General features: G+C 54.4%; 3 protein-coding genes across 5 annotated transcripts in view; 1 reads left to right on the forward strand and 2 right to left on the reverse strand.

Moving 5' to 3' along the window:
- Positions 1-19,528: 19,528 nt before the first annotated feature.
- LOC119098806 (leptin receptor overlapping transcript-like 1) lies at positions 19,529-23,411 on the reverse strand. Its single transcript, XM_037221850.1, has 2 exons — positions 23,328-23,411; positions 19,529-20,539 (listed from the first exon to the last, which is right to left on the reverse strand). The coding sequence occupies exon 2, from the start codon at positions 20,519-20,521 to the stop codon at positions 20,117-20,119; it is 405 nt and encodes a 134-aa protein (XP_037077745.1). The 5' UTR covers positions 20,522-20,539; positions 23,328-23,411; the 3' UTR covers positions 19,529-20,116.
- A 384-nt stretch (positions 23,412-23,795) lies between these two features.
- LOC119099042 (methionine--tRNA ligase, mitochondrial) lies at positions 23,796-36,042 on the forward strand. The gene is made up of 10 exons (XM_037222093.1): positions 23,796-23,979; positions 26,925-27,202; positions 27,602-27,691; positions 29,824-29,962; positions 31,392-31,511; positions 32,592-32,718; positions 33,077-33,288; positions 33,756-33,849; positions 33,937-34,027; positions 35,974-36,042. The coding sequence occupies exons 1-10, from the start codon at positions 23,937-23,939 to the stop codon at positions 36,040-36,042; spliced, it is 1,263 nt and encodes a 420-aa protein (XP_037077988.1). The 5' UTR covers positions 23,796-23,936.
- Positions 36,043-38,497: 2,455 nt separating this feature from the next.
- The window catches only part of RhoBTB (Rho-related BTB domain containing), an 83,436-nt gene continuing 51,001 nt past the window's right edge, over positions 38,498-70,932 (reverse strand). For all 3 annotated transcript variants that reach the window (XM_037221849.1, XM_037221847.1, XM_037221848.1), the window contains 11 exons: positions 68,266-68,470; positions 61,325-61,455; positions 55,633-55,744; positions 52,655-52,731; positions 51,939-52,068; positions 50,873-51,022; positions 49,090-49,203; positions 43,092-43,262; positions 41,456-41,695; positions 40,738-40,886; positions 38,498-39,468 (listed from right to left, as the gene is read on the reverse strand). In XM_037221849.1, the coding sequence (XP_037077744.1) occupies positions 39,318-39,468; positions 40,738-40,886; positions 41,456-41,695; positions 43,092-43,262; positions 49,090-49,203; positions 50,873-51,022; positions 51,939-52,068; positions 52,655-52,731; positions 55,633-55,744; positions 61,325-61,455; positions 68,266-68,470 (1,630 nt within the window). In that variant the 3' untranslated portion in view covers positions 38,498-39,317. The remainder of the gene's footprint in view (positions 39,469-40,737; positions 40,887-41,455; positions 41,696-43,091; positions 43,263-49,089; positions 49,204-50,872; positions 51,023-51,938; positions 52,069-52,654; positions 52,732-55,632; positions 55,745-61,324; positions 61,456-68,265; positions 68,471-70,932) is intronic.

Raw genomic sequence — 70,932 nt, forward strand, 5'->3', positions numbered from 1 at the left:
CTTGTACCAAATCCCTTTTCCGTCAGTAGGACGACTTTATGGGTGAAGCTATGCCCCATTCCGTCAGTCGTATGCCTTGGAGAGTTATGTCCCACCGTTGCGGAATAAGGCATACATGGTTACGGAATGGTCTTGCTCATAAAACTCAATTTATGCGATCATGTCCACGAACTCCTGCTGTCTTGGCAGTTGTGGGTGCCGCAGAGAAGCGTTACCAGTCTCTATCTATCTTTACAGCGATTTCAGATAGTATGCCCACAATAATGTAATAATAATCATAACAGCATGCCAAGTGAAGCAGAAATGCGTTGGCCTCCAGCATTGGGTCGACACCAATGCCGCAGTAGCCAAATAAAACCAGTGCCTGAGCCGCGGACAGCGCAGGCCGTAGTGTTCGGGCTACTCGAGGGATGTCTGCATCCCCAGGTTATAGATAACACCAGGCCTGTTAGCAGTGTGGTTCGATCAGAACAAGCCTACGTTAAGTGCGCTCAACTGTAGCGCTAGCACGAATGCAGCGATGATCATCACATGAAACATTTTTAATGACACGCTCGCCATTAGTAGCCGGTTTTTCGTCTTGGCGTTAAACTCGGTTTTGTCTTGGCTAGCGCTAACACGAACACCTTCACGGCTCCTTGCCGTCGCCGCGTAATTCGCCTAGGTCCTGTTTTCCCCTATGCCCATGCCAACTGTCGTGCTGCTCATCTTGATATCTGCACAGCTCTTCTTGCGCCTTCCAGTGCCTGGTACTTACGGCATCACTCTAGGAATAGGATTAACATATCTGCCAGGTTGCAGGGCGAAACGACCGTGGTGGGCCGGACTGTCTGTCATTGCGTGACAGATTTGCCACACAACGTTAAGTTGCATGCATCACCATTATCCGCCAGTGCTTAACTCTTGCTGAAAATACGCTATCTCTGTAAGTAAGTCTTCTTGACTTAGGCGGCCGGAAAACGAGGCTGATAGCGAAAAGATGTACATCCCATATGGGCCAGAACTACGCTTAAAATTTACATTTTTTTGACCCGACCCCAAATTATGAAATTGGCTCCATAGGTAGCATCTCTTGGACGTGGCGCCATACGATTCAATGCTTATTTTCCGTTCGCTGTGTGGATGTGCTGTATGTCATCGCATCTGTTTTATGCTGTTTGTATTGTACAAACGCTCTGCTGTTGAGCAAGCAAAATTCGGCAAAAACAGCAACAACTGCGTTGAATTCGGATTGCTTTTACGTAATTGAGGTTAATGCGAGCTTCAGTAAGCAGTCAGTTTCTCACGTTGTGGAAGAGTGCCGACAAACTCAAATTTTGCTTTACAGTTTTTGCAGGACTAACTAACAATCACAAATGAGCAAACCTTGTTTCTCAAAATTTGTCGCGCGGTCTAAAGGAAATATGAAAATACCTATGCATTGACAATGCAACAACTCTACTTTGTTGAAAAAACGATCCTCGTCAAACTGTGATTGCAATTTAGCTTGAGGAGGCTGCACAGCCAAATATGCTGACTTTCTTCCCAGTAATTACTCTATACATGGGCGAGAGCGTAGGATAGTTGGCCAGTCTCGCATTACAACAAATGCATATAGGGATGCACCAGAGCTAACGCTTAACTGAGCGTGAGCCGTTGGCTGTGCCTGCAACCTGCCAAGTCATGACTCTGCACCGGCCAGGGACCACACGGCCGTCTGTCAATCCGGCGTGCCGCTTCATTTCAGCATGACTGGCAACGGCGACGAGAACGGCGGCGGCGGCGGCAAGAGCGGTGCACCCGACCCCGGCGCCGTGGAGCTGCAGCCAACGTCTGATACTGCGGATCACTCAGATCTGGCCAGCCTGCAGTTCAGCCATCAGCTGTACGAGGCGCTGGTGGCCGAAGAGCTGGCGCGCTTCTCACACCTGCTAGAACACGCCGCAGAGCACCCCGCCGCCATCGACCACTGCCACGGCGACGGCTACACGTGCCTGCAGTACGCATGCGACCACCGGCTGCCGAGTTCGTGGAGGCGCTGCTGACGGCCGGCGCCGACCCGGGCGTGGGCCAGCGCGGCCAGCGGGCGAACGGCGCTGCACTTCGCGGCGGCGCGCGACCACCACCTCCTGCGCCGGCTGCTGGCGCACGCGCCCCACCTGGACGTGAACGTGGCGGACGACGTGGGCCTGACGCCACTGCACCACGCCGTGCACAACGGCAACCCGACGGCCATGACGGTGCTGCTGCAAGCCGGAGCGGACGTCAACGTGCGCGACTCGGCTGGTCGGCCGCTGCTGCAGGCGCTGCCCGTGGACGTGCTGCAAGACTACCTGGACAGCTGCGTCACCACCAAAGGGCGCTACGTGACCGACGTCGACTTTGACATCGAGTTCAACTACGCGCTGATGGCGGCGGCCGCGCGGGCCCAAGAGCGAGCCGCACTTCGAGATGGCGGCTGTCTGGCAACATGTCCACGTCGAAGGAGCACCGCGACTTGTTGAGGCACCCGCTCGTGGAGAGCTTCCTCGACCTCAAATGGTGGCAGGTGCGCCCCTTCTTCGTGGTCGACCTGATCTTGCTACGCCGTGGTTCGTGGCGCTACTGACCCGCCCTCGTGTTCGTCGAGCGTCGAGAGCAACGTGGCCTGGTATGACCCGCGGCGACGCCTTTCTAGGCTGCTACTATGCGACGGCCGTTATATCGACCACCCTGAACCGTTTGCAAGGCGGTCCAGCTCCTCTGTGCACCGACCCGCTACTGCTTCAGCGACAAGAACGACCTCCTGAAGGTGCCGGTGTTGTGCATGACTGTCACGCTGCTCTACACCGAGTTATCGCGGTCAGAGGCATGCAGCTCTCTGCTATGACATGATGTTTGCCTGGGGCGGTCTATTCGCGCTATTGAGTACGGATGCCCATCTTCTCGGGTCTATGTCAAGATGTTCACTACCGTACTGAGGCGCTTCATCTGCTTTCTCCTCTGCTATATGGTGCTGATCCTGGGCTTCACCCTCAGCATGTACATTATGTTCAAGGACAGCGGCCGGTACCCCGCACGCCCGGAGATACCCTATTGCAAACGCTGGTGATGACCATCGACAAGCTGGACTACGGCTCCCATGCCGCTCAACGACGAACCGGCCCCCGGCCAGCTGGCGTTTGTTGGCTTTCTCTTCCTCATCACGGTGGTTGCTGACCAACCTGCTGAACGGCCTGGCTGTGGCCGACACGGCAGACATCCGCAACCAGGCGCGTGTGTTCAGCAGCATCAGTCGCATTGAGCTGCTGGCCTACACAGAGTCCATGATGCTGGACGGACCGCTACAGTTTCCTGGGCGACTTTCCGTGTCCGATGATGAAACGTTGCCTGCGACGCGACTCTGCCTGCATCCGGTGTTTTGCCGTGATCGGCCGCGCGTGCGGTCTGCGTGCCTGGTTTGCGCGCCGCCTGCGGCTCACCAACGTGCTTCCCTGACCTGAGGCTGCACATGTTCCCCAACCAGCCGGAGCGGCAGGTGCAGCCGCGGCTGCCGCGCTTCTGGAGCTTCCGCCTCGAAGCTGGCGGCGCGCGCGCGCGCCGTGGCGCTGCAGCGCACCGGGCGCCACGTGGACCTCGGCCAAAGGCTCTCGCTCACCGAGCGACGTCTCAACCGGCAGTTGTCGTCGGACGACGGCCCCTGAGTCGGCGGCCGGCGGGACCGGGTGCGCGCCGCCACCCAGCTAGGTCACGTTCGCCCAGCGGCGCGTCACTCCCCCCGCCTCGGCTTGTGTGCTTACCATGCTGAAGTCGCTCGGTGATGCGGGCAACTCCGAAGTTTTTCGGTTTTATGGCGGAGCGCTGCGGTTTTACACACTGACGTCTCCGGGTTTCGGGCCCCAGTAGTGGGAAAGCAGCCTCACCTTTTTGTTCATGGGCTGCATTGACCTTTTCCATATGTACGCAGTAAAAAGCGGTTCACCGGTTTTAATTCTAACTGCGGGATAAGGGATAAGGATAAGGGATAAGCTTCAAAAATTACAAACATTTGTGCCACTGTGTCGCTCAGCTGATATGTGCAATACATCGCCTTCGCACATGAGAGCGTCTTCGGTCGTGAGACAGGTGACTGGCCGGTCCCGTTCAGCATATCGCCCACCAACTCCGGGCCAAGCCGTGCGGTGACATCCACTCGTGAGAGCAGGGCAGGGCAGGGCAGGGCGGGGCGGCGCGGCGCGTTGCTGGGCAGAGCGCTGCCGTTCCGCTCGTCCAGTACCGCCCGACCCCGGCTGTCTCGCGTGTGCGGACGCTGCTTGCGCTCGCTGGCCCAGGTGAGGCGGTACACGTCCTCTCGGGACCTGTGATCAATACCAGGCGGCGGAGCAGAGGCGGCTACAGCAGCGGCGGCCTGGACGACGGCACCGGCTTCGGCGCTCTCGTACAGCGGGAAGGGCGACGCCCTACCTGTAAGTAGGAGGCTGTGATGTCCTTGTTGCGATACTCCTCCTTTCTGACGATGTTCGCGAGGAAGGCTTGGAACTGGGAGAAGCCCAGGTACTCCGAGGCCTCCATCAGCTCCTGAGGAATATCAGTCCAGAGCTTGTACGCGGGCAAAGGACTGTAAGCGATATGCAAAATGAGCATCACTGATGAAGTAATAAGACCACCGTCCTCGTCTCATCGCTGGTAAAGTCCATATCGTTTCGGCCGGTGAATTCTCCGACCGGCGCTAGGACCTGTTGTTTGCTGAGAAGGGCTGGACAATGTTCGGCTCCCAGTCGTGTACGCGTCGTAAGCATGTGTTTCCTTCGCATTGCTGCGATTCGAACTGAACCAGTTCAAATCGCAGCACTTCCACGGAAGACAATTCAAAGTTTCTGACACTCACATGGCTGAAAGCTAACACTAGCTAAGCCAATTCAGGTTAGCTAGAAGGCTAATCCAGTCCTTCTCGGTATTTAACATCTTTTAGACGAACGAGGAATGAAGTAGCCAAAACGTAAGCATGTAAACAACTTGAGACGATAGTTCTAACCATTAGATCAGAAATAAGCTATATGGCAGAGGCTAAGCTCAATTAAGCGGTACAAGAACTCATATGTGCCCTTTTCGTATTTTGGTCATACAATTCGTTTCGAATGGTTAAGCAGATTTTCATAGACGGCAGGTAACGCAAAGCCACGCGGTGTCATACAACGGAGGGCGGCACACAAAACAGCTGGATACCCATGTGTTCGCGCTGAATAAGTGCGCTACACCAGCCGCCGACTGGTAGAACATCCGATTACCATCCGTATCATCGGCATACTATGAAGAGACTAGACATACCTAAATCTAATCATAAGACAAGCTAACGTTGGAAAGTTATACCCGCTGGAAAGATAGAAAGAGAAAAGAAGCGCGATAAAGCCGAGTGGTGCGGCCGTTGGCGCGTGGCTCACGCTGAACTCGAAACTGTTGGAGATGCGCGCAGGCGTCACCCACGTGCGCACACCCCAGCAGGAGCGGAACAATGCACGGCTTAAGCGCTAACGTCCCACACCACCTGACTCGCGCCCAGTTGATTGCCTCCAGCGAGAAGTCGTGCACCGTTCGCACCGCCCCCCCCCCCCCTCCCCCCTCCTCCTGGTGAGTGGCGCGTGGCACACAGCCGGGTCAATCTGGTGCGGTTGCTTTTTAAAGCCGGAACAGAGACTGGATCGGAAGACCCAAAAGACTCCCATGCTCGACTAGTCTCCCGGATTCTGAAGGGATTTTTTCGGGTAGAGGAGGCAACTACATGTGCAGGCACCACGCCAGCCGACTGTGGAGTGAGGCGTTGGGTGGACTCGGCGCTGGCAACAACAGATACGCAGGATTCGCTTGGTTGAGCGTAAGGCTGCTAATCCCAGCACGCGAAAGCAAACGGGCGCCGAGGAGCCCCTGGAGGTCTCGACACCCTGGCCACGGGGTTCGTGATCCTAGAGGGAGCGCTGGGATTCAGTCGGGTCTCTTTCACATCTCTGCGATACTTTCAGAGGTCGAAGATTGCGAAGGATGGCTACACGATGCCAGCCAGCGCAAACCGGGAGTCCAAGCACGCCCCAATACTACCTGTTGGGATGTTGACAGCGTGGAGAGTTTGCTCGGTCTTGGGAGGCTCGTAGGACGCGTCTAGCAGGGGCGCAGGCGAGGTGCCAGCGAGGGAGTAAGCGGTGGGGTAGGTCCGTTTAGGAAGCGGAGAGAAGGGAGACGAGCGGCGCGTGACTGACCCTGATGTTGCAGTTTGCGTTGTCCTCCAGCCGGCCGGTGTAGAGGAAGTGCAGCGCCTGGCGCAGTGACGCCGGGCTGACCAGCTTGCTCACGCTGACGATGGTTTGCACCGAGAGGCTCGGCTGGCCGCTCAGGTCCAGGCCCTCGCACTGGCGGCCGGCCACCGCCCAGTCATCGCCACACACACACGCACCCATACATAGAGTGGCGTGCTCACCCCGCTGCACGCCAGGTGAGCACGTGTGCGTGTACACAGGCACACATGCCCACCCACACGCCCACACACGGCCCAGCTCTCAACACGGGGAGGGGCAGGAGAGCGCCGCTATACACAGCGTCTCAGTATCGCGAAGTCGTATCTCGCACACGGACCGCCGGCGATATCGGTGAGTGTCGACGCATCCATACCGGCAGAACTCAGTTCCCGCAGGGCTTTGCTGAGCAGCGCGGTGGTGGCTCTTAAATGAGTTGGTATGGAGAGCACCAAGCCCTCGGGAATAACGGCCCAAAAAGCCCACGCGGATGGTCCGAGGGTTCGGAGGTGCGCTTGTTAAGAAAGGCGATCAAAGGGCGCCTGAGGACATTCGAAAGGGGAGACGCGGACGGAGGACACGGTCAGAGGACAAAATCGTAGGATGCCATCGGAGGACACGATTGGAGGACACGATTGGAGGACACGACCGGAGGACACGACCGGAGGACACGACCGGAGGACACGGTCGGAGGACATGGTCGGAGGACGCAGCCGAGGGACACGATTGGAAGACATGGTCGGAGGACACATCCGGAGGACACGGTCGGAGGACACGGTCGGAGGACACGGTCGGAGGACACGGTCGGAGGACACAGTCGGAGGACGCAGTCGGAAGACACGGCCGGAAGACGCGATCAGAAGACACAGTCGGAGGGCACGACCGTGGGATACGGTCGAAAGAGACGATCGGAAGACACAGTCGGGGCACGCGATCGAAGGATACGATCGGAGGACACGAAGTAAAGACACGATCGGAGGACACGATCGGAGGGCACGGTCCGAGGACACGGTCGGGACGGCCAGCCCGCTCACCTGTTGTATACTGATGGTCTGGAAGGCCGGGTGGTTGAGGTGTCGAGACTGGCCCACCTGGCTGATGGTGGGGGGCCGCCAGGCGGCCCGGATCGGCTCGGCCGCCGCCCCCGCCTCGCGTGTCTTCCCCCTGACGTGGCAGACGCGGGCCGACTCAAGTCGGCGAACGCCGGGAAACGGAGAGAGAAAGAGAGGGAGAGAGGGAGAGAGTGAGGGAGGGAGAGAGAGAGAGAGAAAGAGAGAGGGAAAGAAAAAAAGAGAGAGGGAGAGCGGGAGAGAGGGAGACGGAGACGGAGACGGAGACGGAGATGGGGACAAAGTTACAGCTTACATTTACAGCAGATCACGCAAATACCCGAAACCACGCTAGTTGAAATCAAGGACGGTGCGAGGTACACAATGTTGCATGAGCGTCCATTTCGCTGAGCCTGCAGGGACCGGCCATCTGACCTTCGTTTGGCAAACTTTGGAGTCCACGTCATACAAGACAACCGATATGTTGTCACATGTTTTTTTAAAAGGTTACGTTAATCCTCGCCGATTGCTACGTGTGTTGCATCCGGCCGCGCAGACTCTGAGCGACATCGTCGCACGGGCGCCAGCGTCACTCGCGGACCAGCGCACAAGGCACGAGAGGGCGCGGGCGCGGGGTGCCGGGGTCGGCGGACCGCCGCCGGTTCGGGGCGTGCCGCCGCCAGCGCCACCCACACCACTCACGTGATGAGCTTGAGCGCGCAGCTGGACAGCAGACACTCGGTGTCGGCCTCTGAGCTCGCCTCATCCATCCCCGCCGCCTGCGGGCCGGACAGCGACCTCTCAGAGTGGGGCGGCGCAGGGAGCGAGCGGGCTCCAGCGGCGGCGCGGCCGCCACGCAGCGCGACGGTCACACGTTCCGAGGTGGTGATTTGTCGTCCGAAGATGGCTCGGGTTCGACTGTCACCGCTTGCGACGCTCGCTTGTGACGGTTGTCACCGCTTGCGACGCTCACTACCGTTCGTTTCACGCAGTGCAGAGGCGACAATGGTCAATGCAACTGGTTGCACGTGGTAGTTCGTGAGCGGTGGTATGTATCAGGTAACTTCGTCAGGCACAAAAGCGATGAGCCAGCGGTGGTAACCCTCGCCTTCGCAGCTGCGTGCGTCCGTAAGTAAAATCGGGAGACAACCAGCTCCCGACGACGGCGAGGTGGGTAGAAAGGCTGACAGCACGTATGTTTGTAAAACAAGCGAGTTTTTATTCAGTTACGTTAGTGTGGTGCTCGCGCAACAGCACCGCTACTGCAAGCATCTCGCCATAAGAAGAGGTGAACAGGGAGGTCAGTCGCGCTAGCCTTCGTCCTATCCAGACACAAGTTCGACTGCATGCTTCAGCGTGCAGTTACAAGGAAGATATACAAGGCTATCGAATGGTCTTACTGGGCTGGTGGCATCATAAGGCCTGCAACCGTAACGTGTTCGATGATATCAGTGGGCGACATCATTCATTTAGATACGGCCGCATTTGACTGACGATCATCGACGAAACGAGATTTATTTGAAGTGCATGCCGCCGTCCGGCGCTATGTGCAGGTGACGCACAACTGGCCTTCATTGAAAGCGGACGATACGGCGATGACAAAGCCGAGCAGAAAGAGGAAAACAAAAAGAAGAAGGGAAGAGAAATGATCAGAGACTCGCCAATATTCACCCGCAGATGATCATCTGAGACTGAATTTGTGCATGGTAACTGCATGATGCAACATTGCCATACCCAGTCTCCCTATTCCTTATCAGGGCTGTTGACTCAATCGTTCTCAAAACAGGTACGTAATGATGAATCACATGCACACGGCAGCGTACTACGAATTGTTCAACATTCGACATGAACTAAAGCTGACAGTTTGTCGGTGTTCGTTCTGCTGTCTGCTGGGCCTTATTTGTTGCAGCGTCGCCTTCTCTCTGGGTAGGCCCGTCACGCATCATCCACGCAGGGCTTGACGGCCATGCCCAATACAGATACATCCAGATGTCCCACAGCATAGCGACAATTTTCGCCAAGTACAAGCCTGATCCGCCCAAGCACTCGCGTCCCAAAGCCGCTGCTCTTCAGGCGGCGGTGATGTAAATCATGGCTTCGCGACGGCGACGTGTCAGTCTTCAGTGCATCGGTCACAGCCTGGCGGCCAGGGCGTGAAGCGCCGCATTGTTGCAGGACGATCGCGATGGGACGACGGTGTGAGTAACGGGGTCGGGTTGGGACGGGGTGGGGGAGGGGGGGGGGGGGGGGGGGGCGCCACGCTGGCGCCGGCTCTCGACGGCGGCTGGAATAATACGCCCCGCCAGAACGAGGGCGGAGACTGTGAGCCGCGTCTGAGGAGAATCGTTAGACGCTCCGAATAAATGTACAAAATGAGCCGACAAAAGACAAACAGCAGGCAATAATTCTCAACGCCCGTGGTTTATGTCAATCGGCGATGGCGAGGCAAGAACTTTAGGCTTCAAATAAACAGCAGGAGAAGGTTGAATGTGACGCAGCCATGGCATGCAGTCAGCAAGTCCCCTGATGCAATCTCAACGTCCGCGGGACTCCAGGGGACAGTGCGGCGTCCCAGCCAGGCGTCCACGTCACCGACTGGCTGTCGTGACTCCTGTGACCACGAGAAGCGCTGGTTTCACTGCGAGGCACTTCAAACTTCACGCTTCATCGCGAAGCGGCCCCGCGTCTCACTCCGCATCGGTGGCGAGGGAACAGGTGCGCGGCGTGGAAGGCGCGGCCCGCAGTATGGGAGAGGGAGACCTCGTAATGCATTTGAGCTCACACTTTTCTCTTGGGCGTCACGATAACGATCGTGTGATGAGGGGCGAAAATTAGTGGCCAGCCTTGCTGAAATCTCAAAATAAGTTGGTCCCAGCCTGACAAGAGAATGTATTGCGTACAGAGGTTCGGGTGACTTCCCAGATTTCGAACCGCTCAGCACGGCTCGTGCGACCATTCCTAGTACGGCAGAACCTGGAGACCGACCCTTAAATCAGGATGTACTACTTCAGGCGTCCCTTCCAAACATCAACACCTGCACATGCAGGCGAACCAGCTGCAGCACGCAACCAGACACAGATCACTTTTCCTGTGTGCTCGTAACTTAAGTACTGATGGTTGGTTAATTAACTTGAACTCAAAGTTCAGCATGCTTAATCAATGTAACAGCTTTAAGCATTATCAAATGTGATACCGAGCTCAACAGGTATTCGTGCCCAAGAAATATTCCTCTGGCGTCCCTATATTGACATTGACAAACCACCCAGACATTTCTAAAACGCAGCGGTCCGTAAACCTTAGCAGAATAATTATCAGTAGAATCAGCAGTAGAAAACCAGTTGAATCAGCAGTACAAGACCAGTAAAATCAGCAGCAGAAGACTCATTAAATCGGCGGTTCTCCGCTCACTATCTCGCTTACCAGCAGCACCTGCTCACCAGACCGGTCCTCCTCACCCCAACACGCCTATGGTCGGTCCCCTGCCCTCCTTACGATCGCCCAGGCTATCTCCCTCACTGAACTGACAGACAACGTACTCTGCTTTCGATGGACCCACCGAACTGTTCCCCTTTTAATCCGAAATACGCTTCGCACGCGCCCGCCATCCCGGAGAGCTCGCACAACTGTCCCAGCCTTGCGCGACCGCTAGCGCATCGTTCTGCCGCACATGTGGCGAGCTCACCAGGCTGTCGTCCGAGGAGCAGCGTCCGCCAGCCTCGTCTGTGATCGTCATGGTCAGCAGCTGGAACATGAGGTCGGAGGCACTGGCCAGCACCGCTTTGTGTGCCGAGAACCTGCCGACCGTCAGAACGAGGTCAAACAGAGGTCACAAGCAGAAGCAGTGCAGATGGGGTTCACACAAACAGACCCAGTAGTGATGGGTCCAGAAAACCGGGCGTAGTACGGATGGAGTCTAGACAAACAGACCCATTGCAGATGGGATCCAGACAAACATATGAATACAGATGGGGTCTAGATAAACAGACGCAGTGCAGATGGGGTCGAGACAAAAGTCAGACCAATGTGACAGCACTGAAAGAGTTAAGTCTAGATCATAGACAGGTCAGACAGAACAACTAAGTCAGCTAGTGGCCAAACTGGGGTCACACGCCAAAGACAACAAATGAAGGTGATATGACGGACAAACTGGGCCAGGCCTAAATACGGCAGAGGACAGGTCAAGATCGAATTCAAAAGGCGCGGTGCATGACAGTCTGAGGACGAGTGGAATGAGGACGAGTGGAATGAAAAAATATATAGTGGCTACTGCTATTCGTTTCGATAAAGGCATGTAGCCGACATATCAATTCGCATATCTGTCCATTCTCCTGGTTGTTCTAGGAGGAATACGGCTATTAGTTCTGTCTTAACTTTATTACGTAAGTTGTTTGTGCATTTGCGAAAAAAATTATGCATGTAGATAACACAGTAATAATAGCCTTATCTCTCGTAGAATGATAAGGAGAATGGAGAGATAGATGCATTGATATTTAGGCTACATGCCTTGATTGAAACGAACGTTAATGAAGACACTGATATCGGACACTAGCATCCATGACTTCTATGCATAGATGTATAGATTCCTATGCATCACACAAGAGAAGCAAAACATCGATGATGATCTGAATCGAACGAGCGCAATTTCTTTCACCTTGGGTCAGTATTGAAGTCACCAAAAGTTGTCAGAGATTGACACGGATGTGGAGTGGGCTGATCAATGACAAGCGCTGTTACAGACACGGCTGTTCGAAACATTGATATAGATACAGGTACAGGCATAGGTATGCATATCTACGGCATCGATACAGATACAGATTGGCAGAGCATCTCACTCCAATGTGGCCTCGAGCAAGATATTGTCACTGGGTAGGTAAATTCGCAAAACATATGCAGCATATTCGCCCACGAACAAAGTCGCAAGCCATTTTTAAGTCACTTTAACTACTCATCTGTGCTGGTGCCCCGGGAAGGAGCAGGGATTGCTACGGTGTTCATCCGTTTTGCATTTCTCACCGAATCCCGCCGGATCGTGCGCTCAATGGAGGGGGCAGCCTCCGGTCGCTGGATGGACAATTGCCCTTCCCCCCCCCCCCCCAATAGTTAACATATTATGCGGGGCCCAGCAGTCGAATATTTCTAAGTTCTTATATCCAAGCGTTTTCTACGGAACTCTACGTTTGGATGACAACCGTTAAGGTTAATATGACGGTACCTTTCTTGGTGAACCCATTCCACAGACATGGCCCCCACTGCAATCACAGCCCAGTAATGACAAACACCCTAACATACTGTCGGTGGCCAGCTGTGTAAGAATTAAATGAATGAGTTTTATCAGACTGGCTAATGCGATTGCACACATTGTCAAAATCTAACATAGTTGTATTATTGGCGAAGCGATATGACTCTTACTTTTCGAGAAATTTTAACGATGTTCATAAATTTATCAACGAAACTCTTCGAAAATTGTACGATTTTTGTGATTGTGTGATTCCAGACACACGGTAAAAGTGTCGACAAAACGGATATTTCGGAGGTTGTTCAAAACAGCAAAAACAGTTTTGAGCATTTTTCTAAAAGTCAAATCATATTAAGCAATCGTGCAAACCAATAGCTTCTCCTACTTGCTCTCCTTAGGTGATGGAAAAAGCTCATGTTTTTTTACGTCACCTTGGCGTTGTAAAAGAGCAAAAGATGCAAGGTTTAATAATGCATTTAAAAGTTAGCACCTTTATGCTTCTTGAAGATGCCATACTTTTGTCTTTCAAGCTAGCAGCAGATTTAGATCAAACTTTAGATCGGTATTCATGGCCACCCCGACCTGGCTAGACATCTGTAGGCTGATAGAACTTAGCACACGTTTTTCAAAATCCCCAAAGCTAAGGTGAACGTGCAAAAAAGCTTTCCGCCACATGATATATCAAATTTTGAGGTCAGAGCAGACCACTTTGGTTGAGCTCGAAATTTGTGGACCCGTAGATCATACAGCAAGCATTTCAAAATCCCAAAAGCTAAGGTGGACATAAAATGTTTCCCCGGACATAAAAAACCATACTTCAAGGTAAGTTAAACGGCATGCTTTCGATTGACTTCAAAATGTGTTACATCGCACACCATAATCCAATAATTTGATGATCCGAAAATCTAAGGTGAACACCCAATACTTTCAGAGATACAAAAGGTAGAAGCTTTGGGCTAAAAATTTATAGACTCGTACGCCATGGCCCAAGCATTTAAAAACCCGAAGAGCTAAGATACGCACCCAAAGCTTGCCGAAATATTATTGGTCAAATTTGATATTGATTAAAGCGAATACCTTTGATTAAAATAAACACCTATAGACTCACAGGCCATAAGCCAAACATTTGAAAATATTGAAAACTAAGTCGGACTTATCAAACTTCCCGAGATATCAAAGGTTGAAGTTCAATATGGTTTCGTTCATTGTTGACTGCAGCCTCAAACTCAGACGAAATTTAGTACATAAACCGCAAAATTCATCATATTTCACTATAAATAGACATGTCCTCTTCAGATAAGTTGGGAGCTCATATCTTATGGAGAACCACAAAACATAGAACCCTCTTGGAGTGTGCCGTAGCCGGTGGGCCAGCAGCGCCTTCGCGAGTCGGGGCGTTAGCGCAGACCAGGCGCGGCGTCGAGGTGGGGTGGCCGACACGCCCGTGATATCCGATGACAGCTGCCAATTAGACGAGTGTGCGTGTGAGGTGGCATTCGTACGGAAGTTGAGCGAGTCATTCTGCGGTATGGCTCGTGAGTAAATGACTTGTTTTGACGCAATATACCAGGTGAAGTGGACAGCAATCCGTCTTGGACAGAGGTTCCGATGAAAGGGATGGTTCCACATTTGTTTGGGTTTTTGAACTGAAATGGCCATCTCAAAGGTCATTCGGTACAGTTGACAGCTCTGCCCTTTTAAGACTTAAAACCCCCTAGCGTCTGAGTTACACGCCCGTGAAGATGTGCAGACTATTTCGAGGAGGCTTTTTTAAGCTGACTCAGGAATTTATAACGCCATAATAACGCCATTAACATCCTTTCATTCCATTAGTCTCGCAGTGGCAAAAGCCAAAAATATAACCCTCGAGCCGTTCATATCCGGCGTTCGTCAGAACGTTTTCTAGATATGGGGCCCGTCGACTGGTTCTCAGTCAATGTTGTGCAAGGGACAATGACATAATGAAACACTAACGTATTGAGCAGCATATATATATATATATATATATATATATATATATATATATATATAACATTTATTTATAAAGGGCTTGTGTTGCCTAGACCAGTCTTTTCCAATTAAGAACACAGCAGTAGTTAAAAGTAGGCTTATTTCATCATGCCTAATGCCTGCTTCAACATTTTGAAACGTGTGGCAATCCGTTTGAAGGGAATGCAAGGCGAAGCATTGCTCTTAAAAGGAGTGTTTCACTCTCGAAGACACGGAAGTAAGCATGAAAGGTGATAAGGTAAGCCCACTTATAAGTATGGGTATGTTTTTAAGTGGAAAAGACTGCTCTTGACAGCACATTTTCTCTATTTAGTAAATATGCTACTCAGCACGCCACCGTTTGATTGTACCTTGCACAACATTGATTGGGAACCAATTGACGGTCGTTATATCTGGAAATCGTGCTCACGAACGCTAGATATGAACGACTCGACAATATTTTTTTGCATAGCCTTGATCCCAGCATGGCCGGTGGAGTAGCAAGATTTAAATGACGTTGTTATGGCGTCACGGATGCCCGAGTGACCTTGAAAAAGCCCGCACAAAATATCTGCACTTATTCGCGGGCGTACAGCTTAAAAACTAAAATGGTTTTGGCCTTACCACGTGCAGAGCTATGACCTGCACCGAGTAATCTTCAGAATGGCTATCTGAGTTTCAAGTCGCATACAAATGTGAAACACTCCCTTCGAGAGTTCATTTTTCTGGGGGATGTCTTATTCTTCAACCAAACTTTAAGAAAATATGCTGTTTGGGAAGGCTACCTAACACTTATCATATCATGTTTCAGTTCGGAGAAAATAGAGAGTTCCGAAACATTTCGGGTGAGGCTCAGTGTTACAAAATAGCAAAATTACTACCTTTTTGAAAACATTAGCATTAGGTACGTTGCAAAGCCAATATTTTGAATACGGTGCTCAATATCATCCTCGGATATCAAGATGCATTAAAAACTTGATGGCAAGGGCAGCAGTCGCTATAATTCATGCAATTCGTTAACGTTTCGAAACATTGCGTACCGTCTCAGGACAGAGGCACAATGGTACAAAGTTGTGATTAAATATAAGCGCATTAAACCGGTATCGCTCGACATGACAACTGTCACAATCAACGAAATTGAATACGACTACTCTTTGCATAAACAGGACATCTTGAAAAATACAAAAATCACACGACGATACATATATTTGGCTGCCGAAGAAGGCTATCTTATAACTTGCATAAGACGTGCAAACCCCATGATATTCCTTGACGGCTTTTTAGGTAATGTGAAGTGATTCTAAAATCCTAAGATCGAGGAAATTGCTGCAACACTCTAACACAGAAAAGTTTGCAGTGTTTAAGTGAGTGTCACACGCAGATCAGATCGTAATATTAGCCTTATTCCTCGGAGAACACCAGGAGACTGGAGATATAGTTGGGTTGATATTTCGGCAACATGCGTTATCCAAAGAATAGCGGAAGCGAGTTCAAAACTGCCTGCCGATGATCCTACTCAATTTTTCCTTTCTTTTTGAAACAGCAAGCCACAGTTTTCACAGGACACCATCATTCAGTGGATTAAACAAAGGGCGATTGCCAGCCATTACGACGATATAGTTCCCATCTAAGAATTATAATGCGCGAACATGCGTGTGCATGCAAACAAATTCAAGCAAATAAGCATCACGCATCACGCTTCACTCAAGCACGCAAGCGAGTCGAAGTAAACAGGCATATAGACGCAAAAAGAGTGTCACACGCAAATAAACAGTCTCGGATGGGCGAGAGGTATGAGTTAAACAGAATGCAACCTGCACGATCAGACCTTCCCAAAATGTTTCCGCTCCCTGCAGTGCAAACTACGAAGGGTTAAACTCACGTAAAACGCTCCGCAGGAAGCACATCGGTATCTACAAATGACTAGAGAGACAGAACATTTGGCAAGTTTGTCTTCTAACTTACAAAAGGTACAACAGTCGACAAATTTGCTTATATGATTTAAATGGACAGAAAATGGTAAAAACAATGCAGCATGTTTGCAAGCTCCTTTTTCAATTGCTTCGACCGTTTCTGAGAAAAGGACAAGACCGACTATATATCTGGTTCTAGGACTTCATGAACGGTGGTGTTTTTACATATTTCACATCCAAGAAGCTTTTCATTAATATACTAATGATTAAGAGTGGGAAGTCAGTTCCCTGAAAAAAATGATCTGGGCCATCAGTAATGGCAGCAATGTCATCGATCTTATGATTTTAGAATCGCTTCATATTACCACATAGCTTAAAAGCGTCGGGAGTAAATGAGAAATGGCCTATTCAAAAGCCATTAAGCGTGGGCTTTCTATAAATAGAGGTTTCGAGTTTACCTTGTAACTTTCAAAGCCGCAGATCGAGGAAAAGGAAAGAAATAATTTCATCCTCCTCCTCCCGCGGCCTAAAAAGGACGGGTTTTTCAATATCGGATTATCAATATCGGCATCGGATTTCTTCATTTAACGCCTGGTGATGGCATCAGTAACAACTGGGAATAAGTGAATAGGTGCCTGGGTGGTGGCATGTTTTGATCTCGTGCAGGCGCGTCTAAAGCACAACGGTCGGAATGGTAATGCACCACTTATAAACATGCGGCGATGGCCTGTTACTGGTCTATGCTGCGAGGCGTAACTTTGTTCATGGGAGGATTCCAATATACATAAGAAAGGAATGCGTGTATGTCACCAGGTAGCTGCTTATCGTTTAGCCCAAGCCACAGTAGTCGTAAGATTCTTTTCCTGAGATCATTGTACGATATATATTATTAACAAAGCCACATGCAAGCACCACAGGGTCACTTAAATATAGCAAGAGTAATGACCCCAGGATCGATAAACTACCTTGTAAAATCATTTCCTCACTGTCCCACAGTGACCCAGTTTTATTTTATTGGTAGTGTAACTACGAAAGCAACAGAGACCATCTATCTAAAACTGTTCAGTTGTCTACTTTCAATTCATACAAACATTTGAGCGCAGTGAAGCACCTTGCAACGCCGAGCACACGGTCAAAGCAGAATGCTTTTCGGACTGGTCAAAATTCCGAAACCCAGGCCAGTACTGGATATGGACGTGATGCACGCATGAAAGTGACGCCAAAAAATTTGGCCTGGTGTATGGTATACTTTTCAGTCGTTGGTCCACATTCATGCGGTATGTAGGGTGCACAGAAAAGCTCACTTTCGAAGCCAGCACATAATTCAACGAGCGGACGGTGTATCAAAAGCTAAATGACCCCGAAACGCCGAGCTAGATCACTTCTGTGACGCGATATAGGCAGTGTATAGCAAAATATCCTGCAATCATACGTGCAGGCATGTTTTTCGGGGCGGCTGATCAATTGGAACAATGGTGGTAGACTTTAAGTGACGAGCACTCTGGTTCCAATAATGTCGTGTTATTAGTGCCTATCGTTCATCTCGACTTTTCTGCACGCACACCGAAAAGCCGACAATGTAGGTGTTTTGCTTGTCTTTGATAAGGAGCATGTGATTTGACTCAGAACTCTTATATCTAGATGCATAACAAGTTTGCATTGGAGTCAGTTTATACCGTTATATTCATCTCAAGGCCTCTGCCAGTCTTCACGAGTAGAGGCGAAGCTGAGGAGGCGGGCACAGCCCGAAATACACTTTTTAGCGCCGTAGATGTCATCGTGCAAAAAACTAAAATCGGTGTATGAGCTCTACTTAGCCCCCACATCCGCGTCAAAAGCTCTCGACTGCGTCCCTCTTCACGTGCGAACAAACGCAGCTTGTGTTCTTCGAAGTACCCGATGCCAGAGACATCTACTGGATGGCATCAGTACTATGGATTCGGCCCAAGCCTTGGCCCGGCGCTATCGTCTCAGACCAATAGCATCAGCATATATCGACGACTTATCTCAAATACCGGGAACAGATGTACTGCATCGTGCTCGCAGTTTACACCGATGCGTTTCAATGAAACGTCGCTCACACGAATGAAATTTGAAGTCAAAGCCACTTAACAGCAAAGCTTTCATTTACCGAATGTCAAATGGATCCATTAGAAAATTGTGAAATATGCCAGCCGGGGCCGAGGTCAAGTCAACAGCATCGTAGATTATCTACCAAGTTCGATGAGGAGCAGAAATTTTGATCCTGATGTCCTTGTGTAGCAAATGGAGCACTGTGCACGTTGATATCTTTTCACGACCCACATATCCAACGCACGCTTTAACACAGTAAAAGCTGATTCATCTCCGACACCATTGTCACCTAAATCGACATCAACGGAATCAATCATGAAACTGTGTGACGCCTCGCCAAACCTGCATTCTAAATGGGGCTTGGCTGAAGTGCTCTGTGCAGAGCTAGCGTCGCAGCCGAAGTATAGCTCGGAATCAGCATCATACGCTGTAAATCGGATTCTGAATCGATCACGGCGGGGAAGAACTATACGCAAGGTTGTCAGATGGTGGACAGTATAACGTTTCGAAGCTTACAAAACGGAGATAACACAAGACCTAGAACTCTGTCACTAACCGCACGCGGGGATAGCGCGCGTATCGACGGTGTCCAGCGGGGGAGGCTGCAAGCGTCGCAGAGTGCGCCGCCTGACGGACACCCCGGACACACGCTGGTGGCCACAATCCCGCCGGCGCACAGAACCGCCGCCGCCCGTTTGACCCGCACTGGTGAGTTACACAGACCTCCAGGGCACGGCGCGTTCAGGGCAAGGCCCCGAGGCGACCGGCACGCCGCTCAGGCCCCGCACGCCAACACGCTTGGGCAGACAGACCCCGGAGCGGCATTGGATCGAGCCACCATCGCGTGTGAGATCTCAAGGGGACCGACATGTGTGAAGTCCTAGCACCCAACTGCTCACAAAGCACGCCTTCAGGTAACCGTCATTTCGAGTAACAGCCGACGAAACAGCCACCAATGGCAAGGCATTGTTAACGTAATGTCCCTCACTGCTGTTGTGCACCATTTCCCTGAACCAGACACACAAAAACACTCTAAGCATGTTTATTATCCATTGTATTAAATCTCACGTGGAAAATTGCTGCTTAAGTTTAAACCATGAAAACGCAATTCAAAACGATACACGTCAGTACGACAAGCAGTTAATACCAGACCACGAATAGCCTCCGTCAGTGCAGACTGGATAGCACACCATTGGGGGGCAGCCACGGTTAAAGCTCAGACATCCTGAACAAACTCGGCGCGACGGCGAGCACGCTTACAGACCCTCCGCGCCACGTACACGTGCGGAGTGCGACCCAGGGCTGAACAACGTGCAGAAAAGTGCATGCGGAACAAAAACCACGATACAAAAGCACGACCGGTATACAGATCACAAAAAAGAGATACCAACTATCACTCACGTCGCGTGCGGCGCGGACTGCCGCCAGTCTGCCGGCGCCTCGCTGCCGCCGGCCCTCCGCGGCCTCAGGCAGCTGCCGTAGTCGACGTCGGACGGCCTGACCGCCCCAGCCCCCAGCCGCCGCGCGCCAATGCCCTGGATGCGCGGACATCAGGCGGACCATACCCCGTGCCCCGTGACCCGCGTACCGCGGCCGCCAGCCGTCGCGCCGCGGCTAGAAGTAGTTCCACGAGTCGGCATCGCCGTCAAAGGCCAAGAAGAAGCCGAGGATGGTCAGATACATGACCACGTTGCCGGTCATAACCAGCGCGCAGGCACCCCACTCAATCACTGGCTGGAGGGAGGGCGCATGCGCTAGCACAATGGGTAAACCGAACGACGAAATGATGATGCCGGCCGTGAAGAACACGGCCAGCTCCAAACAACTACTGCTGGCGCCCATGTCATCCCGGTAGCGGCGGGCCATCGAGTACGGAATCGGTGCCAGGATGTAGAATATGATGACGAACAGGGGCCACCAGTTGTTGTACCGGGGCAGCGCGCAGGCCAGCAGCATGAACATCATGCCCAGCGAGCCGGTGAACGCCAGCAGGATCAGGGCCTTCACGCTCCCAGCCATGACGGAGGGTCCTGGACCCTGAAAATATTGAAGCATGTCAGCTCCCATAAAAATATGGTTTTCTGAATGTAGGGGCATACACAGGGGTTCACAATGGGGCAGGGCACAAGGGGAGAGCATAACTCAGTTCTTACACTGAAAATCTGGTTCGGCGCGCCGTAGACGTACGTACTTATTGCATGGGTCAAAGCAGCGTGGTTTGTTCCCGATACGCTAATTTCTAAGTGTGCGCTCCCAAATGTGTTAGTGTTACATTTTTCAAACATATATTGATAAACAAAACAATTTTATCACAGGGTGGACAAATGAATCTTGGGCTACTATATGAATATGTCAAACCCTGAAGGCAATATTTATGAGGAACATTATCATTCCATCAGTGCACATACTAGAGTGACATGAACATACTACCTGCCAAAGGCCAGCCACAGCAAATTGAATGATACTTATGTGGAGTCCCCAGTATGATATAGGGTTAATAACTAGGGTCATATATAGGGTCACAATTTGTGATACCATGGTAAACATAAAAAGACAAACTAAAAAAGATCACCCTTTAACCTCTAATGTCAGTGTGTTTCCACAGTGATTTGCTGAAACATCAACCCAAGCCCAATTGGGAAGTAATATGATGTGCATTGAGCAGGACACAAATGCATGGGCCACAATCAATGTTTTGAGCCCAGCATGACAAGGTGTAAATCTAGAAGAACTGTTTAGATGAGAGGATCAAGAGAAAATTGTTTACAAAATAACAACAGATGCTGGCAGAAGCCAAAGTGTCCATGTTTGGTTCCTTGCAGGCAGAGTAAACTCCAGAATCAGCTAAATTTTTGGTGGGTCTGGTCCTGATGAGGCTGCAATGATTATATACTGCATGCCTTAAAAATGCAGTGCTTCCCTCAAAGCCTTGCAGAGGTCAGAAGAAGTCAACCATATTGGCTGGAATCAATGATGAGTCCATCCCAAATAACAACATTCCACACATATTTTGTGCACAACACATACTTTCAATCATGCAGCTGTTCCAGGTGCAGTACACAGAAAATCCAATCTCTTCATCTCATATTACAATATAAATAAACTTGCTTTATAGTCAATGTTGGCTTCTGATGGCTCATGTAGTGCTTCATGTAAAAAAAAACTGAATCAGGCATATCACAGGCGTAGAAAACAGGCAGATGCCCTCCCTTAGGTCCTGATGCCTCTCAGGAGCTGATATCACATCAAATCAAATGCTCTCATCAGGAAATTCAGCCACAATGCAATACAGTTAACCACCATGCATGAACAGGTTCCTTTTGCTATCTGCACTTTTCTCCATATTCACAATGAAAAATAATTGAGTCAGTCCCAGTAAAAACTTCTGAGAAATGCCAAGACAATGGATTCCCATCTATGGTGGCATCTATTGATGATAACCATTTGTCTATATCTAGTTAGTGCATTATCTATGCTTGTTAAAGTTGATCCCAAACATCCATGGTCCACAAAAATTCAGATCATCAGGAAGAACAGTCAGGGGCCTTTCTAAGAAAAGATATGCGTCATGCATCATAAGTTTGTTTTCAATGAACAGAATATAATCTTGCATGGCTCAAGTAAATGTATGACATGCTATCACCTTGACAGGAACATATGCCACGCTTTATAAGGTAATCTGATCTTTTTATAAGTTGAGTAAGTTTGCCTAGTAATGGTTTATTCAGCACACTTCATGTCATCAAGGCAACACTGACACCAATGGTTGTTCCATGCCATCTGCATGGTTTGCTCTTGCATATGCCCTATTGTCTCTTACCTCAGCATGCATATGCCAGTATTAAGTGGTTTGTATGATGAGTGTCAAGGTGAGCACAGGATGGATACCAGTTTTGACATATTGTCAGCATAATTTAATAGCAAAACAACATGGATATGTTCATCTTGAAAATTATAAATGGGTACATTAAAATGATAGCTGATAGTTATACAAACAACTAGTGATCTTCACCATTGTTTATTTGTGAAAAGATCATGAGCAGATGCCACTACTAGATAATCACTATAACAGCCTACCAGTCATATCTGACATGGCCACTGCCAATCAACTGCATGTTATGCTGAATATTCAGAGAACCAGCAACACAACAGAAATGGTTATCAAGTACACAGACTGTAAATATAAGACAATGAGTTTGGTACAGTCACCATCCTTTTCATTGCATAGCCAATATTTCAAGGAGCTATGATGCTCTTCAAGTAATTTAAAGTATTTATTCAGCATTATTCATTTGAAAATTCTATGCAGTTTTGCCTGGGGTCCAACACATGCTTGCTCTTTGTCTACCACAACAGTCACAGAAGTGTGGTGCATGCAGTTTGGCCCTTGAACCTTGAGTGGATATTGTATGGTCCAAGAGACAACCTGGATTTAACTTATGACAAACTTCCCTTTCCATAAGGTCCACCACAGCCCCTATTGCCCCTAAAGCCCCTCGTCATTGGGGCTTTATGATGCACTCAGCTGCTGAGACTATGTAGTGTCATCTGCCCTACACCCTGGCAGGAAGGGCAGGCACTGCGGGAAATCGAACTCCAAACTTCTGGTTTCCCAGACACGCAGCTTTACTGCTGCACCCTCTAAATTGCCCACATAACCGACCCGCGGATCTTTCGGGTCTGGAAACGCGGTATCAAGGCACAGGCCCCCGCCCGGGCGACATTGGTAAACAGCACAGATGATACCGCCGCGTTCCCAGTGCTTCGGTTCGATGGGAATTATTTCACAACGCCAGTTAGGTTTCCACTGCCTTTCGATACTTACTCGCTATCGCTCAACAAAACCACGTCCGGGGCAGCCTCGCGCCCGCCTTTGAAGTGATTCACACCCACGACAGGCCGCCCTCAGTGTCCTAATGCCCTGGTATCTGCGTTCACAACAGAACCATTGACAGCGTGATGAAAACACGAGGGAAAACATTTGCGGCGGCAGAATGCTGTACGATTACCTGGTCGCACAGCATGCATTTTCGATAAGACAACTCTTCTGTATTAGATTGAAGATATTTTAAGATGAAAATGATGAAGTTAATGGATTTATTCGCATCATTTATTCAAGCTGGTAGCCATAAATCTGCATTTTTCTTTTGCCTATTTGGAAGCAGGCAAAGGTTTTCCGTTATAGTATATGGTTGCGTTGCAATTATGGCGATTTTGCGTCATTTGACGAGGTCAAGGACTGCACACAGCCGGGCCTCGAGAGCTTTGGATAGCACGATCGGGTGGCGTGTCACAGGCCGGATGAATAAATACAACTTTGGGAATCCCCTACCTCCTCACATTTATAGTGGGTGGAAGGGTGTGCGCGGCAGGGGTGTGCGGTTTGCTTAGGGTTCAGCCCAACTGCTTTGAAAGGAGTTTACCACCTGTTGATATGAAATACTTTGTGACGACGCCTATATTTTACGTGAATGCAGGTACAAACTCCAACTTACCACATGTATGCGTGTTGTGCTGTCTTCCCCGGCTACGAGAGCGTTGTCTGGATGGTGTGGGTTGCCAACTAGAACTCCCCAACCTTTACCGTAAATGCAAGTCACTCAACCTTTGGGCTGTCTGAAATGTCAGGAAATGGATGCAAGCTGGAGGCATTTTTCTAAACTAGCACATTTTTATCACCAAACTCATGTTTTTTCCACTCATCCTGACCACCCAGATAACATTTTCTCACTGTTGCATGGCGGTCAGCCTGTTTTAAAATTTTTGTCCTTACCTTTTGATTTGATATTTTTGTGGGATCAGTGTTCATGCTAAGTGGTACCTAATTTGTGAGCCCCAACATCACGAAAAAATCTTGATATGCCACAATGCTTGGCACCGCCCGTCTTACCCTAGGATCCTCCGATCCTCTGACTTACGTCAGAGGATCCCAGGGCACAGGAGTTGGATCCTCTGACTTCACCTTGACTTTTTACCTACGTCAGGGGATCCTAGGGCTTAGGAGTTGGATCATCTGACTTCGCCTTGACTTTTTAGGGCACCCTGTGCTGTCTGCTACTGTCCATTCCAACCGGCTAAATAATTAGGGCATGAAGTGGCCTGGACCTTCCCTGCCACGAGGCGGTGAATCAAAATTGAGGTGCTCTTACAAAGTAAGCTGTGAAGATGAACTGTAAAAGGGAATAGCAACAATTCAGTTAAATTTTTGGCAGGCTGCATCAGCATTTGGGAAGGTCATTAACACATGTGTGAACAAAATGACATGCAGAATGCAGAGCAAGAGAGCGCAACAAAATCAGACTATCCATTTGACGTTTTAAACCGTTTCTGACCTCAGTGCGTAAAGAATGACTAGACCACTGCCGCACTGAGGTCTTTGCATGCAACATTTTGCTTTAAGATGAACAACTCTTTAGCATTGAAATCATATACAGGCACAGCTAGTCATGTACTTTAGTTGACTGGGGCTCAATATTGAGATGCACCTCACATCATAGCCTTCTGAGTGCTTCAGAAATCCTATTTGAGTCTCGTGTTCTGACCTGTGGGACACAAAATCCGTCCATATACTAAAACATTGATTGTGCTGGTGCAGTCATATTTCCCAAATGGAAGTTAGATGTCATTGTCAACAAAAAGGCAATATTACACTTTCTGGTTTTTAATTCAGAATTTAGTGTTCTTTTTCTAGAGGTGCCAATGTTGCTTTCCCACAAAGGCTTAAGCTTGCCCGCGAAAGTAACAGCTGATATTTCTCTTGCATTCAATCTGCAGTTTTGCCAACAGCTCAGTTGGTTAGAGCATCTGCTTTCTGGTTCACGTACTGGTAGCGGGGAGTCGAGTTGGTTCATATGCTCATGATTTGGCCCGGGCTGGCATGAGCTCCTGACTGTAACAGCAGGTGCGGGAAAGGTCAAGTGGCGCCGGAGGGTCCTGCCCTCAGGACAGGACGTACAGTGCCACGCACTGTACGGTGGTGCCAAGCACTGTGCCAAGCCAGTGCCAAGCACTGTAAGGCACGGTGAGCTTTCTCCGTAAGATTATGTCGACCCGAAGTTTCACGATCGGATGGTGGTGCCAGGACTACGCAACCGGTACCATGTGGCGTGGGCGTCGATCCCAGGCATTTGTCCAATCGAGAGGCTGGAACTAAATCGTACAAACAACAAAATGAAATGCTGCAGCGATCTCTGGGTTTTGTTTCGGATATCTTGTCTACTTCTGCCAATTGGCGGTGTCTGCTCGTCACCCACGTGCCTGACGTGCAAACAGAACCGAGCGCACAACAGCCTCTTCAGAGCACTTCGATTGCGGTCCAGCTTCACCGCTGCATCATCGAAGGAATGGGCCGGTCATCAACCACTCCTCCGTTCCCTCTGACCATTGTCCTCTGACCTTTCTGTGGCTCGGTCAGGACTGTTTCACACAGCAGCTTTGTGCTGCGTCAGTCCAGGCCCCAGAATTGACCTCCGAGAAGCAAGGCGGGCTGAAGCGCGAAAGGACTCCATTTTTGCTGTGATCGTACCATGAGCTGCCATGAAATAACTTAACCTGCCCCAAGGAACGAATTCCAGGCCCCAATTTCAAAACCTGCCCAAAATATAAATTGTTGCCCAAACACTGCCCTAACAGGATCTTGTCAAGATCCGACACATTTTGCAGCATGACTCGTGCCTATGCTGGTAACTGCCTACATACCTATGCAATCACCTACTTGACAATCATGCGGAGACAGGGGATGAGGGGCTGGGAACTGCCTGTTGCCTGCGTGATGGGTTGCTTAAGATGACACTGGTAAGTATGCAAGTTGTGGCTCCTTAATAAGACTTCTTTACCATGCTGCCAAAGTTCAGAATCAGAGTGACTAGCAGCAGAGTTCAGAACTGGTCATTGGCACAGGGTATGTATTCATTGTAGTGTTCCATTAGTTGCAGATCAAATTTCATCAAAGTTCCGATTATATCCAACCCAGTTCCATCAAATATGCAATTACATTTTATGTGCCATTTTACCATATGTTCCAGCCAAAGCTGCTTTTCCATTTAAATAAATGTCATCTTTGGGTTTGCAAGTCAGGAGACACGTCATTTCTGTCAGAGGCAGCGTCCTGTTGCTGGACTGAGTCCCGTCCCCTCTTTAGCTCACTGCCGGACCCCTGTCAGAGCGGCGTCCTGTTTCTGGACCTGGGTCCTGACCCCTCTTTAGCTCACTGCCGGATCCCTGTCAGAGCGGCGTCCTGTTGCCGGACCTGGGTCCTGCCCCCTCTTTAGCTCACTGCCGGACCCCTGTCAGAGCGGCGTCCTGTTGCTGGACCTGGGCCCCGCCCCCTCGTTAGCTCACGGCCGAACCCCTGTCAGAGCGGCGTCCTGTTGCCGGACCTGGGTCCTGCCTCCCCGTTAGCTCACGGCCGGGCCCGTTCCAGCACCGCACCTAGGCCATGTGTACTCGGCGGTGCTGGCGGACGCGGCCGCCCGGTACGCGGCGCTGCGGCGCGGCCGGGGCGCGCTGCTCAGCACCGGCACGGACGAGCATGGCCAGAAGGTGCGCCAGGCGGCGGCCGCCGCCGGCCTGCCACCAGCCACCCTCTGCCAGCGCGTGTCGCTGCAGTTCCGGCGCGCCTTCGAGGCGGCCGACGTGCAGTACGCGCGCTACGTGCGCACCACGGACCCGGACCACGCGCACGCCGTCCAGCACTTCTGGGTATGTCGAGTCCGACCTCCTCCCCACCGACCAGAATCGTGGCCCCAAGTGCAGCGACGCCGGGGAAGCGGCCCGCCTGTTGAAATAACGGCCAACTGGTTTTGGGCACCGTCAGGCAGTAAGACGCTGCATCTGTGTGTTTTTATTCCTGTGGTTCGATTGCAATGTGCTCATCCAAGGGCGCCAACCGAACTTTACCCATGGTATCCTGCTGTTCATGGTGATGTCGCACTACCGTGGTGCACTGCAGTGCTAATGACACTGGTCGGAACAACAGGTGGTCATTCGTATGATGTGTTGCAACAGGATTTTTTATTAATGTGATGTAATCTGTTGTAGTTGAAACACTGCTAAGCAAAAGGCAATATGCTGTGTGTTAGTATGTGTGTTGTGTTTCAGAGGCTTCTGGATTCAAGAGGGTATATCCAGAAGGGCAGCTACACTGGCTGGTACAGTGTTCCTGATGAGTCGTTTCTTACGCCTTCTCAGGTTGGTTACTGCTCTGTTTATATTTGGCTCCGGAATGGTACGAAGGTTCGCTTTCAATTGTTTTTTTTTCTCTGAAAATCCGAGGACGTGGCGTTGTCTGATGTGGTTCAGCATTCAATAAAAAATATTACCCGCCCTGACCCTTGCACATTTTCAACGTAATGTGAACTTTGCGTGTGTCGGCCCCAGTGTATATGGCATTTGTGAGTGAGATAAGTGATATTGAAGATGAATAAGCAACTACTTGCTTTCCTCTCCATGTGAAACACAGCACACTATCATGGTGAGTAGTCCTGCAATATCGGTAAGAAGTCAGTAGGCATGGATCTTCACTGACTAGATGGCGCCAGCGTCGCGCGCTTCGCGGTTGGGTAAACCATTGACCACGACCGGTACTGTGCCAGTGTCTGGCTATCTCGTGCTCCATGTATTTTGAGACGGAAAAATAGAGGAGACTGGTTTCGTATCTAAAGCCGGAACTACGAGATACGCGTCTTACCAAAGCTGCATTGTCGAGCAGTACATGTCAAACAAGCACGACATAACGCCACGCAAATTTAGCAGTGCAATTACCAACGCGCAGTGTGCTCCGTCGCACGAGTCGCAGCAACTGCGCTCAGGGCGCTCATGCAGCGCGCTCCTATTGAGAGCGATGCCACGACAGCGGCAAACACCGATCTCAGTTGGTTAGGGCGCCTGCCTTCCGATCCGTTCACCCGTGGCGGCGTGGGTGTGAGTCGTTCGATGCGCTCTTATGTATCCCTGGCGGGTATAGCCTGCGGCCGGCGGCAGCGGCTGGGCAAATGAGCAGGGGCGTTAGAGCGCAGGACGGACCGTGCCGGGTATTGCGACGCGTTAAACTTTGGCCGCCAAATTCTGCCGGTAGCCTGGAATTCTGTGGTCGGATAATGGGGAAAGGGCTCGCACAACAGGCAACGCTTAGCTTGAACTTTGACCCCAGAACTCCATCCATTCAAAACGTTTGATTGAATCTAAAAAGACAACACTGGTCACGGGGGTGGTCACTGCGTGGCCATCTTGGCAGCCCGCTCCGTGGATTGGGTGTGGCACAGCACACCAGACATTAGCAGTACGTACGTCAGTACCGAAACGGCACGCTAGTGTGACGTATGGGTTTGAGGATAACGCGGAGGAGAATGGAGACGTGCATGGAGACACCACGCTTCAAAAGTGTGTCGGTAGCCGAGAAGGCACGCTGGTTCGGCACTGTACTTTGTGTGGCGTTCAGTCGTGCTTGCGCGAAATAGTTTGCTCGAAACAATGCTCTTAATGTATGAGAAGAAACCGGAGCTGCCATACCAGCGACCGTTTAGTGGCATTATTAGCAAACATATTGTTGGCCAGGCGCGTATGTTGGTATTTCAACTTGAGGTCAAACAAAATTCATTTTTTTCGTCTCGCAGTACATGAGGCACGAAATAGCCAGACATTGGCGCAGCACCAGCAACGGCCATTGGTTCACCCAACCGTAGCGCGTGCGACGCTAGCACCATCTAGACCGTCAAGGTCCGTGTCTACTATAGCTTGTAACCAACATTGCAGGACTACTCCATATGGCAGCGCGCTGTGTTGCACGTGGAAAAGAAGACAAGTAGCTAATTTTTGGTATTCGGTATCACTTACGTGACTCACGAATGCTATGTACGCCCTGGGCAGAAACACGTGAAGTTCGTGTTACGTCGAACTTGGGTGAGGGCGGGTAATCTTTTTTTGAAATTGAACGTTGACGGTCGTCTTTGGTCTCAGCTTATCGAAATGCATTAGACCACACCACGCCCCATATATTTTTAGAACTGAAAGATGAGGAAAGGGTGTTGAATGCATATATTAAGTAGTAATTTTGTAGACTTAGCCTTACCAATTTTAGAATGCATGGTGGTCAACCTCATTGTCCAACGCAACATTCATCCTTTCAGCACTTAAGTTAGCATTGTCGATCAAAACTGAAGTGACTTCATTTGCAGGCGTTCTGAGGTTGGGCGAATGCGGTCATTTAACTTTGGAATTGACTGCAAGACAGTATTTTTCTTTCTTCTGAAAATGTGTTCTTGCGGTGCCGTGTGGACGAAAGATTTCCGAAGTAACTCGTCACATAACGCTGCATGTTTTAGGTGACAGAAGAGGTGCGGGATGGCAAGAAGGTGGCCATATCATCAGAATCAGGTCACGTGGTCACGTGGGCAGAGGAGGAGAACTACGTCTTCCCCATGTCCCGTATGCGAGACGACCTTCGACACTGGGTGAGAAACCGTAAGTGCGCTGATCTGTGAAGTCACGTGGAGAGAAGCCTGATGGGGTCGTGGTCATGCCTTTGTGACATTATGGTCCCCATACATTGGGCGAGTAGTTTCGCGGGATCTGTGATGATGCGAGCGAAAGCTAGTAGACCTAGCCAATCGGCTTCTAGTCACATCAGAACCAGTTCGTTGGTGATGACTTGGTCTCGTTCGGCCTGTTCTTGGTAGCTCAGGCATCAATATACTGATGTTTACCATTTGGTAAAAGTTGACCATTGTGGCCTTTTCTTCATAAATCTTGTGTTAATTCGGACGATGCAGTCAGAACCTCTTGAATGGGGAGAAAATTCGGGTAGGAGGCTGTTATCTTGTAGGTGATACTTGCTCCTGTTACGATCCATGCATCTCGCGGAGACTTGCTTAAAAAAGTTTCCTCTCTGTCTTTATACAATAACTCAATTATAATCTGGATCATGATTTATTTTGGGGGGAAAGAGAAGAGAAATGATGAATATGAAGACTCCAAGTGTTCTCAGTCCACTACTTCAGAGCAAAAGGAAAGCGATGCCATAAGTCTCTGCATTATATCAACACATTAAATACAAGGCAGACTATCAGTGCATCTAGATGTACCAGACCCACCGGAAAAGTCTGGCGTGACGCGCGTTTGGCGGTCAGACCGCCGTCCTGAGACTACGTGCATGCGCCAGTCTAGCGCCAGGAACACACTGGCCTAATTGGGTCAGAAGGCGTTTTCACAGGTTCATAATATATCTGTTACGTAAGCACCGCGCACGAGAACGTTTGAAGACAGGAAGGCAAAACGCGCTCCCAGTAATCAAACTCAGAAGCAGTTGCTAAGTGGACTATTTGTAAAATTGGAAGAATAAACACGAGAAAGATGATTAGTGGCTCGAAGACCAGAAGTGCCAAGTACGTCAGAATAATCAGAAAACACAGGCGATGGATCGCGGGGTCTGGTAGAGTACTTTGTGTGCAAAAGTTCAAGGCCGGATCAGAATATCGTGAACCTTACGATCATTGCAGTCGTATATCAGGATTTATAAAATTATTTTGATAACTCGTACTCTTCTTCTCATAGCTTAATATCAATGCATTTTTGTGCCAGCGCCATTTCCCTGCTAGGGATGCGTTGTTGGCCTGCTTGCTCAAGCATTTCATTTGTCCTCTTGACAACGCTGGTTGTCAGGAGAGGACAAGTGAGCGGCGATAATGAAAACATATGACACCGACAGCGGGTCCAGTGAGCGTCACCATGGACCCTCTCGATGGTGGCCGCTGTGCCTGCCCCAATGCATTGGGCCGGTGGGAGTGGGCGGGCGTGCCCTCTCGGTGGTGACCGCTGTGCCTGCCCCAGTGTATTGGACCGGTGGGAGTGAGCGGACGTACCCTCTCGATGGTGACCGCTGCACCTGCCCCAGATCTGGACGTGCGTCCTGCCAAGTTCGGCCGTCTGTTGGAGAGCTGGCTGGAGGCCGACCTGCCCGACCTGTCCGTCTCCAGGCCGGTCAGCCGACTCGACTGGGGCGTGCCAGTGCCAGGTCAGTCAACGGTCCCGTGCCAGGTCCGTCATCAGGCCGGTGCCAGGTCAGCCACCGGGCGACGTGGGCTCCCGCGCCCGAATAGCAGCTTTCTGTTGTGGTTGCAGTGACAGCTCGAGCGATAACAACTGTATCGCTGCAAACATTTGTGCAACAGTCATGGGGTTACGCCGTGACGTTTAAAGCACCGCACACTTTTGCAGATATGTTCTAGTTTTACTTACTTAACGTGCATAGCATATTGACAGGATTAAAACACAGACATGCCTATGGAGGCATGAACAAAATGCCCAGTTAACGTGATGACGTTGATAATAGGTCTTTGTATCGTGGTAGATGTTCCTAGGTAAAGTCAGGCATCGATGGGCTCAGCGTGATTCTTCGTCACACCATTTTTCATGCCATGTTACCCATATGACCTTCGCTCGAACGGCGAACACCGCCGGACTCAGATGGTGGGGGGACGACCCACCGGCGGAGACACCGGCTAGCCCCGGCAACGCACCGGGCCGGACTCAGATGGTGGGGGACGACCCACCGGCGGGTACACAGGCTAGCCCCGGCAACGCACCGGGCCGGACTCAGATGGTGGGGGGACGACCCACCGGCGGGTACACAGGCTAGCCCCAACAACGCACCGGCGACCAGCACTGCACAGCTTCAGTGCATTGCGTGTACACGCTGCTTCGTTGTTGCCGCCGGTTTGACGTGAACCCGGGCAAACTCAGCTGTGGAGGGGGGGGCGGGGGAGGGGGCATCTGGCTGCGAGGAAGCAGCCAGATGTTGCTACCCTCCTGCGGCCCGAAGACGTGGCCCGTAGTGACCCACCAGGGCCGGCCCAGAGACACGGACTGTGACGGTCCGTCGCAGCTATGCCACCTGTTAACGGTCTCGCCGTGTTGCCTGTTTGTTGTGTGTGAGCAACATCGCGGGCAGAGCCGTGCACCGCGCGTGTCGCCGTGCACCCCTTTGCACACGTCACGGCGTCATCTTGACTTCCGGCGATGGCCAGTCAGTATCGACCGCGCGAACGGCTGACCACGCTCGGGTGACGACCAGGAGGTGGCGGGCGTGTTTCAGGAGATGACCAGCAGGTGGTGTATGTGTGGTTGGACGCCCTGGTCAATTACCTGACCGCCAGCGGGTACCCCGGACAGCTGGAGCGCTGGCCCCCGGACTGTCAAGTGATCGGCAAGGACATTCTCAAGTGAGTTGTCCCGTCCGACTTGCTTTGATCGGTGAAGGCTTTGAACTTGAGTCGCCTCTCGGGGGCCTGCGCCGCGGGGAATATCTATAAAACCGCGTTCCTACAGACTGTCTCGTGTTTTTGCGCAGCCGGGGTTAACTCCGTCCCGTCGGTTAACTTCATCGTTACGACATCGATCGCTCCTCAGTCTGGTGGCTTCCCACCAGCTTTTAGCACGCGCGCCCTGCACCGGTGTACCTACGGCGCGACCGGCGCGTGGTCCGGCCGCCGGCGCTGAGGCCGGCCCTGTCGCGGCCGGTCGCCGGAGAGCGCGGTCGCGGGCCCGGCGAGGTGACGGCGTCCGCCCGGCCGGCCGCAGGTTCCACGGCGTGTACTGGCCGGCGCTGCTGCTGGCGGCGGGCCTGGCGCCGCCGCGCCTCCTGCTCTGTCACAGCCACTGGACCGTCGACGGCGTCAAGATGTCCAAGTCCCTCGGCAACGTCGTGTCGGCGGACGAGGCGCTGCGCACCTACACGGCCGATGGGCTGCGCTACTTCCTGCTGCGCGAGGGCGTGCCACACTCCGACGGCAGTGAGTCGGCAGGGGCCGCAGCCGGACAGATGCAGGAGACACTCCTGGCTGGCACGGGCGACGCATGAGGACGGTAGTGAGTCGGCAGGGGCCACAGCCGGACAGATGCAGGAGACACTCCTGGCTGGCGCGGGCGACGCATTAGGACGGCAGTGGGTGTAAAACTTTCAGGTGCTGTGAGGCGACAGCTTCATGGTCGTGAGACTTGGGTTCACCACGGTGTCACCTGCATTGCTTTTGCAATGCGTCTGTTGAAGGGGTGGGGAGGGAGTCGGTCACTGGGGACGAACGTCACTCTGGCGCGGTGGGTCACGAATAGAAATCGCCGCGTACTGAACACAGTGCAATCGTCGACTCGTGCAATGAATAAGTTGGCAGCTAGTGATCGGGCCCGACGCATGTGCCACTCGTCTGGCGCCGCTCGCCACCTGCCATCCGTCGACCGGCGGCCGTCACCCCTGCCGCAGACTTCAGCCGTAAGAAGGCCGCCAACCTGCTGAACGCCGAGCTGGCCGACACGCTGGGCAACCTGCTGGGCCGCTGCGCGGCGGCGGCCGTCAACCCCGGCCAGCAGCGCCGGTCCGCCGCCGCTGCCGCGGGCGGGGCCGGCGGTCCGGAGGCTGACCTGCTGCTGCAGACGGTAGCCAGCCTACCGGCAGCGGTCGGCGAGGCGTACGACGAGTTCTGCTTCTACCGCGGCCTGGAGGCGGTGCAGGCCGCGCTGCGGAGCGCCAATCAGGTGGGCGCCGGGCTCAGTTGTCGGGGGCGTGCGGCCGGCTCAATACGGAGACGTAGGCAGGAGAGGTCCAGTCTACCGTGGCGAGCATAGCCGTTACGAGTGGTGATTTTTTGCGTACAGTGGGCCCCTTGAGTGATTCAGATTTTTGTTTCGGTGTTTGAATGATATTTTGCCTGTAATTGGGGACTGGAAAACGCTTTTCAGAGTGAGATTAGGGTGGAAGATGCTTGTTGCTGCTTTTCGCCTGTGGGACATAATTGAATTTGGCAGTGCTTAGCAGTGTGTACCGATCTTGTTCATCTTGATGCCTCCGCTTTCTGCTCGATACATAATGCAACATGGGTCCGTAGGACCTACAGTAGATGACCTCGTCCGACCGCTCTGTGCATCTCCACCTATCGGCAGCAATGGCTGGTCCTCACCTTCAGTTGGTTGCAGTTTGTACAACTGAAAGAGCCGTGGGTGCTGCGGAAACAACCGGAGAGAGAAGCAGAGCTTCACAGCTGTCTGGCCGTTGCCATGGAGACGCTGCGGGTGGCGGGAATTCTGCTTCAGCCCGTGGTCCCTTCGTTGGCTGGTCGTCTCCTCGGTAAGTAACTTGTTCAAGATTCTGGATGATCGTCGTCATAATGGACGGAAGTCCATTCAGGATTCGCAGACCATGGAAAAGGCGGCGGATCTGTGCGTATGATGTGCGTGCGTACGCAAAACATTGACAAAAAACGTCGGTTTTTCCGAGGTACGTGCTTATCGTGAGAAAATGGTGAAATTCCGTCCGTATTTTGTGATGTAGCAGACGCAGCGTCCTTGCTTGGACTTGTAGGTCAGGTCGCACAGAGCAATTCGGACTCACTTAACATACACCGGTGTTCGTACATGCACCACGTATCACCGTGCTGCATACACAGCAAGTGGCGCTTCAGATGGTATGTGAGATTCCCGCAAGTTTACAGTAGCCCGGGCCCATCGCGCTCCTGTACTCGACCGTAGCAAAGACGGCGACGGCCTGTCTCCATAAACATTATGGGTAATACGTGTCGGATGGAACCTCGTGTCTCATACATGGTGCTGTGGTGCGCTGCCGATGGTGCAAGCGTTTAGCTCAGGTCTGCCTGTCGTGGCTGCATGGATCATGCGTATATTATAATACTTTACAAGGCTGTGTGCGTCAGGCCAGTTAAGTTGTTTGAAAACCTCACTGACGGGGTGGTGTTTGCGTCTGCCACTGGTCGCACGGCCACCGAAATTCAGCATTCGCTTTTAGCAACCTGTGAAATTGCGCGACGTTGCACGTGCCATGCAACGATGTAGAGTATCAGACGATGGGAGCGACGAGTCTGAACAATGTTTGCAAGAACAGCGTTCGATGCTGCTTATTTAGCATGCGCGAGACCAATGAGGATGCATATGGACGTGATTTGATTCACATGCAATTTAAAACTGACATGTTCGTCCATAAAAACCCATTTTTTTTTCACAAATCTGGGTTCGGATATCACGGCGCTGAAGAAACTCAGGGAAACAGGGTACCGAGCCTCTAAGCATGGCTGGCGTATCGAGTACACGAGCTTAGGTTTTGGTCGTGTTCAGCTTCATGTTCGCACAAAGCCAGTTATGAAAGCGTTCAGGGGCCTGCTCGGCGCGGCGAAAGGTCGGTGGCATGCCACTCTGCGTACCGCTGACGAGCCGTTGTGTGTTGTCAGTAAGCTGTGCGACACGGACGAATTCGGGTACAAATGGGCTCAGATCGTCCGAGAACACGGCAGACAGCATACAGCTGAGGGATCAACCCTGGAATGCGTCGATTGTATTTGGCTTCGTCCCAGACCGTATAGGCCTTCACTGTAGAAGTCTGGTCTGAAAGGGTACCTTCACTGTAGAACGTCTGCACTTGCTGAGTGTGACCTCACAGGTAATCGCTGAACCGCCCGCTCCACGCCGTACAGCACCAGCTGTGCCAGCGGTTTCCGGTGCGACGCGTCATCGTGGCACTCGGACAAATCAAGCAGCTCTAACACGTACACTCGCCTTTCGTCCACGGCACGCGGGACGTGGTGGGTGATGACGCTGAGTACGGTTTCTGTACTGTATTCTGTTCCGTATTCGTGTTGGCCGCTCGATGGTGGGCGGTTCGCTGCCCGGTACCAAACCATCTGCCACTGGACAACACGTTCCGGGCTGTGAGGGTTTCGAGGTCAGGTTCGAAGGTCAACCCGGAAACAGAAGGGCATCTGAAGGCTTTGTCTTAAGTATCTTGCGAAGCGGTCAACTTAGTGATGCGGGCACATCTGGCCATTTTGCAATGTCTTGTTCGATATGTCTTCTCTTATAGAAGCTGGTGAAAGAGAGCCTACTGCGAACGTCTGCCACTGCGATGACTGGCACGGGAGAGCTTACTGAAGTGGGACATGCCAGTTGCTTTAGGGAATCTTCCCACCTGAGGCAGCTTCCGTTCACCCAGTGTCCATCAGGCCGCTGTAACGTTAGTGACCGTAGAACATGCAGGTGGCTTTAAGTAAGCGATCGCTGGCGTCGTTGGCGGTGCAATGCAACAGATGTTCACCGTTGGCACGTGCAGGTAGTCGCGACCACGGTAACTTGCTGACCGCCCCTGTCTTCCATCATGATCACAACCCTGCAAACTTTCGTCACGTGGTAGGTTGTGTAGAACAGCACGACAGTTCCAGTAAGACCGATACAAGGCCAATGTGACCATATATCCTGCTGTTTCAAGAGATGTGGCTGGGAGGGCCTGGGCCCCGAGCCAAGCGGACCTTTACAACGGTGGGAATGACACAGAGTACCGCGCCGTGGGCCCGCAATCATCGCCGCTTAGGTGTCGCGTTTATCCCTCTCGGCCAAGATGTTATCAAATCCGAGATCTGTGTTTTGCAACGCTTGACTGATCATGGTGTCGATGCACCCATTGCTCTTCTTCTCCACAAACGTGAATGTCTCAAATGTCCGGCTTGCCTTTGGCCTTGTTTGTGAGCTGTCCGCCCCAGCCAACCTGATGACTTGGCGGCCTGTTCAGCGCACCAAGCACTGCCGTGTCCCCGACGCTACCTCCCGCTATCCGTCCCGGACGGGTGCAGCTACCCTGCGCACAGACTGGCGCGAGGCGCCGGTGAAGGGCTCACGAAGCAGCTGGGGTTCAGCCGGCGGCCTCTGACTGGGAGTGGGATGCGCTGTGACCTGTCTCGGCCGCTGATCGCTCCCGTGCTCCGGCAGACAAGCTGGGCGTGCGACCGGAGGCGCGCGGCTGGCGGCACGCCGAGCGGCCGTGTCCGGAGGGCGGCCAGCTCGGTCACGGCTCGGCGGTCCTCTTCCAGAAGCTGCGCTGACGCCGCCGGCGCCGCCACGGACAGCGCCCAGCTCGGGCGTGGCCTAGTAACCACGTGCCGCGCGGCCCAATGACCGGGCGGAGCTGGGCTGATGACCAGTCGTGTGCGGCCATGTGAACGAACCGAGTCTGAGCTAGCTGTCACTCGTCTGGGCCTGGAGGTCCGGTCAAGTGGCACATCAGGCTTGCGCTGGTCACCAGTTCTGCTGGTCCTGAAGTGGCTTCAGCGGCGGCGTCGCGACCTAGTAACCATGGCGAGCCCCACTTGGTAGTCGTGTCGGGCCGGAGCAAGTGACCCTGTGGAGCCAGCCTTAGTGGCCGCCCTCGGCCGATCTAGTGGTCATGTCAGCACTGTGTGAGCGAGCTTCGTGTGTGGAGCCTAATTCAATGACTGTCGTGTGTGGTCGAGGGACATTGCCATACCTGGCCACGTCCGCTGTTGCTGGCTGTGAGCCGAGAAAAACCTCGATTCCTTTAGCTAAGAGAGTGAGAGGAAATGTGTCTGTTTAAATATATCTGCTTTATTCATGAAAATCACATAGCAAAATGCTACTGGAGTTTTGGCAGGCTACAGGAGCCTCGAACATCTACACACGTAGAAAATTATGTCGAGCACGCGATGTCTTGGTACCGGCGGCGGGCATCGCCGCGCAGCCGTCTAAAGCTATGTACACACCGGTGACCAGCGCGTGCCGAGGCGCCAGGAATGCGTGCCGAAGCGGGCGAGCCGGGGCGCGGAGAGCCGGCGCCGCCGCCGTCGGCCCGCCCCGCCCGGCCCGCGGCCGGTGCCGGGCGGGGCGGGCGACAGCGGCGCCGCCAGTGCGGAGTATCACAGCTAGTGTCCGGCGCGCCACCGTCGGACGCCACACACCGATAGCGGTCGCCGCCGCCGCCGTCCCATGGGCGAGCGCTCGTCCGAATGCGCGCGCGCATACACACAGACACGCACACACAGACACACAGACACACAGACAGACGGACAGACACCGGGGCGCGAGACGGATCCGCTCGCTGGGCTCTTTGGTTACTGAGCGGGCTGGGCCGTGTGGCGGGCGGCCCAGTCGCGCTGGACCTGCGGGCGACGGCCGGCAGGAGCGGCGGCGCCTGCCCCACCCCCTCCCCCCGCACCCCCTGAACCTGCGGGCACCAGCCGACGTGACAAGCGGCGCCACCTGCCCTCCTTCCGCCCCCGCCGGGCTCGCGGGGCTATGGAGAACACCCGCTGTCGCACACAGAGGGCCTACAGGGACGGTAGAAAAGTCTAGTGTCAGGCTCGCATGCAGCGCGCGTTCAGCAGAACACACAGCGGAAGCAGGCAGCGCCAGATGCGTGCTTTCGACGGCACGTGCGCGCGACAAGACAGCATGATTTGTACAGATGTGGTAACCCGCCGGGCACCGTGGAATCAGAGGGCGTTGACTTGTCCTGGCAGGCGACGACCGGCTCCATGCAGGGCGCGAGACCTCTCATAAGGCGCGAGCGCCGTGATCGAGTACACTGATGACGCTCTCCCCGAGAAGGGCAGATAGCCGGCGGCGTGCGAGCGTGTCCACCACTAGGCGAGAGTTGCATTGTTCAAAATGGGACAGGCGATGGCGTGGTCTCGTAGCAATGCGCTTCCTCACGAGCTCCGGCGTACAAATCAGCCCTGAAAATACAGCATCACCGCCGCCGCCTCACGCCCAGATGGCCCCGCCATTGGCGCCGCCCAACGCCCAGGCGGCTCCCGCCATTGGCGCATCAGGCCGAAACGCCTCCTGTCTTTGGCGCTTCAGGCCTAGACGGCTCCTGCCACTGACGCCTTTCGCCCAAACGACTCGTGTCTTTGGCGCTGTCTCACACCCAAACGGCTCCTGCCGTGCCGCTCCAGAAGCACAGGCTCCACCAGTCGGAGCCGCCTGGCGGGCGGGCCTGACGACTTGTGTTGACGGCTCCGGCCGGTAGATGTCAGACGCTGTGCGCCGTCTGCTGCTTGCGCTTGCCACTGAAGCAGAGACACCCTGAGATGGTGCGCGTGCGTTTGAATGGCTTGATGGGGTTCTCCTCGCGTTGCCTCTCCCTCAGCATCCTTTCGTAGCAGTCGTAGTCCTTCAGGTACCTGGAGTTAACGACAGAGCACGACCGACGTTACCAACTCGGTGTTCATCTGAACACTGTAGATGAGAGTAGCAGATAAATTCTGGTTTCGTTTGATCGGGATCAAAGCCCTTTCAGCCAGCAGTGCTCGCCTCACGACTACGTCATCAGTAAGAGGTGAGCGGTAAGGTGAGGCGAAGGAAAAAAGGGTGACTGTTGCGGTAAATGAAATGTCCGAACGGTACCCATCCTCGCGGATCCGACGCAAAGGTTCCATGGCCGGCGCGCTACCACGGGCTATTCCAAACAGCTCAGCGATTTCATGCACCGGAAGAGAGCCGTGCACACCACCAACGCTCCACGTGGGCATCATTGGCCAAGCTCCAGATGGAGTTCTGTGCCTACGTTTTGCGTGAATAACCCTGAAAGTAAGGACAACTCCCGAACAAGAACTAGAACAGGGGCCATTCTTACACCAAAACCGCCACCAGCATCTACCACCCTGACGTCATTCAAGCCCCACAGCTAATTTCCGTCTCCCCAGACAGTAGTGTGGAGGCTTCTTTGTCGTCCCGTTCAAGAACGCGGCAGCGTCACAGCGGGCAGCGTCGACGGTGTCGACTGCGCCGCCCGCTGTCCGACTGCCGAGAGCGGGACCGTCACAGCGGGCAGCGTCGACGGTGTCGACTGTGCCGCCCGCTGTCCGACTGCCGAGAGCGGGACCGCACCCCACCACTGCAGCTCGTCACTGCAGCTCGGCGCTGATCGGACCGTTCCGCGAATGGCGCCTCAATTTATAAACTGGAGGACTGGAGTGCGTCGCACAATTTTATGGAGCATTGGTCGTGACTGGGTTAGAATGGGGACTGACGAGCACAATGAATAGGAGACGCGAATGCCAATTTGGGAACGATACGTGCTTTCACGCATGGCGCATCTGCCTCTGTGTAGTGGATTGGGATGGCATACAAGACCGCCGTCACGGGCGACAGGAGAAAAGACGATACGTTTTTGCAATGCACACCTTCGTATGCGACGACGTGGGAGCGATGCTACTTCCGCACAAGAAGGGAGGACTTGCCTTTTCATGCCTTTAGTGAAGGACCTCACATCGGCATACAAATGCCACATTTCTTTTTTAGATGAGATCTTAGCACGTCGTGCCGGACAGAATTTGATATGTAACTTAGCAAATGGACGGAATTGGGGCAGGGCTGGTGAGATTATAAATTGGTAGATAGGTGCACAATAAGTTGCAAACATGCCCTCACAGAGCGCCAGCCTCACTCACCAGGTGGGTGGCCAGCGGTGCTTGTTGAGGTACGCCTGATTCTCCGGGTGGAGCGCGCGCACCTGCTTCGGGTAGCGTTTGCATATGGTGTCATAGTTGATGGCCAAGTAGTGCAGGCACCAGTCTGACAGCTGATCAGCATTGTGCAACTGCGCAGGACGGGCCAGCGTCACACTCTCCGGCACAACAAATACGGCACATCACGTACGACACAGCAGCGTCCACACCAGCGCATCACGCACGACACGGTAGCGTTCATACCAGCATATCACGCACGACACAGCAGCGTCCACACCAGCGCATCACGCACGGCACAGCAGCGTCCACACCAGCGCATTGTATATGCAGCGCAAGCGGAGGGCTTGTCAGCACAAACTCACAGTAAGCAGCGTCACCTCTCACACACTTCTCACATGTCACACTCACCGGCGCATCTTTGTCACACTCAACAGCACACCAGCGTGACACTCGCCGCAATATCGCACATGGGAAAACGACTTGACACTCTCCACACACAGCGCACCACAGCGAACACATGGCAGCGTCAGCCCACACACAGCACACTTTCCGGTGCACCAAATACAGCACAAACGGAGTGTCTTACTTCGGCTGGGCGCCACGTCCCACTGGAGGCGGCTGGGACTGCTAATGGGGGCCCCCATGTCGCAGCCCCAGAGCCGGCCGGGCGGGGGGGGGGGGGGAGGCGGCAGCGACACACCTGTCCGGGCTCGAGCAGCGCCAGCACCAGCTCGACGCAGTCCTGGCCGTCGGCGGCCGCCTGCTCCAGCTGCTCGGCCGTGGTGCGCTCGACCAGCGTCAGCAGCCGCTGCAGGCACAGCCGGTTGCTGAGCTGCAGCAGCGGCAGGCACTCCTGTGGCCGGATGGCGGGCACCGAGTCGCTGTACATGAAGTGCAGCAGCACGCGGAAGGTGGACTCTGTGACGTCACGCAGCGACACCTGCCGGAGCGGGGAGGCCGGAGTCAGCGCGTTCCGCGAACGCTGACGTCGGCAGTGCAGCTGTGCTCGACGCCAACAGCAGAATGGCGCTACAGCAGGATATACGCGACGTTAGAAGTTCCGAGCGGTGAGGGGACATAAGGAGATGCAGGGCCACTTCCTGTACATCGAAGCTTCCCTAGACTAAGTTCCGGCCTTTTGATTGGATGGGGTTTGTGGAATCAGCGCCCACACAAAGCAGCGAACGCTGCCTGAGCTGTGACATCCACCATTGACCTCCACCATTCGATCGTGAGATTCCGAGTCAACGGCCTCTGGCGCCACCTGACCTTTAGCGTGACCGAGTCACAGTCCTTGTCAGTGCAAACAGCGAGGGGCTGAAACGACTCGAGCCCAGCCGCAGATCGGCACCCTGACCGACTGGGCTGTCCGGACGGGCTTTGCTTGCTACAGGCAGATCAGGGATAAACAAGCAGCATCACTGGCTGCCACTACCATTGAAGGAAGATTCCAAATAATCGGACGTGTGGGGAATGCGCAGCTGGCGGAAGGCCTCCTGTATCTTATACGGCATATTGATGTATTGGAGTTAAAATCACCATCAATCCCCATGCGAGCGCAACGGCTGACTGAACTGAACCAAGAGAAGACGGTGCCGCGATGGTGAAATCCGAGCACAGAGAGGAACAGAGACCCACAGTGTGTCAAACCTAGCCCATCTTCAGGTGAGGGGCAGAGTTGGGTTAGAACGGAAAGAGGTATGAGTCGCCACGAGGCACCGAAGCAACTTTTTCCCTTCTTTCCATTCGCCTTTCCGCTTTGGTATTTTGTGGCAGTTCACTCTTTTTTCTTATCTAACCCAACTCTAACCTCAACCTGAAGATGGCCTACGGTTGAAACATTGGTAAGTCTGGATTCTTCTTTCTGCCCGGCTGTCACCCACGCCGCTTCGTCCTCTCTTAGTTCAGGTCAGTCATACCTCATCTTCACACATAAACTCTGTATGAAGAGCCCCAAGCGCGTGAAGCCCTATGCCAGGCCTCACCGGTTCCTTTCAACGCAAATATAGTGTGTTAACACCCAAACAACCAAACAGCGGTGGCAGACAAGCGCTACTGAACAGTTTCATACGGCAGACAACACGCCTCTGGCTGGCCATGCAGATGCTGTTGTGTCTTCCACCCTACAAGTGTTTAATGGCTGCACGTCTGTAAGTTGTAACCACCATATTTCCAGCTGTATGCCCTATTTTGACGTTCACGTATCGTACCACACATGAAGATGGCCGAGCTACACTGTAAGCGTCAGCAACACAACGAGGTTACACAAGCATAGAAAACCGCGTACCAGCGCACGGCGTGCACAAATGACATAGCGCTGCCAGAGCTGCACTCACGATTTTGGCCTTGCTCTCCCGGAAGTTGCCGGCGAACATGACCTGCATGACCTCACACCTGGCCATGAGCAGCGGCCGGTGCGCGGCAGCAGTACCGTCGTCCAGCTGAAACAGCACGTCCGAGAACATGCCGCCGTCCAGGCACACCTCCACCAGGCGCGTCTTCAGACTCTGAAACACCGCCGGCCGCTTCGTCAGGGCAGGCCTGGAGGCTGAAGTCTCGGTCGACGGGAGATCCGGCTGGGGACGGAAGATCTGGGTTCGAAACCGGCGCGGACGCCAACCGGCGTCAGCAAACCCCAAAGCCCACGGCCGGTGGCTGGGAAAAAGTTGGGGGTTCAGGACCTAGAAGGCAGTAGCGTAAGAACAGGGACAAGAAGACGAGGAAGGTGGACCTTCGCGGTGACCCTCTGTGCTACGGAGCACGGTGATACCTGGTCTGGATTCCATTAACTGGTCCGGAAGCATCTCGAGTACGACACGTCCAATTGATACGAATTTTGTCCGTTTGTGCTCGTTATATCGCACTGACCATCAGAAGACCTTCGATTTTGAAAACCTCTCACCCCACCTGTTTTTTTTTTTACAATGTATCCACTACGATGTCAAACATATCACTGCGATTCAAAACATATTCAAGCAGCATATGAAGCACGATGAATGTCACGAAGTCCCTGACGTCATATTCATATCGCAGCCATGTTTGGACGTGTGGTCGCCATCTGTGCAGTCGATGCGCCCTAAGGCCCTTCCCCCTCCCCCCTCCATGCGGCCGCCAGCCGCCGCCCCAGACAGCCGGCGGGGCCCCGAGCGCGCGCGCTCAGGGGCGGACACAGCAGCCCCGTGGCCGGGGGTGTGGACTTGGCGCCCATCCCACCCACTGATCACCGCATACGCGAGCCGGCCCTGGCCCCGGCTGGCCTGGCCCCGGCCAGCGCCGCCCTCCGCGCAGCCCTGCGGGCCTCTGTGCGGCCCGGGGCCTGACGCAGGCCCCGGGCCGCACCGTCTCAATTGCTTGGCGTCGCCATTGCTGGCGGCGGGCCGAGGTTGACCTCAGGCCGGGGCCGGCCGGGGTCGCGCACACAGCCGGGGACCCAGGAGGGATCACCACGCTGAGACCAACCACCGCGCGAGGTAAGCCAACTGCTCAGACATTCTGCGGAATGTGTGATGCGAGGACGCTGACGACGCCCTGTGTCGCTAGAACTGGCTGAAGAGGACTGTCGCCTACAAAATGCAAAGATAGGGTCAAATTCGTTGGGCTCAAGCCTCCAGCACGATGTACAATTCTTGAAACAGCGTCGTCTCGGATGCTGAACCGCGCGCCCTGTAAGCGATACCGAGGTAATATAATTGGCGAGGATATGTTATCTATTCGCGATGTAGCTCCTCCTCGAATCACGTTTTGGCACGTCGCTTTCATCCCTTCATGATATATGTCCCCGTGTCGCCGAAACTCATACCCCAGAGGTCTCTTATGTATTCCTCAATTACTCCATCGAGAATTCTCCCTTTGACTCCTCCAGTGCTCCTCCAAGGCACCCATCTGTCTCGCTTTTCCGAATACTCTCCCAGTATTCTCAAACTGCCCAAAGCAGCACTCTTGTACCAAATCCCTTTTCCGTCAGTAGGACGACTTTATGGGTGAAGCTATGCCCCATTCCGTCAGTCGTATGCCTTGGAGAGTTATGTCCCACCGTTGCGGAATAAGGCATACATGGTTACGGAATGGTCTTGCTCATAAAACTCAATTTATGCGATCATGTCCACGAACTCCTGCTGTCTTGGCAGTTGTGGGTGCCGCAGAGAAGCGTTACCAGTCTCTATCTATCTTTACAGCGATTTCAGATAGTATGCCCACAATAATGTAATAATAATCATAACAGCATGCCAAGTGAAGCAGAAATGCGTTGGCCTCCAGCATTGGGTCGACACCAATGCCGCAGTAGCCAAATAAAACCAGTGCCTGAGCCGCGGACAGCGCAGGCCGTAGTGTTCGGGCTACTCGAGGGATGTCTGCATCCCCAGGTTATAGATAACACCAGGCCTGTTAGCAGTGTGGTTCGATCAGAACAAGCCTACGTTAAGTGCGCTCAACTGTAGCGCTAGCACGAATGCAGCGATGATCATCACATGAAACATTTTTAATGACACGCTCGCCATTAGTAGCCGGTTTTTCGTCTTGGCGTTAAACTCGGTTTTGTCTTGGCTAGCGCTAACACGAACACCTTCACGGCTCCTTGCCGTCGCCGCGTAATTCGCCTAGGTCCTGTTTTCCCCTATGCCCATGCCAACTGTCGTGCTGCTCATCTTGATATCTGCACAGCTCTTCTTGCGCCTTCCAGTGCCTGGTACTTACGGCATCACTCTAGGAATAGGATTAACATATCTGCCAGGTTGCAGGGCGAAACGACCGTGGTGGGCCGGACTGTCTGTCATTGCGTGACAGATTTGCCACACAACGTTAAGTTGCATGCATCACCATTATCCGCCAGTGCTTAACTCTTGCTGAAAATACGCTATCTCTGTAAGTAAGTCTTCTTGACTTAGGCGGCCGGAAAACGAGGCTGATAGCGAAAAGATGTACATCCCATATGGGCCAGAACTACGCTTAAAATTTACATTTTTTTGACCCGACCCCAAATTATGAAATTGGCTCCATAGGTAGCATCTCTTGGACGTGGCGCCATACGATTCAATGCTTATTTTCCGTTCGCTGTGTGGATGTGCTGTATGTCATCGCATCTGTTTTATGCTGTTTGTATTGTACAAACGCTCTGCTGTTGAGCAAGCAAAATTCGGCAAAAACAGCAACAACTGCGTTGAATTCGGATTGCTTTTACGTAATTGAGGTTAATGCGAGCTTCAGTAAGCAGTCAGTTTCTCACGTTGTGGAAGAGTGCCGACAAACTCAAATTTTGCTTTACAGTTTTTGCAGGACTAACTAACAATCACAAATGAGCAAACCTTGTTTCTCAAAATTTGTCGCGCGGTCTAAAGGAAATATGAAAATACCTATGCATTGACAATGCAACAACTCTACTTTGTTGAAAAACGATCCTCGTCAAACTGTGATTGCAATTTAGCTTGAGGAGGCTGCACAGCCAAATATGCTGACTTTCTTCCCAGTAATTACTCTATACATGGGCGAGAGCGTAGGATAGTTGGCCAGTCTCGCATTACAACAAATGCATATAGGGATGCACCAGAGCTAACGCTTAACTGAGCGTGAGCCGTTGGCTGTGCCTGCAACCTGCCAAGTCATGACTCTGCACCGGCCAGGGACCACACGGCCGTCTGTCAATCCGGCGTGCCGCTTCATTTCAGCATGACTGGCAACGGCGACGAGAACGGCGGCGGCGGCGGCAAGAGCGGTGCACCCGACCCCGGCGCCGTGGAGCTGCAGCCAACGTCTGATACTGCGGATCACTCAGATCTGGCCAGCCTGCAGTTCAGCCATCAGCTGTACGAGGCGCTGGTGGCCGAAGAGCTGGCGCGCTTCTCACACCTGCTAGAACACGCCGCAGAGCACCCCGCCGCCATCGACCACTGCCACGGCGACGGCTACACGTGCCTGCAGTACGCATGCGACCACCGGCTGGCCGAGTTCGTGGAGGCGCTGCTGACGGCCGGCGCCGACCCGGGCGTGGCCAGCGCGGCCAGCGGGCGAACGGCGCTGCACTTCGCGGCGGCGCGCGACCACCACCTCCTGCGCCGGCTGCTGGCGCACGCGCCCCACCTGGACGTGAACGTGGCGGACGACGTGGGCCTGACGCCACTGCACCACGCCGTGCACAACGGCAACCCGACGGCCATGACGGTGCTGCTGCAAGCCGGAGCGGACGTCAACGTGCGCGACTCGGCTGGTCGGCCGCTGCTGCAGGCGCTGCCCGTGGACGTGCTGCAAGACTACCTGGACAGCTGCGTCACCACCAAAGGGCGCTACGTGACCGACGTCGACTTTGACATCGAGTTCAACTACGCGCTGATGGCGGCGCCGCGCGGGCCCAAGAGCGAGCCGCACTTCGAGATGGCGGCTGTCTGGCACATGTCCACGTCGAAGGAGCACCGCGACTTGTTGAGGCACCCGCTCGTGGAGAGCTTCCTCGACCTCAAATGGTGGCAGGTGCGCCCCTTCTTCGTGGTCGACCTGATCTGCTACGCCGTGTTCGTGGCGCTACTGACCGCCCTCGTGTTCGTCGACGTCGAGAGCAACGTGGCCTGGTATGACCGCGGCGACGCCTTTCTAGGCTGCTACTATGCGACGGCCGTTATATCGACCACCCTGACCGTTTGCAAGGCGGTCCAGCTCCTCTGTGCACCGACCCGCTACTGCTTCAGCGACAAGAACGACCTCCTGAAGGTGCCGGTGTTGTGCATGACTGTCACGCTGCTCTACACCGAGTTATCGCGGTCAGAGGCCATGCAGCTCTCTGCTATGACTATGATGTTTGCCTGGGGCGGTCTATTCGCGCTATTGAGTCGGATGCCCATCTTCTCGGTCTATGTCAAGATGTTCACTACCGTACTGAGGCGCTTCATCTGCTTTCTCCTCTGCTATATGGTGCTGATCCTGGGCTTCACCCTCAGCATGTACATTATGTTCAAGGACAGCGGCCGGTACCGCACGCCCGGAGATACCCTATTGCAAACGCTGGTGATGACCATCGACAAGCTGGACTACGGCTCCATGCCGCTCAACGACGAACCGGCCCCCGGCCAGCTGGCGTTTGTTGGCTTTCTCTTCCTCATCACGGTGGTGCTGACCAACCTGCTGAACGGCCTGGCTGTGGCCGACACGGCAGACATCCGCAACCAGGCGCGTGTGTTCAGCAGCATCAGTCGCATTGAGCTGCTGGCCTACACAGAGTCCATGATGCTGGACGGACCGCTACAGTTCCTGGGCGACTTTCCGTGTCCGATGATGAAACGTTGCCTGCGACGCGACTCTGCCTGCATCCGGTGTTTTGCCGTGATCGGCCGCGCGTGCGGTCTGCGTGCCTGGTTTGCGCGCCGCCTGCGGCTCACCAACGTGCTCCCTGACCTGAGGCTGCACATGTTCCCCAACCAGCCGGAGCGGCAGGTGCAGCCGCGGCTGCCGCGCTTCTGGAGCTTCCGCTCGAAGCTGGCGGCGCGCGCGCGCGCCGTGGCGCTGCAGCGCACCGGGCGCCACGTGGACCTCGGCCAAAGGCTCTCGCTCACCGAGCGACGTCTCAACCGGCAGTTGTCGTCGGACGACGGCCCCTGAGTCGGCGGCCGGCGGGACCGGGTGCGCGCCGCCACCCAGCTAGGTCACGTCGCCCAGCGGCGCGTCACTCCCCCGCCTCGGCTTGTGTGCTTACCATGCTGAAGTCGCTCGGTGATGCGGGCAACTCCGAAGTTTTTCGGTTTTATGGCGGAGCGCTGCGGTTTTACACACTGACGTCTCCGGGTTTCGGGCCCCAGTAGTGGGAAAGCAGCCTCACCTTTTTGTCATGGGCTGCATTGACCTTTTCCATATGTACGCAGTAAAAAGCGGTTCACCGGTTTTAATTCTAACTTGCGGGATAAGGGATAAGGATAAGGGATAAGCTTCAAAATTACAACATTTGTGCCACTGTGTCGCTCAGCTGATATGTGCAATACATCGCCTTCGCACATGAGAGCGTCTTCGGTCGTGAGACAGGTGACTGGCCGGTCCCGTTCAGCATATCGCCCACCAACTCCGGGCCAAGCCGTGCGGTGACATCCACTCGTGAGAGCAGGGCAGGGCAGGGCAGGGCGGGGCGGCGCGGCGCGTTGCTGGGCAGAGCGCTGCCGTTCCGCTCGTCCAGTACCGCCCGACCCCGGCTGTCTCGCGTGTGCGGACGCTGCTTGCGCTCGCTGGCCCAGGTGAGGCGGTACACGTCTCTCGGGACCTGTGATCAATACCAGGCGGCGGCAGAGGCGGCTACAGCAGCGGCGGCCTGGACGACGGCACCGGCTTCGGCGCTCTCGTACAGCGGGAAGGGCGACCTACCTGTAAGTAGGAGGCTGTGATGTCCTTGTTGCGATACTCCTCCTTTCTGACGATGTTCGCGAGGAAGGCTTGGAACTGGGAGAAGCCCAGGTACTCCGAGGCCTCCATCAGCTCCTGAGGAATATCAGTCCAGAGCTTGTACGCGGGCAAAGGACTGTAAGCGATATGCAAAATGAGCATCACTGATGAAGTAATAAGACCACCGTCCTCGTCTCATCGCTGGTAAAGTCCATATCGTTTCGGCCGGTGAATTCTCCGACCGGCGCTAGGACCTGTTGTTTGCTGAGAAGGGCTGGACAATGTTCGGCTCCCAGTCGTGTACGCGTCGTAAGCATGTGTTTCCTTCGCATTGCTGCGATTCGAACTGAACCAGTTCAAATCGCAGCACTTCCACGGAAGACAATTCAAAGTTTCTGACACTCACATGGCTGAAAGCTAACACTAGCTAAGCCAATTCAGGTTAGCTAGAAGGCTAATCCAGTCCTTCTCGGTATTTAACATCTTTTAGACGAACGAGGAATGAAGTAGCCAAAACGTAAGCATGTAAACAACTTGAGACGATAGTTCTAACCATTAGATCAGAAATAAGCTATATGGCAGAGGCTAAGCTCAATTAAGCGGTACAAGAACTCATATGTGCCCTTTTCGTATTTTGGTCATACAATTCGTTTCGAATGGTTAAGCAGATTTTCATAGACGGCAGGTAACGCAAAGCCACGCGGTGTCATACAACGGAGGGCGGCACACAAAACAGCTGGATACCCATGTGTTCGCGCTGAATAAGTGCGCTACACCAGCCGCCGACTGGTAGAACATCCGATTACCATCCGTATCATCGGCATACTATGAAGAGACTAGACATACCTAAATCTAATCATAAGACAAGCTAACGTTGGAAAGTTATACCCGCTGGAAAGATAGAAAGAGAAAAGAAGCGCGATAAAGCCGAGTGGTGCGGCCGTTGGCGCGTGGCTCACGCTGAACTCGAAACTGTTGGAGATGCGCGCAGGCGTCACCCACGTGCGCACACCCCAGCAGGAGCGGAACAATGCACGGCTTAAGCGCTAACGTCCACACCACCTGACTCGCGCCCAGTTGATGCCTCCAGCGAGAAGTCGTGCACCGTTCGCACCGCCCCCCCCCCCCCCTCCCCCCTCCTCCTGGTGAGTGGCGCGTGGCACACAGCCGGGTCAATCTGGTGCGGTGCTTTTTAAAGCCGGAACAGAGACTGGATCGGAAGACCCAAAAGACTCCCATGCTCGACTAGTCTCCCGGATTCTGAAGGGATTTTTCGGGTAGAGGAGGCAACTACATGTGCAGGCACCACGCCAGCCGACTGTGGAGTGAGGCGTTGGGTGGACTCGGCGCTGGCAACAACAGATACGCAGGATTCGCTTGGTTGAGCGTAAGGCTGCTAATCCCAGCACGCGAAAGCAAACGGGCGCCGAGGAGCCCCTGGAGGTCTCGACACCCTGGCCACGGGGTTCGTGATCCTAGAGGGAGCGCTGGGATTCAGTCGGGTCTCTTTCACATCTCTGCGATACTTTCAGAGGTCGAAGATTGCGAAGGATGGCTACACGATGCCAGCCAGCGCAAACCGGGAGTCCAAGCACGCCCCAATACTACCTGTTGGGATGTTGACAGCGTGGAGAGTTTGCTCGGTCTTGGGAGGCTCGTAGGACGCGTCTAGCAGGGCGCAGGCGAGGTGCCAGCGAGGGAGTAAGCGGTGGGGTAGGTCCGTTTAGGAAGCGGAGAGAAGGGAGACGAGCGGCGCGTGACTGACCCTGATGTTGCAGTTTGCGTTGTCCTCCAGCCGGCCGGTGTAGAGGAAGTGCAGCGCCTGGCGCAGTGACGCCGGGCTGACCAGCTTGCTCACGCTGACGATGGTTTGCACCGAGAGGCTCGGCTGGCCGCTCAGGTCCAGGCCCTCGCACTGGCGGCCGGCCACCGCCCAGTCATCGCCACACACACACGCACCCATACATAGAGTGCGTGCTCACCCCGCTGCACGCCAGGTGAGCACGTGTGCGTGTACACAGGCACACATGCCCACCCACACGCCCACACACGGCCCAGCTCTCAACACGGGGAGGGGCAGGAGAGCGCCGCTATACACAGCGTCTCAGTATCGCGAAGTCGTATCTCGCACACGGACCGCCGGCGATATCGGTGAGTGTCGACGCATCCATACCGGCAGAACTCAGTTCCCGCAGGGCTTTGCTGAGCAGCGCGGTGGTGGCTCTTAAATGAGTTGGTATGGAGAGCACCAAGCCCTCGGGAATAACGGCCCAAAAAGCCCACGCGGATGGTCCGAGGGTTCGGAGGTGCGCTTGTTAAGAAAGGCGATCAAAGGGCGCCTGAGGACATTCGAAAGGGGAGACGCGGACGGAGGACACGGTCAGAGGACAAAATCGTAGGATGCCATCGGAGGACACGATTGGAGGACACGACCGGAGGACACGACCGGAGGACACGACCGGAGGACACGACCGGAGGACACGGTCGGAGGACATGGTCGGAGGACGCAGCCGAGGGACACGATTGGAAGACATGGTCGGAGGACACATCCGGAGGACACGGTCGGAGGACACGGTCGGAGGACACGGTCGGAGGACACGGTCGGAGGACACAGTCGGAGGACGCAGTCGGAAGACACGGCCGGAAGACGCGATCAGAAGACACAGTCGGAGGGCACGACCGTGGGATACGGTCGAAAGAGACGATCGGAAGACACAGTCGGGGCACGCGATCGAAGGATACGATCGGAGGACACGAAGTAAAGACACGATCGGAGGACACGATCGGAGGGCACGGTCCGAGGACACGGTCGGGACGGCCAGCCCGCTCACCTGTTGTATACTGATGGTCTGGAAGGCCGGGTGGTTGAGGTGTCGAGACTGGCCCACCTGGCTGATGGTGGGGGGCCGCCAGGCGGCCCGGATCGGCTCGGCCGCCGCCCCCGCCTCGCGTGTCTTCCCCCTGACGTGGCAGACGCGGGCCGACTCAAGTCGGCGAACGCCGGGAAACGGAGAGAGAAAGAGAGGGAGAGAGGGAGAGAGTGAGGGAGGGAGAGAGAGAGAGAGAAAGAGAGAGGGAAAGAAAAAAAGAGAGAGGGAGAGCGGGAGAGAGGGAGACGGAGACGGAGACGGAGACGGAGATGGGGACAAAGTTACAGCTTACATTTACAGCAGATCACGCAAATACCCGAAACCACGCTAGTTGAAATCAAGGACGGTGCGAGGTACACAATGTTGCATGAGCGTCCATTTCGCTGAGCCTGCAGGGACCGGCCATCTGACCTTCGTTTGGCAAACTTTGGAGTCCACGTCATACAAGACACCGATATGTTGTCACATGTTTTTTTAAAAGGTTACGTTAATCCTCGCCGATTGCTACGTGTGTTGCATCCGGCCGCGCAGACTCTGAGCGACATCGTCGCACGGGCGCCAGCGTCACTCGCGGACCAGCGCACAAGGCACGAGAGGGCGCGGGCGCGGGGTGCCGGGGTCGGCGGACCGCCGCCGGTTCGGGGCGTGCCGCCGCCAGCGCCACCCACACCACTCACGTGATGAGCTTGAGCGCGCAGCTGGACAGCAGACACTCGGTGTCGGCCTCTGAGCTCGCCTCATCCATCCCCGCCGCCTGCGGGCCGGACAGCGACCTCTCAGAGTGGGGCGGCGCAGGGAGCGAGCGGGCTCCAGCGGCGGCGCGGCCGCCACGCAGCGCGACGGTCACACGTTCCGAGGTGGTGATTTGTCGTCCGAAGATGGCTCGGGTTCGACTGTCACCGCTTGCGACGCTCGCTTGTGACGGTTGTCACCGCTTGCGACGCTCACTACCGTTCGTTTTCACGCAGTGCAGAGGCGACAATGGTCAATGCAACTGGTTGCACGTGGTAGTTCGTGAGCGGTGGTATGTATCAGGTAACTTCGTCAGGCACAAAAGCGATGAGCCAGCGGTGGTAACCCTCGCCTTCGCAGCTGCGTGCGTCCGTAAGTAAAATCGGGAGACAACCAGCTCCCGACGACGGCGAGGTGGGTAGAAAGGCTGACAGCACGTATGTTTGTAAAACAAGCGAGTTTTTATTCAGTTACGTTAGTGTGGTGCTCGCGCAACAGCACCGCTACTGCAAGCATCTCGCCATAAGAAGAGGTGAACAGGGAGGTCAGTCGCGCTAGCCTTCGTCCTATCCAGACACAAGTTCGACTGCATGCTTCAGCGTGCAGTTACAAGGAAGATATACAAGGCTATCGAATGGTCTTACTGGGCTGGTGGCATCATAAGGCCTGCAACCGTAACGTGTTCGATGATATCAGTGGGCGACATCATTCATTTAGATACGGCCGCATTTGACTGACGATCATCGACGAAACGAGATTTATTTGAAGTGCATGCCGCCGTCCGGCGCTATGTGCAGGTGACGCACAACTGGCCTTCATTGAAAGCGGACGATACGGCGATGACAAAGCCGAGCAGAAAGAGGAAAACAAAAAGAAGAAGGGAAGAGAAATGATCAGAGACTCGCCAATATTCACCCGCAGATGATCATCTGAGACTGAATTTGTGCATGGTAACTGCATGATGCAACATTGCCATACCCAGTCTCCCTATTCCTTATCAGGGCTGTTGACTCAATCGTTCTCAAAACAGGTACGTAATGATGAATCACATGCACACGGCAGCGTACTACGAATTGTTCAACATTCGACATGAACTAAAGCTGACAGTTTGTCGGTGTTCGTTCTGCTGTCTGCTGGGCCTTATTTGTTGCAGCGTCGCCTTCTCTCTGGGTAGGCCCGTCACGCATCATCCACGCAGGGCTTGACGGCCATGCCCAATACAGATACATCCAGATGTCCCACAGCATAGCGACAATTTTCGCCAAGTACAAGCCTGATCCGCCCAAGCACTCGCGTCCCAAAGCCGCTGCTCTTCAGGCGGCGGTGATGTAAATCATGGCTTCGCGACGGCGACGTGTCAGTCTTCAGTGCATCGGTCACAGCCTGGCGGCCAGGGCGTGAAGCGCCGCATTGTTGCAGGACGATCGCGATGGGACGACGGTGTGAGTAACGGGGTCGGGTTGGGACGGGGTGGGGGAGGGGGGGGGGGGGGGGGCGCCACGCTGGCGCCGGCTCTCGACGGCGGCTGGAATAATACGCCCCGCCAGAACGAGGGCGGAGACTGTGAGCCGCGTCTGAGGAGAATCGTTAGACGCTCCGAATAAATGTACAAAATGAGCCGACAAAAGACAAACAGCAGGCAATAATTCTCAACGCCCGTGGTTTATGTCAATCGGCGATGGCGAGGCAAGAACTTTAGGCTTCAAATAAACAGCAGGAGAAGGTTGAATGTGACGCAGCCATGGCATGCAGTCAGCAAGTCCCCTGATGCAATCTCAACGTCCGCGGGACTCCAGGGGACAGTGCGGCGTCCCAGCCAGGCGTCCACGTCACCGACTGGCTGTCGTGACTCCTGTGACCACGAGAAGCGCTGGTTTCACTGCGAGGCACTTCAAACTTCACGCTTCATCGCGAAGCGGCCCCGCGTCTCACTCCGCATCGGTGGCGAGGGAACAGGTGCGCGGCGTGGAAGGCGCGGCCCGCAGTATGGGAGAGGGAGACCTCGTAATGCATTTGAGCTCACACTTTTCTCTTGGGCGTCACGATAACGATCGTGTGATGAGGGGCGAAAATTAGTGGCCAGCCTTGCTGAAATCTCAAAATAAGTTGGTCCCAGCCTGACAAGAGAATGTATTGCGTACAGAGGTTCGGGTGACTTCCCAGATTTCGAACCGCTCAGCACGGCTCGTGCGACCATTCCTAGTACGGCAGAACCTGGAGACCGACCCTTAAATCAGGATGTACTACTTCAGGCGTCCCTTCCAAACATCAACACCTGCACATGCAGGCGAACCAGCTGCAGCACGCAACCAGACACAGATCACTTTTCCTGTGTGCTCGTAACTTAAGTACTGATGGTTGGTTAATTAACTTGAACTCAAAGTTCAGCATGCTTAATCAATGTAACAGCTTTAAGCATTATCAAATGTGATACCGAGCTCAACAGGTATTCGTGCCCAAGAAATATTCCTCTGGCGTCCCTATATTGACATTGACAAACCACCCAGACATTTCTAAAACGCAGCGGTCCGTAAACCTTAGCAGAATAATTATCAGTAGAATCAGCAGTAGAAAACCAGTTGAATCAGCAGTACAAGACCAGTAAAATCAGCAGCAGAAGACTCATTAAATCGGCGGTTCTCCGCTCACTATCTCGCTTACCAGCAGCACCTGCTCACCAGACCGGTCCTCCTCACCCCAACACGCCTATGGTCGGTCCCCTGCCCTCCTTACGATCGCCCAGGCTATCTCCCTCACTGAACTGACAGACAACGTACTCTGCTTTCGATGGACCCACCGAACTGTTCCCCTTTTAATCCGAAATACGCTTCGCACGCGCCCGCCATCCCGGAGAGCTCGCACAACTGTCCCAGCCTTGCGCGACCGCTAGCGCATCGTTCTGCCGCACATGTGGCGAGCTCACCAGGCTGTCGTCCGAGGAGCAGCGTCCGCCAGCCTCGTCTGTGATCGTCATGGTCAGCAGCTGGAACATGAGGTCGGAGGCACTGGCCAGCACCGCTTTGTGTGCCGAGAACCTGCCGACCGTCAGAACGAGGTCAAACAGAGGTCACAAGCAGAAGCAGTGCAGATGGGGTTCACACAAACAGACCCAGTAGTGATGGGTCCAGAAAACCGGGCGTAGTACGGATGGAGTCTAGACAAACAGACCCATTGCAGATGGGATCCAGACAAACATATGAATACAGATGGGGTCTAGATAAACAGACGCAGTGCAGATGGGGTCGAGACAAAAGTCAGACCAATGTGACAGCACTGAAAGAGTTAAGTCTAGATCATAGACAGGTCAGACAGAACAACTAAGTCAGCTAGTGGCCAAACTGGGGTCACACGCCAAAGACAACAAATGAAGGTGATATGACGGACAAACTGGGCCAGGCCTAAATACGGCAGAGGACAGGTCAAGATCGAATTCAAAAGGCGCGGTGCATGACAGTCTGAGGACGAGTGGAATGAAACGACGAACGAATGGAATAGACGAAAGGAAGCCACTGGATGCTACGTATATATCAAATGGAGATAATACAACATGGAGATGACCATGGACCATGAATGTCCTGCAGCGCCACTTGCGAGTGACATACAGGTAGGTGCTGCGGATCTGTGTGAGAGTTGCAGGTGAATATTGCGAATTTTGAATTGCAGTTTTGAAAGTAGGAATACTTCAATTCCATGTTTCTGAATGGTGACTTAGTTCTCAGTTCTAGTCGGCAGGCCCGATCCTACGATCTGAGCTACGCAAAGCTTTCAATGATTACATTATTAAAAGTTAATTAATATTAACTTTTGATAACATAATGGTACAAAAATAAATAAATAAAACGCAAAGTTAATATGTTCGTTACCACTGGTGGGAACTTAAGACAGTTTTCACAGCAATGAGAAGCACGTTTTGCAAAATATGCGCCGTGTCAGGGTTGTGACATCCGCGTACAGGCGAATGGTCCTGTGAATATTTTTACAGCACCGCATTGTGAAATAGATATAGCCCTAGCATACAATTAACATATAGAGGCGGCAAAATACTCAAGAGATTAACACAAAACTTGGTAGTTGTAAAAAGCTTTACATCTCGGGTCAGCGCCGAGTCCAGATATCAGCACTCGACGCCACAGCCACGCGAAACCAACACCGTTCGACACAGGAGACAACGCCGAATGGAAACCGATACCGCTCGACGGAGGAGACAGCGCCCAATGGAAACCGATACCGCTCAACGGAGGAGACAGCGCCCAATGGAAACCGATACCGTTCGACAGGGGAGACAGCGCCCAATGGAAACCGATACCGCTCGACGGAGGAGACAGCACCCAATGGAAACCGATACCGCTCAACGGAAGAGACTGCGCCCAATGGAAACCGATACCGTTCGACAGGGGAGACAGCGTTAGGGCGCTAGGTAGTTTGCAGCCCCCCAGGTAGTTTACAAACTTGCCGATTTCTCACCACCCCCAGAACATCTATAAATCACTGTTCGAACATGGCTATTTCAGTAATCGACGGAAAGTGACCAATGCGACCCTTTTCAAAATTGGTCTAAAACACAATATGCTTTGGCCTGCGCTAAAACAGACAGGCCCATGACAATAGCACAGGCCTACAGCCAGCTCAGTGTGACCATTATTACCTCAAAAATCGCGTTTTCTCAATCCTGTAATTGCGGGAACCGAAAATATGGATCATTGCAAGTCCATCAGTTCCTTCTTCTTCGGCCACACATACGGGTTTGCTATGGTCGCGACAGACAAGCAGCAGGCTATTTTCCTCGACGCCCCATCGCAAAGCAGGTCGGATTAACAGCAGACATTGGTGCCGCATGGCGAGTGGCCTTCTGCCACTTGTGTTCCGCGTACAACTGTCACTGCAGCCTTGCCGTTTTTGTCACTGCCAAGCGAATGCGCAGGACCACGTGACCCGGTCTGTAAACACTGTAAACACTTGGACTGTGTCTCCGCCCCAGGCCCCAGAGCGGCCTGGGGGCTTGGCTCTTGCTGAGCGAGACGTCTGCCGTCGTCCCGTCCGTGACCCGGGGTCAGCACAATGACCACGCCCTCTCTGCGCCGACGGCCGGCGTGGGCCGGTCACCGGCCAGCCGGTGGTGAGACCTGCTGCTTGCGCTACCGCATGGCACGCGCCACACTGACGGCTCGCGTGTGCCACAGTGGGGTGCTGTCACAGCACTGCTCCTGGAATCGAGCACCTGCTCCGAAGCCCGCGCCAAGCGGCGAGAGGTCACCGACGAGTGGTGCAAGCGATCATGCTTACTACCACGACAACGAAAAAAACGGCACGTCAATAAAGTGCTGACGGCGGCGGGCGTCACGGTTCTTCCTCCGTCGCAACGGCGGCAGATCGGCGCTCTGGAGCGGCGGCACACAAGACATATGGGGCCAGCTGTAACGCCTCCTGCAGGGACTGGAGCCAAACTCTGTCCAGCGCCGGCGGCACACAAGACATATGGGGCCAGCTGTAACACCTCCTGCAGGGACTGGAGCCAAACTCTGTCAAGCGCCGGCGGCACACAAGACATATGGCGCCAGCTGTAACGCCTCCTGCAGGGACTGGAGCCAAACTCTATCCAGCGCCGGCGGCACACAAGACATATGGGGCCAGCTGTAACACCTCCTGCAGGGACTGGAGCCAAACTTTATCCAGCGCCGGCGGCACACAAGACATATGGGGCCAGCCGTAACACCTCCTGCAGGGACTGGAGCCAAACTCTGTCCAGCGCCGGCGGCACACAAGACATATGGGGCCAGCTGTAACGCCTCCTGCAGGGACTGGAGCCAAACTCCGTCAAGCGCCGGCGGCACACAAGACATATGGGGCCAGCTGTAACGCCTCCTGCAGGGACTGGAGCCAAACTCCGTCAAGCGCCGGCGGCACACAAGACATATGGGGCCAGCTGTAACGCCTCCTGCAGGGACTGGAGCCAAACTCTGTCCAGCGCCGGCGGCACACAAGACATATGGGGCCAGCTGTAACGCCTCCTGCAGGGACTGGAGCCAAACTCCGTCAAGCGCCCACAAGACATATGGCGCCAGCTGTAACGCCTCCTGCAGGGACCGGAGCCAAACTCTGTCCAGCGCCGGCGGCACACAAGACACATGGGGCCAGCTGTAACGCCTCCTGCAGGGACCGGAGCCAAACTCTATCCAGCGCCGGCGGCACACAAGACATATGGCGCCAGCTGTAACGCCTCCTGCAGGGACTGGAGCCAAACTCCGTCTAGCCGCCGAGAACGGCCCCGTGAATCTGCCCAGCCAGCACCGTCATCCAGCCCAAATCGGGCCGAGCCAGTCGATTGGCGGCGCAACGGCCGACCGGTCGGTCCGATGCGCTGTGGGACGTCGACAAAGCCGGAGCCGCGCCGGACTTCCCGCGGCCGAGGACGCACCCAGGCCGGAGAATCGCAGGGGCGACCGCCATTACCCTCGGGCAGGGGCAGGACATAGCAGTGGCAGGGCGCCAGCCGTGGCCGCTCAAGACACAGATTTGCAGCTGTTGACTGATCCTCGGCGCTTTAATTCCGTCGTTCACGTTAACCACGCGATTTCCGGTTTAGTCAAGCCCCATTTAAAGCCCGGGGCTGCATCTGCCAAGCAAGACGCTTAAGGCCACCCATCGCGTAGGATTCTGGTGTGAGAGCCTGGTAACAGGGTAGTCAGCCCCGGTGACTTCCATGAGCCCCCGTCAGCCCCGGGGACTACTCGGATCCAAGGTCAGCCGCGGTGATTACCCCAGCCCAGGTCAACCCCGGTAACTGCCCCCGAGTCCAGGTCAGCACCGGTGACTGCCCACGAGCTCAGGTCGGCTCCTCGGTGACTGCCCCCCGAACCCCGGTCAGCCCCCGGTGACTGCTCCCAAGTTCAGGTCAACCCCGCTAACTGCCCTCCAGTCCAGGTCAGTTCCCGGTGGCTGCCCCCGAGTCCAGGTCAGCCCCCGGTAACTGCCCCCGAGCCCCGGTCAACCCCGGTAACTGCCCCCGAGTCCAGGTCAGCACCGGTGACTGCCCACGAGCTCAGGTCGGCTCCTCGGTGACTGCCCCCCGAACCCCGGTCAGCCCCCGGTGACTGCTCCCAAGTTCAGGTCAACCCCGGTAACTGCCCTCCAGCCCAGGTCAGCCCCCGGTGACTGCCCCCAAGTCCAGGTCAACCCCGGTAACTGCCCTCCAGTCCAGGTCAGTTCCCGGTGGCTGCCCCCGAGTCCAGGTCAACCCCGGTAACTGCCCCCGAGCCCCGGTCAACCCCGGTAACTGTCCCCGCCCAGGTCAGCCCCGGTGATTGCCCCTGAGCCCAGGTCAGCCTCCGGTGACTGCCCCCAGCCCAGGTCAGCCCCGTTGCCAGCCGCAGCCAGAGCGCTAGTCATGTCTTTCAGGCGACCTCGTTCGCTCGGCCATAAACCCACAACCATCCATCGGCCGAGTAGGTTCACCTCGCCCCCGTGATCATGTGCCGGACCGGAGCCCCTCCGATAGTAAATCGACACGAACAAACTGGTTTACGGGCGTCCTATTTATGGCGGCTGTTGACAGGCGCCGCTCTTGTCTGAGCCCGGCGGCCCGGCCGCTGGCGCCGCCGTGGGCGCTGCAGTTATGTGCCCGGGGTCAGCGCCTCTGGCGGCGTCGTGGGTGCGGCAGTTATGCGCCCGGGGTCAGCGCCCCTGGCGCCGCCGTGGGTGCGGCAGTTATGCGCCCGGGGTCAGCGCCTCTGGTGGCGCCGACGGGTGCAGCGCAACCGGCGGCGCGCTGACTTATCGTAGTGTGGGAGTCTGGCACCCATTCAGTTAGCCGGAGCCCTCTACACTGGTGATGAACGGCGCCGGGGTAGATTTCGGCTTCAAACAGACCGCTTTCGTTTCGCGCACTTCTCGCACACAAGCGCATGTGCGCAGGACCGTCATGTACAACGTGATGAAATGTTCAAGATCAGCATGACGCATGAGCAGTTTCCACATCCCATGAGCACCAATCATGCGCTTTACGGGAGCCAAACGATGGCATGACGTCATATGAGAATGGAAATGTGACCAGCTGAACACAAACATGGACTGGGCTGCATACGGTTATCAGCTTATTCGCCAGCTCCGTTACCATCGTGGCGCCATTCCCCATCGTGGACGTAGAGGAAACGTGAGTACAATGTAAGACGTAATATCGCATTTGGCGAGAACCGTACATAGCCGAGCACGGCTGGCGGCGTTGCAACTGCAGTGAGCCATCACAATTTCGTTGCTAAAGCAGCGCACAAACCCGAAGCGTTCAGAGCATGCTCCATGCCACAAAATTCGCATGAAGCCCCGAGATTGGAACAGGCTTTTTGCCACCAGACCCTCAGACGAGCTAACTTCGAGTGAATTCCGAAAAAAAATCCGGCATTGGGACGCACGATTTCCGCACGACGGCTTCTGTCGGGACGCACGGTTCCATCGCAGGCGATTCGAAGTGCAGTGTGGGGGTGAGACAAGACAGAGCGGGCGGGGTCTCGGCCTCGGCCTCGGCGGCGGCTGCAGCGGCGGTGCGGTGCCTGAGTGCAGACCAGGGGCGACGCCGGAAAGCGCTACGCACCCGACACTGTCGACCAGGGGACGTTACGCACCCGACACTGCCGACTAGGAAGATGATGTCCGTGTGCCACTGGTTGGCCAGCAGCGCGGCCATGTTCTCCTCGAAGGTGGAGGGCGTGACGAAGATACCGGGCGGGCTGGGCTTGGGCGGGCAGAACGGCGCCTGCGGACACAGGCGGAGCGGGCGCTCTGTCAGGGAGACGAGAAGCCGACCGACCCCGCCCGGGCTAGCCGCCACGGCCCGCTCCACACGGGCGCGGTGTGCCGCAGCACTGGCGGATGGTCGCGAAGTCATTCGTGTCTTGCGCGACGGCTATGCGTAGGGCACATCGAACATGGCGCGTGGGTGCTTTCAGCACTTGCAATGCTCATTAGAGCATTTGACACCGGAAAAATATTGATCGAGTTCGCAATATGTTGTGCTTAATTGATGTGATAGTACAGATCTTGAAAGGCATGGACCTTTGAAGATGTACCCCATATGGCTACCCATAGGGCGGATGTTATTGTTATTATTATGATTCCTAGCAGCGCTGTTTGGGGACAATTCACATAAAGCTGTCGACGAGAACTTGCTTACAGAAAGGGCAGTTCAAAACAAATGGCTGAGAAATGCGACGATATGAAACTAAACAAACGACCTGTGAGCTTGTTAAACGGCGCGGAAAAACAAACACGTGGTGCATACGGTCGGCACAGTGACAGAGTTGTGTTGGCAGATGCAGAGGTGCATAAAAAAGATCTTTAAATGTTTCATTGCACATCACTTGGCATTGCTGCATCGTATTCCTTTCAATGTGCTTAGCATGTGAACGCACGCACGGATGCATATTGGCTCTTGTCGCGAGGGCCGTAATATCGCAGCTGACACGCGAATCCGTGATGATCATGACTGATGATGGCCTTTGGGCAATATCGCGAGCCCAGACATGACACGGATCGACAGATCCCAATCGCCCGGTCAAAGCTGCCGACGGTCGGCAGGGGTACGGGGCGCCGGACGGGGTACCACAGAGGGGCGTTCGGCGGAGTGCCAGCTGCCGACGGTCAGCAGGGGTACAGGGCACCGGACGGGGTTTGACAGAGCGGCGCCCGGTGTAGTGCCAGCTGCCGACGGTCTGCAGGGGTACGGGGCGCTGGAGGGGGTACCACAGAGCGGCGCCCGGTGTAGTGCCAGCTGCCGACGGTCGGCAGGGGTACGGGGCGCTGGAGGAGGTACCACAGAGCGGCGCCCAGTGTAGTGCCAGCTGCCGACGGTCTGCAGGGGTACGGGGCGCTGGAGGGGGTACCACAGAGCGGCGCCCGGTGTAGTGCCAGCTGCCGACGGTCGGCAGGGGTACGGGGCGCTGGAGAGGGTACCACAGAGCGGCGCCCAGTGTAGTGCCAGCTGCCGACGTTCTGCAGGGGTACGGGGCGCCGTCTGGGCCGGAGCTCGCGGGCGGCGCGTCGACCTCGATCGAGTGCGGGGACGGAAGCCGGCTCTGTTTGCTGGCGCCGACTCCCGGGACTGGTGGCACGTGAGGTCGCGGCCGCAGGGCCCACCGGGCCCCAGGGGACGGACCGCGGGCGGGCCAGCCAGGCCGAACAGCCTGCCACGGCCGGGGCCACCAACGGACGCCAGGTGGCAGCACGGCAGCCGGAAGCAGCTGGCCCAAGCGGGATCCAAAGGTGGGCACGAGTGGCAGCAAAAACAAAGCCAGTGCTTGGGCTTCACTGGTCCAGGGCCTAAGAGAGGGTAGCCTGTGCCAAGGTATGCGGACCGTTCCCACTCCCGGGAGCCAGTAGAGAATGCGGTATGGTAGGCTGGCTGCGGCTATGCAAAATGCCGTTGGAATGGTCTTGATTCGATCACATTCTCATTGAAAAAGGTCTGTTCTGGATGTCATATCAAACGGGCTTCTATCAGCATTCTCCGCTCTTGTTTCCACGCGCCCTTCAGTGAACCTAGTCCTCGTAAAAAAGTCCCCCCCCCCCTCCCACGACATTGCCGCACAAAGAGAAACGGATGACGTGTAAGCCTTCCTCCCTCACAGGGAGAGGAAGTTGGCGCGCAAGTCTCGCTCCCACACAGGAAGATAGACGATGTAAAAGCCTCTCTCACAGAGGACGAGATGAAGATGGCGTGCAAACCTCCCTTCTTCCCTCGTAGGGAGAAGGGATCGCGCCCAAGCTCCCCCCCCCCTCCCCGTATGGGCACTTCGGCCGCCATCTACCCGAAGCCGCGCGCCGGGGTGCCGCTTCATAAGCGGCCGCCCGTCACAGTGGCGGCGGCGCGGCCGCAAACAACGGCCGGCCCGTCGCCGCCGACGGTCACAGGGGTCACGGGGGTCACAGGGTCACAGGCGCAACAAGCCTGTTTACGGCCATGACCGGGTCCGCAAGCGACAGTGAATCCGAACGGCCACGCCGCAGCCTTGTGATGGGCTGTAATTTACACGTCTGACTACGGCCACGCGGGCGAGCAGTGAGTGACACGAGTCCGGGCGCGCGGCCGGCCGACCGCCGCTGAGCAAGCCCGCCACTGCACCCGCAGGTCAGCTGACGTGCAGCGGTGTATACACACACACACTCACGCCCAACAGCACACGTCGCGTGACGCGGCCGTGATTGTCTGTGACGGAGGAGGCTCCTTCCGCGTGACGCCGCAGAGCAGCGCGGCGCCGTTCAGATGTAAACCAGTTGCTGCGCGGTCACCGGGTGGGAATGTCCGGTCGGCTGTCATTATCAATATTTACTCCGCGGCTGGGCACGGAAGGGCGGGGTAGGGGCACCTCCTGCAGGACAGTTCTTTGTCAGCGGCGTAACGACGCAGATTAGGGAGCCGGGCGTCGCTGACGATCGTGGCCGAACCGGCCAGCTAGGCGGGATGAGGTGCCCGGCGGGCCACCGCCCCGCCCTCGCGCCCAGTGGAGAGGCACCACACCCAGCACGAGCTGTCCAGGCTGACTCACCCCAGGCTGCACGTGCAGCCCGAACAAAGGTTCCGTCGTCCTGTGCCCGAGACGAGAGTCACGCCTCCAGCGCGAGCGCACAGACTCGAAGCCAAACGGCCCGCAGCCAAATGTGGCATGATACATGCCCGCGGAAAGACCACCCACGGGCGACGAAGGCCGGCTCGGCCTGTTTGCGACTTGGTTAAAGCGTTTTCCTGATTCGGTTGGGTCCTTTCACAAATTGAGCTTGGGAAATACGTGCGACATGACACGCTCCACACGCGATCCCGGCTAGATGTGGTCCGGCTGATCCTGATCGTCAGTCACAGCCGAACGGTTCGTCTGGGTTCTGGGGCAGCTCGTGACTTTAGCGGTGCACTGATGACCTGTGATTGGCCCCCACGGCACATTGCAATTGGCCGCTCCAGGCCACGTCCATGTCGCCCAACGGTTGGAAACGTACCCACTACACGGCACGGCGCTTAAGTATTCGGGGACCGGTACACAACAAGCGTGAGGTAGGGCTTTCCCAATGGAATCCTGCGTGCGTTATGCTTCCGTGCGTACCATAGAAGCTACTTGCATCGTGTTGATATATACATACATACATATATATATATATATATATATATATATATATATATATATATATATATGCATACGCATATGTCCATTTCTTCATGGTATGCTTGGTTTGGTATGCTTGATGAAAAAGTACCGTTGGTTTCACATTAGTAATCGTCCTAATGCATCGTCCGAGGTTCCGGGATTTCGACTTAGTAGTATAATAGTTCAGATGAAATATTGCTCATACAAAATCACTCATACGTTCATCGGCATTTGGACATACCAACGTTTCGAAGTCGTACTCCATCATCGGATAAATACAAACGGCACAAAAATACGTTTTGAGCATAAATTGCTCACCGCTTTCTGATAACTTTATTTTAGTACGGAAAAACAACTATTCCTATCGTTACATGAATACGTGTAAAATGCACATTAAACAATGCGCGCAATAAATATATCATACCGAAATAAAAACATTTCAAAGGCAATCACATAGCTACAACCAATATTATTTGGGCTACGGTAGCTACCATAGCTACTACAGTAGCTACCATAGTACTAGGTAGCTACTAGGTAGCAGCAGTAGCTGCCAAAGTACAGTAGCTACCACAGTAGCTACGTAGCCACTACAGTAGCTACTACAGTACATAATAACTTCAAAAATGTGCAGAAATTTGTTTGTTTGGGGTTGGAGAGAGCTCGTTGATAAACATGTTTTCCCAAATTAAAAGATGACTTCCGTGATTGCTTATCTGAAGGATGTCAGCGTCGTCCGTCACTTGTCGTGTTAATGTCACATCATGTTCGTGTCGCATGTCCTTTAGGGGTGTCCCGACGTGTAAGTGCATTGTCAGGCGTCATGAAAGTGTCGTAGTCACGCCAGCGCAGCGTATGAAACGAATCTTGCAACCCTTGACACTAAATTTGAATTGATACACTACCTCGGTGCATTTCAGCTTGTCGGATTTGTCTACGCTGTCCCGCATACGAGAGCTGGCAATTCTCCTGTTGCGAAAAGATATGGCCATGCATATTCTGTAGTCGTCCTTGACTTTTGCGTGTTAAGAGACGCCTTCGCGTGTTACTTTTTCGTCCTGTTGACAGGAGATGTCATTTTATATTCATAAAACAGGATTTGCCTTGTTTTGGTTTACTGTCAGTATCTTGCCGTGTGTCGTATTTCGAGTCCAGTGTCGGAATTTGAAGAAAAAAATCACCATATTCTGCCTGGTTCGTACAAATTCCGAAAGTGGTTCTATCCAATCGGACCAATGCTTAAATGCGCGTCTTGGGAATAGTCTTATGTCGATAATTTGGCAACGTTCAGGACATTCTTCGCTAGCATCTCATCAGCGTCCGTTGTTACTTTGATTTCGATATACAGTCGTTCTGAACCGCTGTCCTTGTCCATCAAGTCACATCAAGAAGGGGTATTACATTTTGCACACCCAGTTATGCTCTGAATCTTAAGCCAGATCGCCCTCCATGTGTGTTTTTGAGACGTTCTAGGTGCTCAGTACACCCATTAACCACAAAGATATCGTCTACAAAGCGACGGTAAATGTCAGGTCCTATTTCGAAATTTGTAGTAGGTTGGCTTCTACATATCCCATAAAGAGGGTGTCTTCTTCAACAATTACTAAAAGTTTGTACCCTGGAAGTCCCTTCTCGCGGGCCTGATGTAAAAATGTGTTATTAAATTGAGATTGTTGCGACGATCCCTCCTTTTGGGCCTTTATTCGCTAAGTTGTTTGTGGGCTAAGAAGAAGCCAACGTGCTACAAAATGGCAGCGTAAGGCCTGACATTCACTGCCGTTATGTAGACGATATCTTAGTGGGGGTTAGGGACACTGAGAACAAATAGAACGCCTCAAAAACAAATTTGAAGAGCGCTCTGGCTTAAAATTCACAAGAGAACTAAGCGTGCTGATGGACAACGACAGTGATTTAGAGCGAATGTTGATGGACAACGACAGTGATTTAGAGCGAATGTTGATGGACAAGGACGGTAATTTAAAGCGAATTTCGATGGACAAGGACGGTGAATTAGAGAGATTGCACGTCGAAAACAGGCTAATAACGGATGTTACTTAAATACTCACAGTGAATGTCCTGGACGCTACAAAATAGGCGTCATAAAACCATTCCTCAGATGTGCATCGTTCTGATTGGACAGAACCACATCCAGAATGGGTACCAATCAGGCATATTTTGGTAAACAATGTTTTTATCTTCAAGTTCTGATACTGAAAACGAAACAAGACGCATGACAAGACGCTGACGATAAACCAAGGCATTTTGACCTCCTAAAGGCCAGATAACATGGACCTGACATGGACCCGCGTGACCTTTTCATAAACGCGTGCAGGTTAAAGCTGGTTCCGTGAGGAGGTCTGAGGAACACTTCGGGTACAGGTCACGAGTTTGGTCTTGTCTGGTCTTATTTAACCAAAAGCCACTATATGAAGGCGTATGAATTTGACGCAAATGGGTTCGTGATACGAATGGACTCCCCAAATTGACCCAAAGTTGAGCAAAACCAAGAGACGATGACGAATGCATATTCCCCGTCGTGTTCAATAAGAAATATTGACTAGTGCACCACCTGACTAAGCTTACAAACACACAAATCACTATATTTGTGGCGGTGCTAATTTGCCTCGCACGCATCCGGTGGCCTTGTTAAATTGCAATGTCTCATATCTCGCTTCCACTGCGGCAAGCGATTCGAGGTCTTTAACCTTCAGAAACAGCCAGACCTGCGTTGCACGATGTGTTTCCGTGAGGTCCCGTGAGGGCTGCTGGGACCTTGCTGGAACAGGAATGGCAGGCTGCTGGGACATCGCTGGAACAGGAATGGCAGGCTGCTGGGACCTCGCTGGAACAGGAATGGCAGGCTGCTGGGACCTCGCTGGAACAGGAATGGCAGGCTGCTGGGACCTCGCTGGAACAGGAATGGCAGACTGCTGGGACCTCGCTGGAACAGGAATGGCAGGCTGCTGGGACCTCGCTGGAACAGGAATGGCAGACGTGGTGGCTGATGCAAGCCTTGCGCGGGATTCACTTCAAGCTCCAGGCAAAGGCGACGCGTTTGTCCCACCCAGACACGCCGGGGACACGCCGCACACTCACACTGCGCGTGTCATCCACGGCGCGCCTGCTACGCTGCCACCAGACCCACCTCGTGCGCGCGTGATAATTACTGGGGCTTCACGTCTCACCGACTACCTGGGCCATTCGAAATGGAATACCTTCAAAACACCCAACATGCAGGGTGCGGTGGCGGCATGGCTGAGACTCGAATCCAAGATCGACAAGCCCAGATCTGCGCACCTTAAGCTCTACACCACCGCCGCAACACCTCGCACATGCGTGTTCAGATCGTCTCGCACACACGAGGCAGGTATGCAGCCCTGACAATCACCCCCCCCCCATCCCCCCTCCGTCGCCCCCACGAGCCACGTACTCACCTGCAGCATGGGCCTGTTGACGCGCTTCAGGTTGGACATCCAGAACTTCTTGCGGCGCGCGATCAGCGCCGCCCGGATGGCGTTCTCGAACATCTGGTCCACGCCGTAGTACGTCAGCACGGACGTCTCGAAGTAGTCGACGCCGAGCTCGCGGGCCACGGCCCTGCCGTGCTCGGGCAGCACCAGGTCACTCTCCCGGGTAGCCCTGAGGACGGCGGGAGGAAGGTCAGGCTCGGGCAGCACCAGGTCACTCTCCCGGGCAGCCCTGAGGACGGCAGGAGGAAGGTCGGGCTCGGGCGGCACCAGGTCACTCTCCCGGGTAGCCCTGAGGACGGCAGGAGGAAGGTCAGGCTCGGGCAGCACCAGGTCACTCTCCCGGTAGCCCTGAGGACGGCGGGAAGGATGTCAGGCTCGGGCAGCACCAGGTCACTCTCCCGGGTAGCCCTGGGGACGGCAGGAGAAAAGTCAGACTCGGGCAGCACCAGGTCACTCTCCCGGGTAGCCCTGGGGACGGCAGGAGGAAGGTCAGGCTCGGGCAGCGCCACGCCATTATTCCGGGTAACCCTGAGGACAGCAGGAGGGAGGTCAAGCACTTTCCTGCAATTTCTCCGACAGTCTGCTGCAGACTCTGCGATACACTGCGCCAGGTGACCGGCCGCGCACCAGGTGTCGGTCGGCAGCACGTTCCGGGCCGGCCGGCGGGCTGATGCCAGTTTCAGGTACGTTAAGCAGCTTGGATCGCGTGGCAATGGGATTCCAAACAGCGTCCGGGCCTGGGGCCCAGCTCGTCCTGCGCCTGGCGTTTCCAGCGATGCCCACCGATGTGCTCGTAAAACCCCCAAACATCACCATCGGCGCTCCCTGCGACACCGACTGACGGCGGGAAGACGTCCCAATCATGGCCAAAGACGAGCAACTGAAGCGGAGCTGATGCGTTCGGAAGCACTGCTGCACATATCGGCACAAGGTACGCACATGCGTGGCATAACAGCATGCTATGCCAGGGTGCGAACGAAAGACAAAGTCCATGGGGCGCGGGAGAGGGCGGGGACAGCGGAAAAAGCGATGTGGCAAAAGCTTTACAGGGGTGGTGTTTGAGCCAGTGCAGTCCAACAATTACATCCTGCTGAAAAGGCAACATTTTTCGGCGCTACGCCCTTTTTCCCTCCAGAAGCTGACGGGTGTTCTAGGGCTACGTGCGGCGCGAGGCGTAAAATACCGCCCGGTTTAAATCCCTTTGCAGGGTTCACGATGAGGAAATCGACCACTCCGTGGCCGGAAATCCCACACTTCCGGCGGGATTCGGCGACGGCTTCTGATGCAGTGGCAGCATCAGACCAGCGATGCGTGCCTTCCGCGACAAACGCCTGCATGCGATTCTATGAAGCGTCGCCGCAGTACCCTCATCGAAGGCAGCATTGTGAGACGAAGCGTCCAACCCAGCACCACTGCTCTGAGACGGCGCGCCCGACTGTCAGGCACCAAGCGCAGCGGCGGTTCAGCCACGGCGGGTCCACGTGACACGCCTCTTTTGAGGCCGCAGCCGGGAGAGCTGCCGAGAGGACCCATTTTCGGCGAGAGTCGCGCGGTCCACGTCGGCCACACGAGCGCCGGGGACAGTTTCCTTGTGCTAATGCAGACCACTGGTGCGGAAACAGACGGCATTTCTGCCGGCTCAGGACGCCGCTCAGCAGCGAAGAACCTCGCCGCTCCCCAAGCCGTGCTAAGGCTGAAAGGTTCGACGGAAGGACTTACGGAAGCGCGCTGAAATGGATCCAGCCAGCTCCAATGCCGTGTCGCTATGTCAAGCGACTGGTAGATACATCTAAGACCATGGGGTTTATAAAAGACTAGTCTTCGAAAGAACCAAGGATTTCGGTGCAAAATGACTGGGAAGGTCGTAAAGAAAGATCGTCAAGCCCACCTCGACGTCGTAAAGGTGTCAGCCGAATGATATACATACGCCTTGGCATCAGCCACAAGCTACCTCTTCAAAGCCCTGTCGGGATTTGAAGCCTTGGAGCTTGAACCCTAAAAAGGTCGAATGGCTGAAAATTGAATCACCTGAAGCCATGGCATCGGCGGGGAGAGATGACCCGTTGCTGGCAGGGGTTCATCGCTTCCATAGCATCGCGATGGCGCCAGCGATGGCCGCCTCATCAGACAAACCAATCCACAGACATGCTGTGTATACATGGAAACGCGTGTCTGCACCACGAGCAGGTCACTTAAACTTCCCCTGTAGAATGTCGGGGGCCTCCACCACGCGTACCCTGCTGAGGAGTGTGCCGCGGCGCGGAGCCGGCCGGGCCGCCGCGATGGCACGGCGACGCCGCCAGCCCGGACCGCGTGCCCCGCGGCCCCTGGCGCCCGAGGTGGGAGGGGCGGTGGGGCTGGGCGGCTGGCGCCAGGTGTGCTGGCCGGCGCCAGAATGTCATTGGACGATTGGTGTCGGCGCGGTCGCCTCTGCGGGACTGGTGGTGTCATTGCCGTTGGTGCCGATCGGTGATTGGTGGGACGGTGCCCGTGGCGGTGCAGATGCGGCACCGAGCACCTTTCGGTGCCGTTCATTCAGAGCGCCACCGCCAGCGACGGCTGCCAGTCAGCTCGTTGCGCCGCGCCCTCAGGAAAAATATCGACATATGCCTGGTCGGACGTATTTGATTC

This window comes from Pollicipes pollicipes, unplaced genomic scaffold (assembly GCF_011947565.3).
Source record: "Pollicipes pollicipes isolate AB1234 unplaced genomic scaffold, Ppol_2.1 Scaffold_4740;HRSCAF=5597_pilon_pilon_pilon, whole genome shotgun sequence".
In the NCBI taxonomy this organism is placed as follows: domain Eukaryota; kingdom Metazoa; phylum Arthropoda; class Thecostraca; order Pollicipedomorpha; family Pollicipedidae; genus Pollicipes; species Pollicipes pollicipes.

What these genes read in the sequence shown, in the direction of transcription:
- LOC119098806 (XM_037221850.1), bottom strand. Translation starts at nt 20,521, where the DNA reads ATGGCTGGGAGCGTGAAGGCCCTGATCCTGCTGGCGTTCACCGGCTCG.
- LOC119099042 (XM_037222093.1), top strand. Translation starts at nt 23,937, where the DNA reads ATGAAATACTTTGTGACGACGCCTATATTTTACGTGAATGCAG. An exon ending in ACGCCGTCCAGCACTTCTGG is followed by an intron (nt 27,203 to 27,601) that starts GTATGTCGAGTC and finishes GTTGTGTTTCAG; the next exon opens with AGGCTTCTGGATTCAAGAGG. An exon ending in ATCGGCAAGGACATTCTCAA is followed by an intron (nt 32,719 to 33,076) that starts GTGAGTTGTCCC and finishes GGCCGGCCGCAG; the next exon opens with GTTCCACGGCGTGTACTGGC.